At 44.8% G+C, this 72,089-nt stretch overlaps 1 protein-coding gene across 1 annotated transcript; it reads right to left on the bottom strand.

Annotated features, from left to right (window-relative positions):
• Positions 1 to 36,598: 36,598 nt before the first annotated feature.
• RHOU (ras homolog family member U) lies at positions 36,599 to 46,213 on the bottom strand. Its single transcript, XM_070782202.1, has 3 exons — positions 45,760 to 46,213; positions 44,169 to 44,227; positions 36,599 to 38,900 (listed from the first exon to the last, which is right to left on the bottom strand). Exons 1-3 carry the CDS (start codon positions 46,010 to 46,012, stop codon positions 38,445 to 38,447), a joined length of 768 nt encoding a protein of 255 aa, XP_070638303.1. The 5' UTR covers positions 46,013 to 46,213; the 3' UTR covers positions 36,599 to 38,444.
• Between the last annotated feature and the right edge of the window lie 25,876 nt (positions 46,214 to 72,089).

The raw sequence follows: 72,089 nt of genomic DNA, 5'->3' as shown, positions 1-72,089 counted from the left end.
CTGGGACTCAGGAGAAGCTGAGGGCAGACAGAAGGCCAGGGAGAAGCAGGCTTAGGAGGTCACCACAGCCTCAGCATGGGACACACTGAGCTTGCAGGGGAGGGTGTGACGTCCAGTGGGGAAGCGTCAAAAAAAAGCCTGGAGACCATCTGCTCCCCCACTGGACTGGAGACTGATGGAGATCCAGACCCTTGGATGGGCTGTCAAGTCCTGCATGCCCAGCACTAATCCACATGTGATGGCCTCGCCTGTGTCTAATTGGTTGTTAACTGTCTAACAGCAGCTGGGGAAGTGGCTGTAGCTGCAGCAGCAGCAGCCACACCAACCAATATGCCACCTATCCAGGCACGTTGCATCATCCCCACACCAGGCATCAGGACACATGTAATCAAGCCCACCTGACCAAGGAGGAGTTCAGTGATTTCTCCAGCTCAGGAAGTAGAATCAGACTTTGAACCCATGCACTCCACTGCCAGAGACCATGCTCCTGCCTGTGGTGGCCCCACTTTGGGTGGGCCAGGTGGTCAGAGTAGATTTGTGAGTCAGAAGAGAGGAGAGACCTCAGCCACCAGGAGAGTCAAGGAAACAGACACAAGAACCGAAGACATGCACCTTCCTTTCCGATTAGGGTAAAAAGGGGGAGAGAACATGCCATCTGTCCTCCCCTCCATCCACATCCTCATTCCTGGAAGAGGACTGAGTACGCTACCTCACCTCTGAGGAAATACGTCCTTATGAGGCTTCTTACTGAACACCATGGATGACTCATCTGGCTCTAGGACAAAGTCCAAGGAGCCGGCTGAAGGCAAATTCGATGGACTTTTGAGCTCTGAAATGAATAACAGTACATCCATCATTCCCGTGGAAGTGACCTTCCAAAACCTCTCTCTCTGTAGCTGTCTTTCTTCACACACACACAAATACACACACACACACACACACACACACACACACCCTTAAAGAAGTCTTGAGTATTATAAGTGGGATAAGAAGACTTCTTATCCTGTAGAGAGTCTGGCATCTATCTCTGAAACAAAAGCTCTTTAGGCAACCGTCAGGTGAGACACCTCCACCTCTGAAACAGTGATAGCTGGCCACTATCACTAACACATAACATCCAGATGCAGTTAAATTCCCCCAAAGCACAGGGAAGGGGCATCACTGTGGGCAAGTGGGGTGTGTCCCTATCCGAAGAGAAGGTGATGAGACAACAACCTAGTGTAACTAAATCTCCTTTCCTTCCCAACCGTGCTGCTTAAGTCACAGCAGAGAAGCACACTTAGAACTGGACGGTGGTTCTCGCGAGGCTCCGCATCTATTTCATCTGTTTAAACATGTTCTCATCTCATGGCTGCCAGGATGTCTCCAGCCGCTAGAATCTTTTTCAGCCAGGCCCTGCCCTACCCTTGGTGGCTGCCTCCCCAGGGAGCTGATGTTCGGGTTCTTTCACTTCTGAGATGCAGTACACTTTATATTGAGACAAAGAATCTTTTTGTTCTTTGTGATGCAACTCTAATTTGGTTTTTGTTTTTGTTTAATTCTGCACATGGCTTCAGAGCACAGCTGACTTTTGCCTGGGATCATCTTGTCAATGTTGACAACTCCATTATTTATTTGTCTTGGAAAATTCTCTTTTCATTTTGCGTATAGCATCCGATTCAGGGCTTATTCCTGCCTGACTGCTGCCTATAACCTTTTATAGTTAAGAAGACACGTGTTATGAGCCCCACCACGGGCAGGGCCCTGTGCCACAGGATGGGGATGCGGGGCCCAGGATCAAGGGCCAGCATCATGTGGGCACAGTCTGAGCTGGTGTCCGGGAGCCCTGTGTTCTTACCCTGCCCCTCTTCCCAAGACGTCCTGAGCTGTGGGCAGCAGACTCATGGTTGGCTTCGTGTCACTTGCTCTGACTTGATCCTCCACATGCAGAACATGGTTATGCAACCACGTAAAAAGACTCACTTCCTTTCTGGTCATTTTCTGTTCTTCAGCATGTAACTCATCTACTGCCATGTCCTTTGACCCCTACTTACTGTCTTGCTCCTTAAAGTGGGCCTCGCTTGACCAGAGACCCTGGGGAAGCAGCACACCCTTTATCACCAACCACTTCTGAACTTACACCCACAGAGGTGATAGGGGGTCTTTGGAAGCACATGATTTAATCCAGTAAGCAATTTTTCCAGAATTTGCCCTGAGTACTAAGTTCATTCCATAATGATTATCATAGAACAAAGCACCAGGTTCTTGAGTAATTGTGAAAATGCAGACTCCTGGGTCACATTACAGACTTTCTGAGTCAGGACCCCTTGGGGGTGGAGCCAGAGAACCTGCACTTTTATAATCTCCTGAGGCACGTCTTACAACAACTGAAGTTTGAGATGCAGGGCAAGATGTGCAGAGCAGGCCAGGTCTCAGGAAGCTTGCGACCATACAGAAGTGAAAAGCAGACAAAACTGCAGTTCAAAGTCATCCCCAGTATGGCCTCAGCAGTGTTGATAAGAGGAACGCAGGCCCCTTGTGCCTGAGGACTCCGCTCTCAATGGCTTCTGGCTTCCAAATGTGAGTTACTTGCTGGCACAGGTAGGTGATGTTCTGCTGCTGAGAGAGAATGCTTTCCCCATAAATAATCTACTCTTTCATCCCAGTACATATTAAGTGCCTAAGAGCTGGACACGACTAAGCAACTTCACTTTGACGTTTCACTTTATGCATTGGAGAAGGAAATGGCAACCCACTTCAGTATTCTTGCCTGGAGAATCCCAGAGACAGGGGAGCCTGGTGGGCTGCCTTCTATGGGGTCGCACAGAGCAGGACACAACTGAAGCGACTTAGCAGCAGCAGCAACAGTACATCCTTTAAAATATACATCTGACGTCTTTAGTGACTTCCTCATATCTCCCCGACTTATTGAGTCATCAGCCAAGTTTTCATCCATAGCACAGCAGTAGTCACTAGAGTTAGCCTGAGATGTTCTGAGGCTAGGACAATCAATGGCCCCCAGAGATGTCCCTATGCTCATCCCTGGTGAGCGATGTCTAAAGTACACCACATGGCAAAGGGGGATTCTCAAGATGGGGAGATTATCCTGGGTTATTCAGGAGGCACACTTTAACCACATGTGGTCTTAACAGTAGAGATCCCAGCTGATGCCAGAGAAAGAAGATGGAAAGGAGGCAGGAGAGGCTTGAAGCAAGAGAGGGGCTCAGCCTACCATTGTTGGCTGGAAGATGGAGCCAGAAAGGTGACAGCTTAGCAGATGCTGGGGTTGACCTTCCATATGGAAATGAGAACTTTGGGGCTGCAGTCACAGGGAACTGAAGTCTACAACAACCTGAATGCTCAGGAGAATGGATTCTCCCTGAGCCTCTAGAAAGGAGAGCAGCCCTGTTGACACTTTGATTTTAGCCCAGTGAGATCTACACCCACATCCCAACACATTTAAAATAATACATTCTTGTTGTTTGAGGCATTAAGTTTGTGGTTACTTGTCATAGCAACAAGAAGGAAGTTCTGCATTAGCCATCAGTGGTGGTCACCTTGTACTTGCTGGTTTCAGATACCTGTAAGGAGACATTAGTGGGATCCGTGTTCCTACCTAATTTTTAGTTTATTCATGACCCAGTTATGTTTGAAGAAGTTCTTTGCAGAGCAGTGTCCCTCGCATAAGTTCTCTTGTTGACTCCATTCCATCTGAAATCAGGCAACCAGCCAGAGGTTGATGCGCCTCAATCTGTCCTTGAACCAATTTGGATGTTAATGTGGGTCCTTTTGACCTTAGATTTAGTAATGTTTTCACACTTTTATTCTGATAAAAAGCAAAAACAGTCTTTTGAACTTGTATTTATGCTCTTATATTTTAATTTTCAAGAGCTCTTTCTTGTTTTCCAAAAGTTTTTTAATACCATGCTGTTCTCATTTCATGAATACAAAAACCTTTCTCATCTCTTGATGATATGCACTACAGTTTTCTTTTCTTCTGGCGTTGTCTCTCATTTCTTTCAATGTTCTTTTTTTAAATTGTTTCGGTTCTTCCCTCTCATGGTAAAATCTCTCCTGAGGTGTCTGCTGGCATTCTCTGTCTGCTAGAGCTGAGGCACTAAAACTCCGATTGAAGCTGGCATCCCATGAACTCTACCACATAGGGTGACAGGCTGTATTGCCCCATTGTTTCCTTGGAAAACTTCATATATTCATACCTCTACCTCTCTCTTTCTTGGGTTACTTCCTCGGAATGCAGGATTTCACTTATTCTCCCTCATTTCAGTAGGGTGCCTCATCCCTATCTTTGCTTGCATGACTAAGTCCCAAGTATGATTTGTTTTCTCTGCAGAATAAACCCTCCTTCTCCTTGTTGCATAGGTTAACAAAGGAGATAGAGTAGGGAGTGGAGACAGATGTACCTAATTACCCGCTTGGACACATTTTCAACCAGTTCTACTATTTTGTCCCTTACCAGCCAGTCATCCTGCCTCCTGTGGTCCTGGGGGCCTCCAGCCCCTCCGGGGCCCTGCAGTAGCAGGCCCTTGCCTCTTGTGTTCTTTCTCTGTCCTGTTGCTCAGGTACCAATCATTGCCCATCACTCAGGTACTGCCCTCATCTGCCCAAACTTTGCTGATGTTCCCTGTCTTCTAGACTCAGCACTACTTCTCTCCTTGTCATTATGGGTTTATCTCACTCACTCACTCATTCATTCATTCATTGTCATCTTATGGAGTTTGGAAGAGAGCATGGGTTCAAGCCTCTACGTGTAATTGGAAACCCTAGAGAAGTTTGAGTCAAAAGCATTGACTATTCAAGTGGAAGCGACCTAGTTCAATCCCTTCATTGGAAGGAAATGCAAACAAAGAAGAAAGACCTTCCCACTTTAAACTGCTCTTGTATTTCAGAGGTCCCTAAGAGTCAGGCCTCAGGGCAGATATTCTGAGATGTTCCTGTTTGGAACTGGTCAGTCTGGGTGGAGGACAGTGACAGAACTACAGTGCTTGTCCTAGTGGGAAGGAGAGTCACCCCCACGTAGGCAGCTAGAAGAGTTCCTCACTGGCAGGTCATGATCGGAGAGGTGACAGGCTTCTCCCAAAGAGAAAGACACCATCACACAGCCCCAGAGGGGAAATGACCTTCTGGATGACCTTCCCTCTCTGCTTTCCTCCCCCATACACGTGGACACCTCCAGCTGTGACAGCAGCCGAGCACAGGGGCAGGAAGAGAGACGAAAGCCATCGCCACCTGCAGAGCAGACTCACAAAAGGTCCAGCTGGCTTTGAAATCATGTGTTTCACATCTCTGTTTTCTCCCTATGAGTCAAAGTATGGGACCTGCATACCTTCTGCTTCTCCTCTGAACTATAGTGTCAAGAGGGCTCCCTGCCTCCTCCCATCTCCCTTGATTCTGCTGACACATCCTAACTGGGGATGGCCATGGCAGGGAACACACTGGACCCCCTCATAGGATGGCAGGCTGGGCCCTCCTCATTTCAGGAGCAGAGAGGTATCCTCCAAGGCCCAAAGCACTTCCAGAGTGGGGTCACAAGCCTGTTGTCAGGAAGTTAAATGAAATAATTCATGTGAATCCTCTCTTTCTATGAGAAGTTGTTTCCTTTTATTGACTTTTTAATTTTTATTTTATATTGGAGTATAGTTGAGTTCCCTGATGGCTCAAGTGGTAAAGAATCCACCACTGCAGGAGACACAGGAGATGCAGGCTTGATCCCTGGGTCGAGAAAATCCCCAAAGAAGGAAATGGAAACCCACTCCAGTATTCTTGCCTGGAGACTCTCCTTGATAGAGGAGTCCATAGGGTCTCAAAGAGTCAGATAAGACTGAGCATGCACATGCAGAGTTGATTTACAATGTTGTGTTAGTTCAGGTGTACAGCACAGTGGCTCAGGTATACATAGACATATATCCACTCTTCAGATTCTTTCCCCACGTAGGTGACTTTTATTGATTTTTTATTTTTTTGTTGAAGTGCAGCCTGTTTACAAAAATGTACACAACTTGCCCTGACCTAATTTAAAGTGAACAGACTCATGTGACCAGGATCAGAGCATGACCAGCCCTCCAGGTGCCCCTGTCCTGCCCCACTCCTGTTAAAACCCCAGTGATAACCACTCCTTGGTCTCCTAACACCACAGATTAGTTTTGCCTCCTTTTATATAAGTAATTGTGTGGGATGGAATCTTCTGGGTCTGGCTTCCTTTGCTCAGCTTTACATTTTGTGAGATCCACCCACACTGGATGTGTTGTGTCACTCTGAATGTTTTATACTGTAAAGCAATAGATAGAATTAGGTTTTCGCTGTACAATTCAAATGCCTTTTAGTGCAATCATTTCTTCTACTTGTCTTAAAAGCTACCAGGAAGAGTAAAAGACTATTTGTATTTTAAGCATATTCATATAATGGATCTGAAATTCTTTCTTTTATAAAAAAGAAATGGTAAGGAAAAGGGAACTGTGATTCGCCTGTGTCGTCAGAGCCTGTCAAGTTCTCCAGGTGCCTGATGGGTTTTGTCTGTCTTCTTGCTTGTTCCATTCCCACAGGACCTGGGGGCCCCCCTTTTGGAGGCAGACCATCCCCACAAAGAAGAAGCCTCTGATTACCCAGAGAACAATGACAGTATCCAATTTTAGATGCTGTTTGCAATCTGTATTTAAGTAGTTACATAAATCATCAGGATCATACTGTTCATCTCAAGGGAAAATACAGAAGATGAAGCTGCATGGGGACAGTGTCACGACCTACTCACACCAGAGTACCCCATCCAGCGTAATTATGAGATCACTAAAATTAATGAAACTTTTATTTAGCTAATAAAATAGCCTGTGGTCAGATCACATACAAACAAAATTCATTAACTTCTAATTCAGGAAGGACGAAAGCCAAATTGAATGTTCTATGCTCATGTTTCCCTGAAACAAAGCAAAATCAAACAAGGGCGAAAAGAAACAGGATATTCGGAAACTGAACAGCAAGCAGCCAGCATCCTTTCTCTCCACGTGGGTGCTGTGCTGACTGCTGTACATTATTCTGTGCACTGTTAGCCAAGGGACCCCACAGACGCTGTAAAAATTTCTGTGAAGGAGTCAAATGCCCAGGACAGCAATGAGATTATTACCTAAACAGCAGATCATGAAAACAGCAGGCAGTTTTTCAGCAGAGTGGAGACAGCTGGCTGAGCACAGTTCCCAGACGCCATTTGGAAGCACTGGGAGGTAGGAAGGCTCGAGGGGGCCCCACTGCTCCCCAAGCCTGCTTGCTGCTCTGAGTCTCCACTCTCCTTTCAGAGCAGCTGCTATAGAGGTTGAGGCATCCTCATGGCAAAGACACCAACTCAATTACTTTCTTTCATGAAACAGAAATATCGGTCAGTGGCAGCGTTTGAGGAAACGCAAGTGTAATGACCCTGATTAAAGGGACACCAGAAAACAGAAGACGTTCTCGGGAGGGCACAGCAAGATCTGTGTGGCTACTGGCCCACCAACCATGACAGAGCCCAGCAGATGAAACAAGGCCATTTGTAAACATGAAATTGCCTGATCTTGGCTTCCAGCCCAGCTGCTAATTCATCAGAGGCAGAGATGACCCTGGGAGCCCCTCAGAGATACAGGTTACTTTAAAAGGCACAGATGTAGAAACGAGGGCCAGAAAGGGCTTCAGAAAAAGTCACATGAGAAAAGAGCTCTCCTGGAGCAGTTTGTCATAAACAAGACATCTCCGAGTAAGCCTGTGGGAAGCCGCTTTCTTTCACATGTCAAGTACAGAGCGTACAGAATACGTACATACAGCTTCTACCTCGCTTACACCTTTGAACTTCTTACTGTTTTCTTTTCCAGAACACTCCTGGTAATCTGAATGAGAAGTGGGTAGCATCTCTCAGAATACGATTTCTAACAGTTTGCCGTGATCCTTTCTGGGCTGCTGCTGCTGCTGCTAAGTCGCTTCAGTCGTGTCCGACTCTGTGCGACCCCAGAGACGGCAGCCCACCAGGCTCCCCCGTCCCTGGGATTCTCCAGGCAAGAACACTGGAGTGGGTTGCCATTTCCCTCTCCAATGCATAAAAGTGAAAAGTGAAAGTGAAGTCGCTCAGTCGTGTTCGACTCTTCGTGATCCCATGGACTGCAGCCTACCAGGCTCCTCCATCCATGGGATTTTCCAGGCAAGAGTACTGGAGTGGGGTGCCATCGCCTTCTCCGCCTTTCTGGGCACCGTCCTCATATTCATCTCCCATAACAGTGTCCACCCTAGGCCCTTTCTGTGGTTCTCTCCACTCAGAAGGGCAAGCCCCACACCAGGGCCCCTCAACTGTACCCCACTCCCCGAATCAGAGCCTGCTGGGCCTGCCAGACTAGGCCCCTACCAAGACCCCTTGGAGCCTGCCTGGTCCTACGTACGGTCACATAGGCTGTTCCTCCAACTCGAATCTGTTGAATTCAAATGCCCTTTCACACTGCAACCCAGATATTATTATCTCTGCTCTGTGCACAGCTGGGTTAGTAGGTTTAGCACAAACATTCTGAACAAGGAGAGACTCTGTGTTGTGGGGACAAGACAGAACCAAGAGAGGTGTCCCTCTGGGGTGGACAAAGAGAAAAACCCAAACCCTCGGTACCAGGGGGCCCAGAGCCACAGAAGCCCAGAAAGTGGCACTGTGCTTCAGCTCCAGAGGGAGGGAGGTAAATACCCAGACACAATACAGGTTAGGTGTGGCCACCAGACCAGGATCAGCCAATGAAACGGGGATGAAGTGATGATTCTGAACACTGTTATTTACCTTTGCTTTTTTACTTGTTTCACAGAACATTAGCAAATGCCACTTGACTTGATTTCCTCTCCCTCTCTGACTGCAGCTGATAAATTTATTTGGTATTTGGTCACTCCTGGCCACAAGCTAGTCACCTGAGAAATACAGACTTTATTTATTTTTGTAATCTCATAGTGATACTGAGTGCCAGGATCACAGAGACAGAATCCAGTGTGAACAAGTCGCTCCCAGTTCTTGGGTCAATTTTGCAATTAAAAATTGCATGTGCCCCTTTTATTTAATAGAAATGAGTCTTTTACTTTACTTGACAACGTTGAGGGGTCTGGTCAGGGATTTTGTTGAATGTGCTTCAATTTGAGTTTGTCCTGTACTTTTCTTGTGATTAGCCCAGGGTTGTAGGTTTTTGGGAGGGAGATGCAGAAGTCAGTGGCTTCTCAGGGCATCATATCAAGGCCACAGGTTATCAGTGTGATTTCTCCCTGGTCACCTGGCCAATGGGGTGTTTGCCAAGCTTCTCCACCATCAAGTTAATTTTTCTTTCTTTTCCGTGCCCATGGGAAAGCATAGTGAATGCAGCACACACCAGGGGCTGGGAAAGAGCATTTATACACTTATTCGGAATTCTTCCCCAGGAGACAAAAAGGTTGGCCCTTTGTCCCACGTGCCACTGATATGGAATTTTTAGTGCCAGTGCTAGTTTTGCCATGTTCTCTCTTCCCATTGCCATCATGACTATGAACAGTGGCTCCATCAGCCCGGAATCACAGAGAGGAAAGTGAAGACACCAAGCTGTGTCCCCTCCTCACTCGCAACAATGTGTAATGTGAACAAGAAATAAGCCCTGGGAATTCCCCAGCTGCCCAGTAGTTAAGACTCCATGTTTTCACTGCCAAGGGCCCTGGTTCAATTCCTGGTCAGTGAACTAAGACCCCACAAGCTGTGCAATGTAGCCAAAAAGAAAGAAAGAAAAAAAGAAATGAGCTTTTATTGCTGTGAGGCTTTAAGATTTGAGGGTAGTGTGTGTTGTGGCACTAACACCAAACTGATCCTTCCTCAGGGAAGGGTAAATTGAGATCATATTCAACAGGGCAGAAGTCAGAAAGTTTGGGGTGTGCAGAGACTGCACACCCATTTTGTAATTTAAGACTGACATGCAGACAGGCCAGAATGATGACAGTGAGCTCTGACATCGTGTGAATGATGCTGCTTGGGGCAGATGGCTAAAAACCCCCTGCCAGCCAGCAGGTGCAGCCCTCCCTTCCAGAGCTCTCCTAATCCTGTAGCGTAATCAAATGATTATCTCCCCACAACCCGTCTCTGACTTCTCCTCCTGACTTGGTATTTCTGCATGTGGTGTAGTCATCTTTCCTTAAGATTTTCTTTTTGATGTTGAATGCAATTTATTCCATGGTCAATCATTTCTAAAGTTTCTTCCCCGTAGTGTTAACACTGGTCCTCAGCTTTTCATTCCCCAGCCCCATGTCTGGCTCAGACCCTCATCACCTTCTGTCTGCACCACTGTGAAGGATCTGCATTAATCTCCCAGTCTGTCTTCAAACCTCCCTTCTTCTGCTCGAGGTTTGTCTCTAAATCAAAGACCAGCTCAATTATTTCTACTGTATGAACTGCTGTCTTGGTTCACCATTCATGGTCTCACAATCTGTAGTCACCTCAAATCTCCTTAGTTCTCCACATCCAGCCTACATGTTCAACATGCCTAATGGAATCTTATTTCCAAGGATTTATGTTTCTTTATAAATGTATCACACCTCCTGTTATAACTTACCCTCTTTTCTCCTTTTCCATGTAGCAAATCCTGGTGCCCTTTAAGTCTTGGCTTATATATCACCTTTTCTCTGATACCTTTGCTGACTCTTTTCCTATTTCAGGTAGAACTAATAATACCCTCTTCCTTTTTTTGATTTAGAAAAGTCATACACATCCTTTGATGTTTGACTCAATAATTATCTCTTTCATTACATTTTTGTGACTTTTTTCCCCTTCCTCCCTCCTTTCTTCCCTCATGCCCACCTATTTCTTTATACTTTTCTTAAGAAAAAATAAACTTAATGCTGATCTTTTGTAAGGATAGAACAACAAGAAAAACATGGTTCTTGTCCTCCAGCCATAGCTGGCTACCAGAGGGGACACAATCCAGGACAGAACCACCAGCCTTGGGCATCCCATCAGGGTCCAGCTACAGAATTCCTTACAGTGGGATAGCTTCCAGTCTCAGGAGGAAACTGTGGGCTTCTTAAGACACGGAACCTTCATCATCTCTGAATTTACAATGCCAGGAATAGTGTTTAGAATGTGACGATTGATCAAGAGTCACTTACTGAATTGAATGCAAGTAACCTGCCAATGGCATCCCACTCCAGTACTCTTGCCTGGAAAATCCCATGGGCAGAGGAGCCTGGAAGGCTGCAGTCCACGGGGTCGTTGAGGGTCAGACACGACTGAGCAACTTCACTTTCACTTCTCACTTTCATGCATTGAAGAAGGAAATGGCAACCCACTCCAGTGTTCTTGCCTGGAGAATCCCAGGGATGGGGAAGCCTGGTGGGCTGCCGTCTATGAGGTCGCACAGAGTCGGACACGACTGAAGTGACTTAGCAATAGCAATAGCAACCTGATAATATTCAGAAAATGAAGATCATGGCATCTGGTACCATCACTTCATGGGAAATAGATGGGGAAACAGTGTCAGACTTTATTTTTTGGGCTCCAAAATCACTGCAGATGGTGATTGCAACCATGAAATTAAAAGACGCTTACTCCTTGGAATAAAGGTTGTGACCAACCTACATAGCATATTGAAAAGCAGAAACAGTACTTTGCCAACAAAGGTTTGGCTAGTCAAGGCTATGGTTTTTCCAGTGGTCATGTATGGATGTGAGAGTTGAATTATAAAGAAAGCTGAGCACCGAAGAATTGATGCTTTTGAACTGTGGTGTTGAAGAAGGCTCTTCAGAGTCCCTTGGACTATAAGGAGATCAAACCAGTCCATCCTAGAGGAAATCAGTCCTGAATATTCATTGGAAGGACTGATGATGAAATTGAAACTCCAATACTTTGGCCACATGATGCTAAGAATGGACTCATTGGAAAAGACCCTGATTCTGGGAAAGGTTGAAGACAGGAGGAGAAAGGAACGACAGAGGATAAGATGGTTGGATGGCATCACCAACTGGATGGACATGAGTTTGAGCAAGCACCAGGAGTTGGTGATGGACAGGGAGGCCTGGCGTGCTGTGGTCCATGGGGTCACAAAGAGTCAGACACAACTGAGTGACTGAACTGAACTGAACCTGATGTTAATGCCCCATCTTGCTGGATTCTTGCTGCTGAGTGATGTTTCATCAGTCTTCCTTAATAAGGAATAGCTTCCTTTTTAAAGTCAGCTCACGGGCGAGCAATTACACTTTGTTTTTCTGTTAAACCAACCAAAAAATGGATCCATATCTAAAAGAGGGCAACATTTGTATAATGCTGGAAGAAATAGCTACTTCTGAGTTTTCTTCTATTGAGACGTTTCACAGGTTTTTCCCACTGCAATGAGTTATGTATTTATTTTTTTTTAATTTAATTTTATTTTTAAACTTTACAGTTTAAAAAATTTTTGCCAAAAATCAAAATGAATCCGCCACAGGTATACATGTGTTCCCCATCCTGAACCCTCCTCCCTCCTCCCTCCCCATACCATCCCTCTGGGTCGTCCCAGTGCACTAGCCCCAAGCATCCAGTATCGTGCATTGAACCTGGACTGGCGACTCGTTTCATACATGATATTTTACATGTTTCAATGCCATTCTCCCAAATCTTCCCACCCTCTCCCTCTCCCACAGAGTCCATAAGACTGTTCTATACATCAGTGTCTCTTTTGCTGTCTCGTACACAGGGTTATTGTTACCATCTTTCTAAATTCCATATATATGCATTAGTATACTGTATTGGTGTTTTTCCTTCTGGCTTACTTCACTCTGTATAATAGGCTCCAGTTTCATCCACCTCATTAGAACTGATTCAAATGTATTCTTTTTAATGGCTGAGTAATACTCCATTGTGTATATGTACCATAGCTTTCTTATCCATTCATCTGCTGATGGACATCTAGGTTGCTTCCATGTCCTGGTTATTATAAACAGTGCTGTGAAAACATTGGGGTACACGTGTCTCTTTCCCTTCTGGTTTCCTCAGTGTGTATGCCCAGCAGTGGGATTGCTGGATCATAAGGCAGTTCTATTTCCAGTTTTTAAAAGTGGTAACTTCAAGGATTAATTAACACTACTTACATTTTTACAAGAAATAAAAATAATCCTCATACGGTGTAAAACTGCAAGTTAACCAGAATTTCACTAAGACTTGAACTATTTTGAGGAAATAAAAAGTGCAAAAGAGAAATGTTCCATTTAGTTATCACATAATTAAGTTTAAACAACTAATCTGTAGTGTGAATATCTCAATCTAGTTTCAGGCTATTGGTGACTCTTTGTAACTGGCCATTGGTTGACTGCAAGTATAGACTGTAATTACCAGATGAAGAGTCACACTTTTCTTGTGTATAAATTATGTTCATTTTCCATCAGCCTCATTTCCATTTTCTGTCCTATGGTCTATGGAAGGATAGCCTGTGACCACTCTGTGGCCACTGGCATTGGGTCATGGCCAGGGCAGTGGAGCTTGAAGTAGGAAGCCAGTGGACAACCGCAGGTGAGGAGCAGGCAGGCCCCAGGAACACCCCTGGGTCACAGCCTGCAGAGCAAGGCCCTGCTCTTCCTCTTCAACCCCTGCAGGGCAGGTGCAGAAGCAGAGACCAGGTGTAACTTCCACAGATGTGCAGCTGACAGTGGAGGCAAGCTGGGAGAGGGGGTGTCCATGCTACTTGGGAGGTGGAGCAGAGCCCACTATTGGAGCAGAGTGCTACTGGACTTGGAACCATGGTATGAAAAGATGTTGCCAAAGTCAAATAGTAACAATGATTCTGCCAGGCCCTTATCCAGTACTTATTATGAGCTGGTCAGTGTTCTAACAGCTTTACTCATACTAACACATGGTGAGGATATTTTTCTAATATCAATCCATTTTTCCTCAAGGCTCTTTAAAATTCAGCTCTTTGCATGCAAGGGGGAAAAATAAAAGAGCAAGCCCTACATTAAGAGAGATTACCAGGCATGCCCTAGTAAACTTTTTTCTAAAATCGGTTTATGTCATTAAACTCATGAGATTTCCTTTTAAGGGCCAAAACAGGTTACATGACCAAAAACCAAAATCAAGTGATCTTTATCACAGGCAGCAAAGAATGCCCTGGCCATGACCCAATGCCAGTGGCCACAGAATGGTCACATGCTATCCTCCCACAGACCCTAGGACAGAAGATGGAAATGAGGCTGGTGGAAAATGAACATAATTCATACACAAAAAGAAAGTGTGACTCTTCATCTGGTAATTACAGTCTGTTTGCACTCATCTTATCCACAAGGGGGTGGGTAGAAGGATGTGCACTTATCTTCTCCTGTGAGAACTCCAAAACTGCAACTAACTGCTGAACAACCATTGACAGAATGTTGGATCCCACAAAAAGAAGACACCCCACGTCTAAGGGCAAAGGAGAAGCCCCAACAAGATGGTAGGAGGGGTGATTTTAGAATCAAACCCCATACCCGCTAGAGATGCTTGGAGGGCTCAAACAAAACCTTGTGTGCACCAGGACCCAGGAGAAAGGAGCAGTGACCCCAAAGGAGTCTGAGCCAAACTTGCCTGTTATTGTCCAGGAGTCTCTGGTGGAGGTGTGGGTTGATAGCGGCCTAACAAGGAATCAGGGGCACTGAATACAACAGTCCTGGCATAAGTCTTTTTGAAGGAGGTAGCCAATACCCTACCATAGTTTGGTCTTAGGCCAAATTACAGGGACAGAACACAGCCCTGCCAATCAACAGAAAATTGTATTAAAGATTTACTGAGCATGGCCCCACCCATCAGAGCAAGACCCAGATTCCCCCACAGGCAGTGCTTCCCATCACGAAGCTTCCACAAGCCTCTTTTCCATCAGAGAGCAGACAGAAAGAAAATCACAATTACAGAAAACTAACCAAACTGATCACTTGGATCACAGCCTTGTGTAACTCAATGAAACTACAAGCCATGCCATGTAGGGCCACCCATGATGGATGGGTAATGGTGGAGAGTTCTGATAAAACGTGGTCTACTGGAGAAGGGATTGGCAAATCACTTCAGTATTCTTGCCTTGAGAACCCCATGAACAACATGAAAAGGCAAAAAATGTGAAACTGAAAGATGAACTCCCCAGGTTGGTAGGTGCCCCATATGCAACTGGAGAAGAGTGGAGAAATAGCCCCAGAAAAAAATGAAGAGGCTGAGCCAAAGCAAAAACAGTTCCCAGTTGTGGATGTGACTGGTGATGGATGTAAAGTCCGATGCTGTAAAGAACAATATTGCATAGAAACCTAAAATGCTAAGTTCATGAATCAAGGTAAATTGGAAGTGGTCAAACAGGAGATGGCAAGAGTGAACATCGACATTTTAGGAATCAATGAACTAAAATGGACTGGAGTGGGCGAATTTAACTCAGATGACCACTGTGGGCAAAAATCCCTTGGAAGAAATGGAGTGGCCCTCATAGACAACAAAAGAGTCCAAAATGCAGTACTTGGATACAATCTCAAAAACGACAGAATGATCTCTGTTCGTTTCCAAGGCAAACCATTCAATATCACAGTAATCCAAGTCTATGCCCCAACCAGTAATGCTGAAGAAGCTAAAACTGAACAGTTCTATGAAGATCTACAAGACCTTCTAGAACTAACACCCAAAAAAGATGGCCTTTTCATCATAGGGTACTGGAATGCAAAAGTAGGAAGTCAAGAGATACCTGGAGTAACAGGCAAATTTGGCCTTGGTGAATGAATGAATGAAGCAAGGCAAAGGCTCACAGTTTTCCCAAGAGAAGGCACTGGTCATAGCAAACACCCTCTTCCAAGAACACAAGAGAAGACTCTACATGAGGACATAGCCAGATGATCAACACTGAAATCAGATTGATTATATTCTTTGCAGCCAAAGATGGAGAAGCTCTATACAGTCAGCAAAAACAAGATTGGGAGCTGACTGTGGCTCAGATTATGAACTCCTTATTGCCAAATTCAGACTTAAATTGAAGAAAGTAAGGAAAACCACTAGACCACTCAGTTCAGTTCAGTTCAGTCGCTCAGTCATGTTCGACTCTTTGTGACCCCATGAATCGCAGCACACCAGGCCTCCCTGTCCATCACCAACTCCCAGAGTTCACTCAAACTCACATCCATCGAGTCGGTGATGCCATGCAGCCATCTCATCCTCTGTCATCCCCTTCTCCTCCTGCCCCCAATCCCTCCCAGCATCAGAGTCTTTTCCAATGAGTCAACTCTTCGCATGAGGTGGCCAAAGTACTGGAGTTTGAGCTTTAGTATCATTCCTTCCAAAGAACACCCAGAACTGATCTCCTTTAGAATGGACTGGCTGGATCTCCTTGCAGTCCAAGGGACTCTCAAGAGTCTTCTCCAACACCACAGTTCAAAAGCATCAATTCTTCGGCACTCAGCCTTCTTCACAGTCCACTTAGGTATGACCTAAATCAAATCCCATAGGATTGTACAGTGGAAGTGACAAATAGATTCAAAGGATTTCATCTGATAGGTAGGTATCTATTTGATCTGATAGACTCAGGTTCAATTCCTGGGTCAGGAATATTCCCTGGAGAAGAAAATGGCAACTAACTTGAGTATTCTTGCCTGGAAAATTCCATGGACAGAGGATCCTAGTGCGCTATAGTTCATGGCACCGCAAAGAATCAGGAACATGCTTACTAACTTGCATCAGGGAATCTGTATTTTTTTTTCTTTTTTAAAAAATTGAGGTATAGTTGACTTATGATATTGTTTAAGTTTCAGGTGGACAACATGCACAATTTTAAAGGATAGACTTCATATATAGGTATTATAAAATATTGGCTATATTTCAGAGAATCTGGCTTTTAAAGGCAGCTCAGCCATGTGACCACAGAGAAGACTTGTGTCTGCCTTTACCTATCAGATCTGATAGATAGACCTGCCTCCTAAGAAAGATAGATAAAAAGATAAGAACACTGGATGGAGGTTCTAACTGTTGCTTCTTGACCTGCATACAGATTTCTCAGGAGGCAGGTAAAGTGGTCTGGTATTCACATCTGTTTAAGAATTTTCCACAGTTTGTTGTGGTCCGCACAGTCAAAGGCTTTGATGTACTCAATGAAGCAGAAGTAGATGTTTTTACGGAACTCTCTTGCTTTATTAATGATGTTGGCAATTTGTTCTCTGGTTCCTCTGCCTTTTCTAAATCCAGCTTGACATCTGGAAGTTCACAATTCACATACTTTTGAAGCCTGGCTTGGAGAAGTTTGAGCATTACTTTGCTAGCTACTGATATAAGTACAATTATGCAGTAGTTTGAACATTCTTTGGCATTTCCTTTCCTTGGGATTAGACCTTTTCCAGTCCTGTGGCCACTTCTGGGTTTTCCAAATTAGCTGGCATATTGAGTACAGCACTTTCACAGCATCATCTTTTAGGATTTGAAATAGCTCAACTGGAATTCCATCATCTCCACTAGATTTGTTCATAGTGATGCTTCCACTTGACTTCACATTCCAGGATGCCTGGCTCTAGGTGAGTGATCACACCATCATCATTATCTGGGTCATGAAGATCTTTTTTGTATAGTTCTTCTCTGTATTCTTGCCACCTTTTCTTAATATCTTCTGCCCATACCATTTCTTTCCTTCATTGTGCCCATCCTTGCCTGGAAAGTTCCCATGATATCTTTAATTTTTTTTTGCAGAGATCTCTAGTCTTTCCCATACTACTGTTTTCCTCTAATTCTTTGTATTGATCACTGCAGAAGGCTTTCTTATCTCTCCTTGCCATTCTTTGGAACTCTGCATTCAGATAGATATATCTTTCTGTTTCTCCTTTGCCTTTCACTTCTCTTCTTTTCTCAGCTATTTGTAAGGTCTCCTCAGACAACCATTTTGTCTTTTTGCATTTCTTTTTCTTGGGGATAGTCTTGATCACTGACTCCTGTACAATGTCATGAACCTCCATCTATAGTTCTTCGTGCACTCTGTCTATCAAATCTAATCCCTTGAATCTATTTGTCACTTCCATTGTATAATGGTAAAGGATTTGATTTAGGTCATACCTAAACGGTCTAGTGGTTTTCCTTACTTTCTTCAATTTAAGTCTAAATTTGGCAATAAGGAATTCATGACCTGATACAATCAGCTCCTCATCTTGTTTTGCTGACTGTATAGAGCTTCTCCATCTTTGGCTGCAAAGAATATAATCAATCTGATTTTGGTGTTGACCATCTGGTGATGTTCACATGTAGTCTTCTCTTGTGTTGTTGGAAGAGGGTGTTTGCTATGACCAGTGCCTTCTCTTGGGAAAACTCTGTTAGCCTTTGCCATGCTTCATTTTGTAGTCCAAGGCCAAACTTGCCTTTTACTCCAGGTATCTCTTGACTTCCTACTTTTGCATTCCAGTCCCCTATAATGAAAAGGACATCTTTTTTGGATGTTAGTTCTAAAAGGTCTTGTAGGTCTTCATAGAACTGTTCAACTTCAGCTTTTTCAGCGTTACTGGTTGGGGCATAGACTTGGATTACTGTGATATTGAATGGTTTGCCTTGGAAATGAACAGAGATCATTCTGTCATTTTTTAGATTGCATCCAAGGACTGTATTTCAGACTCTTTTGTTGACCATGATGGCTACTCCATTCCTTCTAAGGGATTCCTGCCCACAGTAGTCGATATAATGGTCATCTGAATTAAATTCACCCATTCCAGTCCATTTTAGTTCGCTGATTCCTAGAATGTCGATGTTCACTCTTTCCATCTCCTGTTTGACCACTTCCAATTTGCCTTGATTCATGGACCTAACATTCCAGGTTCCTATGCAGCATCTGACCTTGCTCTTTACAGCATCTGACCTTGCTTCTATCACCAGTCACATCTACAACTGGGTATTATTTTTTGCTTTGGCTCCGTCCCTTCATTCTTTCTGGAGTTATTTCTCCACTGATCTCCAGTAACATACTGAGCACCTACTGACCTGGGGAGTTCCTCTTTCAGTATCCTATCATTTTGCCTTTTCATACTGTTCACGGGGTTCTCAAGGCAAGAATACTGAAGTGGTTTGCCATTCCCTTCTCCAGTGGACCACATTCTGTCAGATGAGTTGCACTCATCTCACACACTAGTAAAGTAATGCTCAAAATTCTCCAAGCCAGGCTTCAGCAATATGTGAACCATGAAATTCCAGATGTTCAAGCTGGTTTTAGAAAAGGCAGAGGAACAGAGATCAAATTGCCAACATCCACTGGATTATGGAAAAAGCAAGAGAGTTCCAGAAAAACATCTATTTCTGCTTTATTGACTATGCAAAGCCTATGACTGTGTGGATCCCAAAAAACTGTGGAAAATTCTGAAAGAGATGGGAATACCAGACCACCTGACCTGCCTCTTGAGAAACCTATATGCAGGTCAGGAAGCAATTGTTCGAACTGGACATGGAACAACAGACTGGTTCCAAATAGGAAAAGGAGTACGTCAAGGCTGTATATTGTCACCCTGCTTATTTAACTTCTATGCAGAGTACATCATGAGAAATGCTGGGCTGGAAGAAGCACAAGCTGGAATCAAGATTGCCGGGAGATATCTCAATAACCTCAGATATGCATATGACACAACCCTTATGGCAGAAAGTGAAATGGAACTAAAAAGCCTCTTGATGAAAGTGAAAGAGGAGAGTGAAAAAGTTGGCTTAAAGTTCAACATTAAGAAAACTAAGATCATGGCGTCTGGTCCCATCACTTCATGGCAAATAGATGGGGAAACAGTGGAAACAGTGTCAGACTTTATTTTTCTGGGCTCCAAAATCACTGCAGATGGTGATTGCAGCCAGGAAATTAAAAGATGCTTACTTCTTAGAAGGAAAGTTATGACCAACATAGATAGCATATTCAAAAGCAGAGACATTACTTTGCCAACAAAGGTTCATCTAGTCAAGGCTATGGTTTTTCCAGTGGTCATGTATGGATGTGAGAGTTGGACTGTGAAGAAAGCTGAGCTCTGAGGAATTGATGCTTTTGAACTGTGTTGTTGGAGAAGACTCTTGAGAGCCCCTTGAACTGCAAGGAGATCCAACCATCCATTCTAAAGATTGGTCCTGGGATTTCTTTGGAAGGAATGATGCTAAAGCTGAAACTCCAGTATTTTGGCCACCTCATGTGAAGAGTTGACTCATTGGAAAAGACTCTGATTCTGGAGGGACTAGGGGCAGGAGAAGAAGGGGATGACAGAGGATGAGATGGCTGGATGGCATCACTGACTCAATGGACATGAGTCTGAGTGAACTCCGGGAGTTAGTGATGGACAGGGAGGCCTGGCATGCTGCGATTCATGGGGTCGCAAAGTGTCGGACACGACTGAGTGACTGAACTGACTGAACTGAACTGAACTGAAAGAAGATCTAATAAGTTTGATTTTTCCTTCCATTAACCCAACCCTAACCCACTCAGAGAAGAATTGTCTTCAGGTATGTTTAAGTTTCTAAGCATCTATTTTTATAAATAAACGACAGAGCAAAAGTCTCTAATAAGAGTACCAAGATCTGCAACGTGTGGCCTGGGGAGGCAGACTCCTCTGATTCAAGTCCCAGTATCATCACTTGAGCTTCCTGGGGAAGGCTTCCTGTGCTCTGGGAGCCTCAGCTTCCTTGGCACAGGCATGTGGATAGTACCTGCCCCTTTGATTTCCCTTGATGGTGACTGCCGTGCCTTCATCAGATGCTGTGACCTTGAACTAGGTATGTTTCCATCAGCCAATAACTTCTATTGATTCCAACAACTCAAAAGCTCTTGCGTTGATCTGTAATCTCTAACTGACCCCACTGCCAAACCACCTTTCTGTAGACCCCTCTGGGCTGACACTGGGTCTGTTCTTCAGTTTCACAGACTATGGTTACAGTCAGGATACCAGATAAAACACAGGATTTTAAAATACATAAATACAGATAATACTCAGATTAAAATACAAAGTCAAAAAGCTTTGAACTTTAGGGAATTCCCTGGTGGTCTCGTGGTTAGGACTCCATGCTTTAGCTGCCAAGGGCATGGATTCACTCCCTGTTTGGGGAACTAAGATCCCACAAACTGTGCAGAATTTTTTTTTTTTAATTTCATACAGACAACAAATAATGTTTTAGTGTAAGTATGTCCCAACTATTGCATGGCGCGCTTTGTTTAGAGGTCATTCCTTGAATCACCGCCAAGTTCAACTGGCCCATCCCCAACCACAGCCTCACGTTGTCTGGTGCAAGTTGACACCTTTCCTCCCCCAGAAGGGCTGTTTGTACAGCTACCCCCACCTTCCCAAGAGTAAAGCAATCATTTCTCCCTCACTTGACTCCTCGGCATAGGAATGCTGGTGTCTGTTCTCAGTGTTGAGCATGTAGGAACAGGAGGGAGAGCTGTGCGAAACAGGGGGAAGGGGTTCACCTGTTTATAGTCACCAACTGCTCTCTGAGGGACCATCACAATCCCACTGTAAACATCAGGTGACAGAGGATTCCTCTCCATTACCTGTCAGTAGGCTTCAGATGAACTTCAGTGGGCTTCATTTAGTCTGTGAACAGATGAAAAAAGGGCCAGTCCTTCCAGGTCCTGGCTCAGTAAGGACAGTTGGGCATCAGAAAGGCCGCGTCTAAGTTGTGTGTGCCTGCTTAGTCACTCAGTGGTGTCTGACTCTGCAACTTCATGGACTGTAGCCTTGGAATAGGCTCGTGTGTCCAGCGAATTTTCTAGGCAAGAGCACTAGAGCAGGTTGCCATTTCCTACTCCAGGAAATCTTCCAGACCCAGGGATCAAACCTGGGTCTCCTGCACTGCAGGCAGATTCTTTACCACTGTGCCACCTGGGAAGCCCCTGGTCTAGGTTAGTGAAATGGAGTTCTGAAGACACTCCCTGGAATGTCATTAGGTTCAAAGCAGAAGATAAATTTCTTACCACTTTCTGAAAGCCCGAGTACAACACCACCTCAGAAGCAGAATGGGGCAGGTCCACCAACGCCTGAAATGGACGCAGTTGTCCCAGTGACCCAAGGCAGTCCCATGTTTCCATCTTCATCACCCGTGGACACTGCCCCAACAGACTGCATAAAAGGCACTGAGCGTATCAGCAGATTCAAATTAAATAAGGCTTCTAGGACTGCAAGGAGTCCATTCTGAAGGAGATCAGCCCTGGGATTTCTTTGGAAGGAATGATGCTAAAGCTGAAACTCCAGTACTTCGGCCACCTCATGCGAAGAGTTGACTCATTGGAAAAGACTCTGTTGCTGGGAGGGATTGGGGGCAGGAGGAGAAGGGGACGACAGAGGATGAGATGGCTGGATGGCATCACTGACTCGATGGACGTGAGTCTGAGTGAACTCCAGTAGTTGGTGATGGACAGGGAGGCCTGGTGTGCTGTGATTCATGGAGTCGCAAAGAGTCGGACTCAACTGAGCAACTGAACTGAACTGAACTGAGGGAAGCCAATGTCTGTCACCCAATATTGTTTAATTTGGGCTCTAAATCTTTTTTATTAAAAAAAAAAACTTTTAAAACTAATTTTTAGCTGGGCTGGGTGTTTTTTTGGTGCACAGACTTTTCTCTAGTTGCAGTGAGCAGGTGCTGCTCTTCCTTACCATGTGTAGGGTTCTCATGGCAGTGGCTTCTCTCGCTGTAGAGCACAGGCTTTAGAGTACACAGGCTTTAGTAGTTGAGTGCGTGGGCTCAATAGCCGTGGTTCCAGGGTTCTAGAGCACAGACTCAGTAGTTGTGGCTCCTGGGCTTAGTTGTTTGGTGGCATGTGGGATCTTTCCAGACCAAGACTCAAAGCCATGTCTCTTCCATTGGCAAGCAGATGGATTTTTTACCTCTGAACTACCAGGAAATCCTCTCACCTCTAATTCTTACTTCTAACTTATTTATAACTGTTAATTCTACAGGGATAATTAATTTTGCATTTTATTTCAAAATGTGGTCCATTCTCTTCTCCCTCCCCACCTCCTCCCAATTACGTACTGCCCCTGTGCTCATTTTCTGAATCTGACATACTATGAGCAGGGTTTTTCAGGCCAATACTCTGGAAGAAAGCAGCTCTGAGCACACTAGTCCTTCTACAACCAGGACAAAACCCCTATGCTATCTGAATGCACATTTTCTATGTTTGTAAGAATATAAGCCAAGTCTCTACCCTCATTAATGACCTTATTTCCTGTGTTCAGTTTCCTTGGCTCTGCCATTTTCTAGACATTGAATTTGGACAAGCTGCTTAAGCTCTCTAAGATTAATTCTCACTTTCAAGTGTTGAAAATAAAAACGAGCTCACAGTTGTTTTGAAGCTTAAATACAATAATCTGAAACTCTGTCAAGCACATACCAGAGTCCAGTGCACAGTCACAGTTTTCACCACCAAGCTATGAACGCATGAACTGCTCAGGTTTGAGTCCATTTGGTCAGGGTGGCAGCCACAGGGCTCCTGTCATTCCCCACCACCCAGATGGAGTGGGGATCTCCAGATGGGGCAGGCATCCCAGGTGGGAGGGGCACAGGGAGCAGCCCTGCAGGCTGAGGCCATGCGCTGTCCAGGCAACCCAATTGACCCAGCAGGGAGGACCCCAGGGCCTGGCTCCTCCTGCCGCAGGTGGGCCTGACCTGAAGGAACCCAGGGTTCCCTTGGATTGACCAAGAGTATCTCACCTGCATCTCTATTTTGGGGACCCCACCCAGCCTGCTTCCTCTCCTCCGTCTGCCATAGACGTCACTCCCCCAGTAAATCACCCACACCTCCAACCCCAGCTCATGATCTGCTTCCTGGAGAACCTGAGCTAACATGGAGAGAGAGGGAAGGGCAGCCAACAATCACAAGGACCCACTTTAAGATCTGGCTTCCTGAGGAGCAGGGCAAGTCTCCACCAATGCTCCTGCTGTACTTCTGACTATCACATCTATGCCTGGCTAGAATCCTAAAATGAGTTGAACCAAACCCAGGACCATGCCTAGTCATCACTGGGCCACCAAATTCCCACTATCTGGTAAGTTTTCAGAAGACTGGAAGCCTGGTAACCACGTCAAACATCAGTGAGCATGAGAGGTTTTCTTCTCTGGAACTCCTTACTGGTTTTTTAATTTGGTTTATTCTCAAAGCTGTCCTTGGAAGGAGTTTTTTTTTTTTTTTTTAGGGAAGAAACAGGGATAGAAAATGCTCACAGTTCTACAGTCACAGAATGCAGAGCCCTGGACTTCAAAGCTGATCTGTCTGACCTCTTAGCCCCCTGCATTGTGGCTCTTCAGACCCTCAACCAAGTCTCAGAACAGTGAGAACAAGGCCTTCTTCACAGTTAAACCCAAAGCAATTTGGTTTTTTGCTTGCTTTAAAAATTTTTAATTTACATTGAATTTTAGTTGATTTACAATGTTGTGTTAGTTTCAGGTGTACAGCAAAGTGATTCAGTTATACATATACAACTATTTTTTTTCAGGTTCCTTTCCCATATAAGTTGTTACAGAATATTGAGTAGAGTTCCCTGTGGTATACAAGAGGTCCTTGTTGATTACATATTTTATACATAGGAGCATGTATCTTTAATCCCAAACTCCTAATTTACCTCCCTCACCACCTTCCAGAAACTAATTTAGAAGAGAGTAATTTCTGTACAAGACTGTTGTGCACTGATCAAGTCACAGACATGAACCTGTCACTTCAATGACCTCACATCCCTAGCAAGACCACCATGGGCTGCATCACATGTGCTCTCTGTGGGCATTACATGGTTGCATAGCCTTTTGATCTTGTAAACTTGCAGTCACCCACCTCCCAATAGTTACATCTCTCTTCAATGTTTCTGTAGAATAGTGTGGGCATAAATCATCCCCCAATTTGACTGACCAACAGAGATGCTCTCTGCTGACACCTGTGCTGCCCACAGCTGTCTGGCAGACTGTGGTGCGAAGACTAGCCCTCCTGCCACCAGGCACCCACTCAGCTGCCAATCCTCAGCCATTACAGGACATTCTGCATCCTGTGGTCCAGTTCTCCTGGACTGGAGCACTGACTGCTTCTCGCACTGGGCAGTCAGGTAACATGGCAGTCACAAAGTCTTTTTGGCTCTTAAAAAATATGTACTTCCTGAATATCATGCCAACTCCACATGGAATTGAGGCTGTGTTCCATTCTCAGCATGGCTGCATTCTAAAGGGTTACAGAACCTTGGGGTGGGGAAGGGAGGATAACAGCTCTTCCCAAATGTGCATCCCTGTGCCTTTGTGGGTACCCTCTCATACTTACTGTGATGGGTACCCAGAGGGAGCTTAGCCTGGAAAGAAGCCCCTGGAAAGGCTACCCACCTATAGGACAACATGGGCTCTTCAAAGTCCGTACAGCCAGCCTGGACTTCAACTTCCATTTCACGCTGCTTAAGAATGGAGATAAAACATCAGATGCTGACCAATTGCACCATACAATAAATATCTGTCACCAATAAGGAGGCAGGTGTTCAGACGAGTTGGGAGAAGCCCTCCTATCAGGGGTTGGAGCTTAGGTGAAAGTTCCCTGGGCCCCAGGACCTACAGGCCGACAGTCAGCATGATGTTCACATATGGAGGAAACTGGGGCAGGGAGTGGGAGCGCTGTGTCCCTCACTTGGGACAAACTATTGTGAAAGATTAAAGAACATTCACAAGACAAAAGCCAAAACATGTCTTAGCCAAAGTGAGCTGTCCAAGGCAGAGGCCCTGAGGAGGTTCCCCACCTCCTGTCAATGTAGAAAGGGAGTTTCAACTCATCAGTTCAAAGATAGACACACGTGATGACACACCAGGAACAAGGACAGACAGTGAAGAGGAAGCACGGTGCACAAGAGAAAGGACTGGAGTCAAGGGTCAAAGAGGGCGATGGGACTGTGGCTGTTTTTCTCCTTTCTAGTTTTCTAGTTTTTCCAATATTCTTATAATGAGAATACTTCTAATTTATTTTTTATTTTTTTAACTGAAGCATGGTCGACATAATGTTGTCAACCATGTAGTGATATATGTATGACTGAATCACTTTGCTGTGGTATTTTAAATGAATAATCAACAAGGTCCTTCTGTGGAGGACTGTATAGGTCCTATGGTATAGCACAGGGAACTCTGCTTAATATTTTGGGGCAGGTTGGATGGGAAGGGAGTTTGAGGGAGAATAGATGCATGTATATGTATGGCTGAATCCCTTTGCTGTCCATCTGAAATTATCACAACATTGTCAATCAGCTGTACTCCAATATGTGAGTGACTTAGTTATATTATATATATATATATATATATATATAATCATACACATTCTTTTTTTCTCTATTCTTTTCCATTATAGTTTATCAAAGGAGATTGCAAAGGAAGGGGACTAGAGGAGGGATGGAGTGGTAGCTTGGGGTTAACGGACCTAAGCTATTATATATAAAATGGATAAACAACAAGGTCCTACTTGTTGAGGACAGAGAATATTTTAGACTTATGATCCAAAAGGTATTAAAATAAGCAGTTGTTAATAATAGTTTTCCTAAGGTAACTTCTCCCTTGGCGTTCAGTTCCCATCACTCTTTCCCTACCCTCTGGGACAGAGCAGGCCTGGCCATGGTGCGGGATGTCTGCCAGCATTCATTACCCATTAAATCCTCAGACTCTTGGAGGCCTAGCAGACCTACATTCAACACAGTGCTTTGGGGATAAAGGTCCCCAATTAATAAGTACTTTAGGACTCACCCATTTTTGTCCATTAAGGACATTATGATATTGCTTAAACTATGGCATATTTGTGGTTGAAAAGTCTTGGTTAGTTTGTTAAAAGTTAATTGTTACTGAGTCAGTAAGAGATAATGCCATCTCCCCAAGAGAGACTAATTAACTTGGGAAATCTCAGCAACAATAGATCAAAGAGGAAGAGTATTCCTCTCTACATGTGACTTTCCACATCCAGAAGACTAAGTTCTTAAAGGGCAAGGGCTCTGTGCCTCCAGTGTCACACGGATGGCACAGTCAGGTCCCTGAGAAACTCTTTTCTTGATGGAGATAACAACAAACCTTATGCCAACAAACCTCGTGGCGTAAGTTCACTTTAATTTGCTTCATTATTTTCTCTATTTTGTACTATGTACCCTTTTCCCTTTTCCATTTTTTTTCTTTTTTTCCTTTAACTTTTCACAATCTTTTTCTCTTCATTTTTTTTTAACTTTTTATTTTATATTGGAGTATAGCCAATTACCCCAATGGCACAGCGATAAAGAATCCTCCTGCAATACAGGACTTATAGGTTCGATCCCTGGATTGGGAAGATCCCCTGGAGTAGGGCATGGCAACCCACTCCAGTATTCTTGCTTGGAGAATCCCATGGACAGAGGAGGCTGTTGGGCTATAGTCCATAGGGTCACAAAGAGTCGGACAGGACTGAAGCTATTTACCATGCTGCACACATAGCTGATTAACAATGTGATAATTTCAGGCGGACAGCAAAGGGACTCAGTCACACATACACATGTATCCATTCTCCCCCAAACTCCCCTCCCATCCAGACTGCCCCCTAACATTAAGCAGAGTTCCCTGTGCTGTACACAGTAGGGCCTTGCTCTTGTCCATTTTAAATATAGCAGTAAGTACACGTCAAGTCCAAACTGCCTAACACACTCCCCCCATCCTTCCTCCCTAGCAACTGTATCATTCTCTAAGTCTGTGAATCTGTTTCTGTGTTGAAAATAAGTTCATTTGTATTATTTCCTTTTAGATTCCGTATATAAGGGGTGTTATGATATTTCTCCTTTTCTGTCTGACTTATTTCACTCAGTATGACAACCTCTAGGTCCATTCATGCTGCTTCAAATGGCATTATCATTCCTTTTAAAGGTAGAGTAGTATCCCATTGTATATATGTACCCATCTTCTTTTATCCATACCTCTGTGATTGAGCTGTTCACAAGTTTTGATTAATGAAAAGTCACTTGCTGATCAGATCATGCATCAGAAAGTGAGAGATTTTCTGTCTTCCTGGAAAAGCTTATATTTGCCCAGAGTCAGCTTGCCGTGCTCATAAGAAGCACAGTTGCCTGTTCCCTCCACGTCTCTGTGTAGAGGACACAGGGAGCAACCCCCAGCCTATAGGCATCATTTTCTGTACTTGCAGGTTGATGAGAATTAATGATTTCTTAACTTGACATTGTTTTTAGTTAAGATGACAACTCCTAAGCTGATGCAGATCAAGGCTGAAAAAAAGTGCAATTATCTTAAAATTATACAGACAAGGGACAGTGGAGAGTTCATAGCTTTAGTTCCTGGTCAAGTTGAAGAAATTAAAGCTCAAAGAAGTTAAACATCGAGAGCTGGTCAATGGCAAAGGCAAAGTGAGGACCCAGGAATCCTGGTCACGCTGGGTGTCCCTGACCCCTAGCTCTGTGTCCTCTAAAGGCCTTGCCATGGCTCCTCCCCCAGGGCTTTGATCTCCTTTAAATCCCAAATGGGGGCATAGTGCAGACTGCACACAAGAGAAAAGCAAACCAATGTCTCAAAAGTGTGGACAGGGCACAGCAGGAGAACAACAACAGAAGTCAAATCAGAGTCAAATCTGACTCCAATCTCACAGTCAATTTCTATCCAGATGGGACCCCAGGCATGACCACTGATAACGGTGCTCAGGGGAGGGAGAGAGGGGAGCAGGTCCTCTGAGCCCAGCTCTGCTCCCCTGGGACTGGGTGCAGGGTGGTCTCATTTCTGTGTAGACTTCACCATTGTAAATCATGCTCATCACGGCAATAGTCTGGCTTTATTTACTTTATTTATTTAGGCTGTACTGGCTCTTCATTGCTGCACAAGGGCTTTCTCTAGTTGTGGTGCATGGGCTTCTCACTGCAGCAGCTTCTCTAATGTTGCAGAACATGAGCTCTAGAGTGTGGGCTCAGTAGTTGTGGCACCCAGGCTTAGTTGCTTCACGGCATATGGGATCTTCCTGAACCAAGGCTGGAACCCGTGTCCCCTGCATGGGAAGGCAGATTCTTAACCACGGGACCACCAGGGAAGTCCCATCATGGTAATAGTCTTAACACAAGGTTTTAAAAAGTGCTTTATTTACCCTGTGCTCTACATTTGTCCCAGTGCAACTGGAATCTGTCCTTTTGGCTGGAAAGGGGGCACAGGGAAAGAGTAGAAACATCTTCATTGTTATCCAGCACTCCACACACTTGGCCAGGTGCCAATTTTCACCCATTTAAAGCAGGTGCTCTCCGCCCAGAGGAGGAAGATTCAGTGAGAGTTGTAGGCAACACATTGTGTTGCCCATTTAAACTGACCCCAAAGAAAACAACGTGAGTGACAAGTACACCTTTTATCCGCAGAAGTCCTAGCTACCTAACCAGCTGGATTCTCCACCACACTTCACCCAGGACAGACATGAGCAACGGGCTGCACCAGCCCTGGCAACCTCAGAGCCCCCCTTCCCCCTCATCAGTACAGTAGGTGGGCCCCAAGAAAACCCCCTCCCAGTGTTCACATACATGTGCATCACTTACCCCTCCCACCCAAACTGTCTCTGGACTTGGCCTTGGGACTTCCTTGGACCCAAAGACATTGAAAAGCACAGTGCAAATAGGCTTGGTAAGACCTTGCACACATGTTTGCAGAAGTCAGTCTCCACGCTGCAAAGAAACTCAGTTTGGAAGATTTGAGGGAACAGTGAGAGACCTGAGGGTTCTCTAGACGGTCTTCCCGAGGAAGGTCGCAGCTTCATGTGACCTCAGAACTGCCCAGCTGTGCCCAGTCAACCCACTGGATCACAAGAGCAGAATAAGCAGCTATTGTTTGAGCCCTGAAGCTAAGTGAGGGGACGGCTTGCTATACAGAAATAGATCCTTGAATTAGTACTTCCCCACTGGGGTTTTTAAGGGTTCATCTATATCGTCTGTACAAGAGCAGGAAGGGAAAAAGGAAATTTAGGCCTAAAATACCCTTGCTGAGTAACAGTTCTACCACTAAGTCCTAAGAGTTCCTTCCTTAGCAAACTAGTCTTTTTGTTTCTCTAAAAATAATAACAGCTAATCTAATGTGTGCCCATCATGGGTGATGTGAGGTTAGGACAGACATTGTATTATATGTCTGTATTCATTTATATCACAGTAAAATATTCTTCATGCTCAAGAAATGAATGCCCTTCATAATTGTCAGATATTATAATATCACCCAAACATTTTCTCCTCTTATCAACCATCTCTGTTCCCTGGTCTCCTCTACCAATATTTTATAAGAAAAAATTTACTTGTTTCACCTAAACAGTTGTTTATCTAATCAATAATTGACACCCTTCTACTTTTCCCCATATTGAAATAGACACACTTGATGCCCAGCACCCATCAGCATGGAGGTGATTGTGAGGTGGTGCAGGCAAGGGCCTAGTTCCTGCCAACACAAAGACCAGCTAACCTGGGTAAGGACCAGTCTTAACAACCATGGGAGGTTGTCCCAATGGTAGGCACTCCCCATACCCATCTTCATCCCTCAGATCCTGAAATAAAATTACAGAGGAGGCAAATTGTGTTGATCAAATAAATGCTTTGAAAATCCACTTATGAGTCACCAGGTCTGGTTTCCATCATTCATGAACAAGACAAGCCCATATACAGTCCTCCTGGCTCCATGGTCTGGACTGAGAGTTCATCCAGAATGAAAAGCAGGAACTCAGAAAGATGAGGAGAGGGAAGGGACAGTAGAGTGTGGGGAAGTCAGAGTGGAGGGCACTGTCTGGGGCTTCTGGGTGATTGTGTGATTGTGTGTATGTGTGTGCTTTTTACCAATTAAATCTTTGATAAATAAACCCAAGCCAAACTATTTCTGTTGTCATTGCTACAGTTGGTGACACTTTAGACAGTAGGGTTCTAAGTCCCCACAAGTACCTCTCTCGATACTTCAGCAGACTCAAAATGGAACTCAGGCCCAGCCAGCAGGATCTGGTGAAATATAAATCCAGTAGCATCAGGCTTCCTGATTTCCACAGTAAAATGTCATGTGTGGTATTTGCTTCCAAGCACCACAGTCCCCTCCCATCAGCCACATATTGCTTCCCATCTTAAAATTAACACCTGAATCGGTTATTACCCAGCACCTGTCAGAGTGTTATTGATGCTCAGACTATGAAGACAGTTTAGGTGCCAAGGGGTCCACATAAGTGTCTAAGTTCTCATTGTGCTGGAAGCGTAAAGGCTCCAGAGCAGTAGGACAGGAAGGACATGTGCCCTCAGGGATGCTTCTGGAGTGCCTACCACCGACTGCTAAATTAATGTTACATAGCCAGCTGTTTGACTGAGAGAAAGTCCTAGAATGGGCCTTATGGAGAATGTTTATCCACCTTCTGTGAAACTAGGCAAAGACAAAACATATTTACATCAGCACTTTTAGTACGTTTTCTCCCAAGATCGGGTCAGAAGTGACTCAACTGAGGTAATATGACAAAGCACTGTCTTGGAGAGGGAAAGTCAAGTAGTTGGTATGGTGGGTGCAGTCCCCTTCATTTGGAGACCTCCTGAGATGCCCTTTTGCCAGTGGGACCAGAAATAATCACAGTCTTTGAACACTACTCTCAGCAGCTCTCACCCAACTAGGGATGACCTGCAAATCCATCCTTCGTCAACCAGTAAAGCCAAGGAGCATCCTGCCCACGTTGCCTGGGGACCCCCTTCTCCCATCTGGACCAAGACTGCAGCCACCACCTGCCAGGAACCCTCTCCATGTGGCTGTGAGTTCAGGCAGCTGGTCCCCAAGTTCTGTTGGCCTTGGAGCCGGTCTCTCTGCCTAGTTCCACTTTGTGTTCATTTATCAATTTATTTGAGCATGAAGAGGACACCCTGAAGGCCCTGCCCTTCACATCCTTGGAGACCATCTTCACGTTGGCCTTCAACTACCAGACAGATCATAGCATCCCTAACACTTGAACACATGCACACACACACGACTGTCCTTTATTGGGTTTTGCTTTTGTTTCATTCTTGTGTCTATGTTCAGCAAAAGGAAAATAGGTATCATCCAGGTACCAATTAGCAGGGAGAAGAGGGCAAAGTAGGAGGAAGGGCCATGTGTTCAGTGTCTGGGAGCCCCCATCTGAGGAGTAAAAGCATGTGGAGTGGACCTTTTCTGAAGGCTGGAGCAAGCTACAGGTGATTGATATGTTTTCCCAAAAGTATGTCCTCTTTGCAGAGAGACAGTAGAAGTTAGTCTGCAGGGGCTATCAGAATGCTCCTCAGAAAAGGTGGTATTAACCCTGAAACCGAGGAGGGACTGATTTTACAGACATGTTCGAGGGGGCTTCCACACTGTGGAGGTGAATGCACCGAAGTCCAGGCACATAAGAGTACAGGGTTCAGCTAGGAGAAGGCAATGGCACCCCACTCCAGTACTCTTGCCTGGAAAATCCCACGGGAGGAGGAGCCTGGTAGGCTACAGTCCATGGGGTCGCGAAGAGTTGGACACAACTGCACGACTTCACTTTCACTTTTCACTTTCATGCATTGGAGAAGGAAATGGCAACCACTCCAGTGTTCTTGCCTGGAGAACCCCGGGGATGGAGGAGCCTGGTGGCTGCCGTCTATGGGGTCGCACAGAGTTGGACATGACTGATGTGACTTAGCAGCAGCAGCAGCAGGGGCACTGGGGTGTGAAGCAGGTGGGGCAGGGGCAGGACATACTAGGCAGACAGGAGTTGAGATCCTGAGCAGGAGACTCTTCAGGCCTGTGGTTGCCACCTGAGGGCCACAAAGCCTGGGGAAGCTGTGGCATTCGTGATGGGATGGGAGGGTCCACAGGCACCCCAAGCACATACATTCTCCTGCTTTTCAGTTATATGTAGACGCTTCATGATTAATGTGATATCTACTGAAACTGTTACCAAACACAAAACAAAATGAAAGTCATTTTTTAATTCACAAAGGCTTTGAAAATTATAATGACATGAGCTCTTTTTCACTATGATTTTGGTAGAAATTGTAAAAGTGCAACGATTATCGTGTGTGATTGGCAAAATTCGAAGGCATAATAAAATGTTTGGAGATGAATGCTAGAAGTGGAGTGTCATGAAAAGCTTCTCTTATTTAAAAAAAAAAAAGTCCCTGCTGGCCCACAGGTGCCATGGAAAGAAGCCAATGGGCTGGGCTAGAGGAAGAGGCAGAAGGCAGCAGTCAGGAGAGTGCTGAGTGGCAGCACTGGTGGCAGAAAGGGGAGGATGAGGATGACATCCAACAGACAGGACCTGGCGACCCATCAGGTGAAAACGTGCAGGTAAGGGAGTCTGGGCTGATGACCGATTTCTTGTTTGGACCAGTGAGCGGCTATGTTGGTGTGTTGTGAGCACAGGGGCTCAGAGGACGGGGTGCTGGGGAGCCGTGAGACAGAGGATGACTGTGGTCAGCTGAATGGTCCCCAGAAATATCCACACCCTAAGCCTTGGATTCTGTGACCAGGTGGGTCACACAGCAAAGGGAGATTAAAGTTGCAGATGGAATTACGATCACTTATGTTGACCCTGAGATGAGATCACCCTGGACCCTCTGGGTCAACTCGATACGAAAAGATGTGGAAGGGGAGGTGGGAGTGTCAGCGGGATTGCACGTGAGGAAGACTTGACGGGTCATCACTGCTTTGAAGGTGGAAGAAGCCCCCAGGTCAAGGAACGCAGGTGAGGCCAGAGCTCCAATAAGAGAGAGGATGAGTCCCCCAGTACCTGCACATAGGACCCTAGCCCCGACCATTACTTGACTTCAGCCAGGGAGACCCAGTTCAGAATCTTACCTCCAGAACCAGAGGTAAGAAATCTGAATTTTTTTAAGTTTGTAATCATTTGTAACATAACAATCCTTACAGTGAGTTAATTCTGAAGTAGCCATGGGGCATTAGGGGGGACTGAGAGGAGATGCTACCCAGGAATGTGCCTCCTTTTAGGATGAGCATTTGTTTCCACCCATGCACCTCCGTCATATGCAGACCCACCTCTTCAGGACCTGGTTCCATTGTTAGGGGTGGGTGCTCCCTGGGGTGACAGGGGATGTTGCAGTTGGTAACTCCAATAAACAAAGGTTCTAAAAATGGTTCAAAAGAGCACAAAAACAAAAGTGCGTTTGGCTGGGCAAGGCCCTCCCAAGTGAAGCGGGTGGAGGGAAGCCCAGCCTGATTGGGAATGCAGGGTCCCACACCCACTGGCTAGCCTCGCCCGACACCCCAGGCTACCTCAGTGCTGTGATCGTAGTCTTGGGTCTTGCCACCTTCCAGCCAGGGGTGAGGAGCCAGCACATTTGCCCCCCACCCATTCACCTTGTGCCACATGCCTGGAGTAACTGAAGTATCTCTCTCTTCTATAAAAATGAGTGGAAATTGAAAAATGAATTTGTTATTAAGCATAAAAACTGTAAGCCTCATAAAATTTAACAGAGATGAAGATAAAAGCCTTTAGGGGCCAGTTGCCAAGTTGAATCAACTGTACGTCTTGCCCAGAAGATATTACAAAACAATGAGTGGGTGCTTCCTGGGGCTTATGGGCCCCTGTAGCCTTTATATTCAACAACCCACCAGCCGCCGGGGCAGGTGCTACACTTGTCCCTGTACTGACGTGACAGGTTAGGCACAGTGCGGTTAGGAGGTTAAGTTACTTAGGAAACCACAACCAGGAAGCAGCAGAACCAGGATTCAAGCCCAAACAGCCTGACCGCAGGGCCCAGCCCTTCTCTCCCCTCTGGCCCATTGCCTCTCCCAGAGATCATGGCATCCCCAACCTTCTGCCTGTTCAGGCCCCAGGACAGGCCAGACATTGCTCTGCCTCAGGGCCTTTGCAGCTAATATTCATTTTAGAAAACTTTTCTCCCCTCCTTTCAGGTCATCTCTGTGAAGACATTCTGAACTCCTCTGAGGAACTGGGAACTCTCTCCTTGTATCCTGGGAAGGCCTGTCCCAGATAAGGGAGGTGGGACTGGAACTGGGGGAGGAGAAACTTCCAGGCTGCTTTGGGCAAGGGTCAGATTGCCCATGGAGGCCAGGAGGCTAGCTGCCTTTCAGCACTCTGGAACACATGCAGATGGGCAGTGGGTTTAGTTGCTCTCTGCCCAGTTTTCCAGTCCACTGTGGTTGACTGGTCAGGGGATACAAAAGAACTATACCCTGGGATCAGAGGCCACACGGGCAACAAAGGAGCCTGAACTGTCCTTCACTAGGTGACCAGGAGTGCTGTCCAACCCCTGGAGATGAGGCATCCGGAGCCCTGCTGGCCTTCACCATGAAGCTGGTAGGGCTCAGGCACCGCCCGCCATGGCCACTGCAACCCTTGGATCTTCATCCCACATGTGCACACATTCTGTCACCCAGGACACCAACAGCCCAGTGAACAGGGCAGCCCTGTCCACACAGAAGGAAACCAAGGCTCCTCTGTGCCCTCAGCATCATCCCCCACTCAGCGCTGCTCTGAGCCTGGACTCAGCTCTGAGAATAGGGATGGAGGCCAGCACTTGGCCCCTCACACACGAAGGTCCAGAGGCTGTGCGTGTCAGACTTAGCCCTGGAATTCTCACTCCCCACCCTGAACAGGCACCTAATGTTGGCCAGGGACGCGTTCCGAGGACACCTCTGGGGCCTGCTTCTTCATGAGCCTTATGTTCTCTTCACTCCCAGAGAAATTCTTTGGTGGAAAAGGCAGGTGCCCTAAGAGCTGTAGGTCAGAATTTGTTTGCTACCACCTGGAGAGCATCTTCAAAAAGACTGTTCTGCTCAACATCATTTATGCTTAAAAAAAGAAAAGCATGACTTGGGGAGAAGACCTGCCCTGTGTAAGAGCTCGGAGATTTCTCTTTAAGTCTGTCAGGCACAGCAATCAACATTACAAAAGGTTCATTTCCACACACTTGGTGAAAAAGGTGGACCCTGTATTGTTACATTATGACTGGCCTGCCCAACTTAATACTGAGCATTTCCCAAAGCACAACTCTGATAGTCTCCTACGCAATAATATCAAGCTGTAAATTTAACGACGCTTGAGCTTGGAAGTAAATAAAAAACTCAAGCACATACTTTTAAAAAATTCTGGGGACTTCCCTAGCAATTCAGGGGTTAAGACTCTGCACTCCCAATGCAGAGGGGACAGGTTCAATCCCTGGTCAGGGAACTAAGATCCTGCATACTGCAAAGTGTAGCCAAAAAAAATTTTTGCTGCCCAAGTCTCCATTTTCATCATGAGGTAAAAATGGAGGAAAATGTCAATTACAATCCCACCTTTACTCTTACAAATTTGGCAACATATTAAAACCTGTTGCATTTCAATGTCAACCGTCTAGACTGGCACAGGCTGCATCAAGCTAAGTTAAGAATAAAACACTTGAGTAAAGCTCTAAAACCTAGGCCACAAAGGTGTTCCTCACAAACCACTGGCCGTCAGTGGTCCTAAAGGCAGAGGATGGCAAAGGTTCCCCACTCCAGGGGACCAAGAGCGGCCCGATATGCTGTCACAGGCATAAAATTTCTTTCAAGTTTTGTGTTCGGTCTTAAAAATTAACTTGCATTGTACTCCATGACATTTGCTTTAATATATAAAAACTGTTTGAAATCACTTAGCAGTCAGAGAGCCCTCCCTCACCCCACTCCACACCATGGCGGGCAAGGCCCCACCTGAGAGGTTCACGAGTTGGTGAGCCAAGCCCCAAGCTTCAGATGCACTTCATTAGGTCTGTTTGTGGCATTTCCATAAAAGAAGTAATTTTATTCACTCAGGTTGTAACTAAATGCTTCAGGAAACTATGATATCAATTTCAATGTACTGAAAAATAAATAGTAAACAGTATGTATTTCAGTTTTTAAATGAAGAAATTAGTTAATTTTATTTACTAACAGAAAAAAAGAAGCCCCTAACCTAAAGTATAGCCTGATCATTTACTTTTTATATGAAGAAACACAAATTGGATTTTTTTTAATATAAAAAGGACAAGATCCACAGAAAGATAAACAAAACTCCTCTACTTGTTGGCACTAGAGAAATTTCCCCAGTTACTGGTTGATTTTGGTAGATCTTCTTTACCAGTGCAAGCCTGACATCACAACTTGATGTATTTGGCTACTTCTCAGCAACTCAGAAGCAACCCCATCCCAGAGCAAAACTGCTCTCTGGATGTGACACTTTTTTTCCTCCAGAACATAAAGCCCTAAAAGCCACCATCTGGAACAACACAAATATGTCACAATCTGTGGTTTTCTGACTGTTCTACAGTGTAGAAAGTGCTGAGCAAGGGCACTGTGGTCCCTGCCACCGCCACCTCCATGGCCCCTGACCCGCACACTGTCTCTGCTGCCAGCTCCCTGAGAGGTGTCTGTGGCTTTAGTAGGTTTCAAGAGGCATTAATTTTAAAACAGGTTCTAAGAGATGTACATGTTTTAACATAGGCTCCAAAATGTGTGAAGATACACTTAGAATCACATCTCAGATATCATTAAAAAGAGTTCTGTTCCAAAAACTGTTAAAAGAGGAAGCCAGGCTTCCATCATAGCTGTTCCTGGGGCCACGTTTTTTTCCCATAGTTAAAAGTCTGAATTGGCAGCAAGAACAGCCACATATATATCTGTGTTCATGTGTGTACACAAAGAAGTACCTTTGGACTGACTTAAAAAAAAAAAAAACAAAGACATTTTGTTTCATTTCCCAACACACCTGCCTGCTACAGCCCTGCTAGAGTGTTCATTTCTCTGCAGATGGGGCAGGGAAGGCCTAGAAGTTTAGAACCAATCCAGGCAGGTCTCCTGAGCGCTGTCATCATAGAGGTTCAGGCAGCTTGGCTCATGTGCATGACAGCAAACATCACACTCTGATCTCAGTGTGAGTCGTTCCCTAAAGAATAAGAGAGCTGCGGGCTACCACTGTACTCCTCACGGCATTCTGGCTGTTCACATGATCTCAGGATGAAAAACCCCCTTCAACAATTTTTCCTTTTTGGTCTATATAGCACCATTGTCAGTGGGATGTTTTTTGTTGGTTGTTTTTAAATCTTAAGCAACGGGGTATAAGAATATAACCAAAGTGTCTGATTTGAGGTTTTACAGGCAGAAATCTTTTTTTTTCCCTCAGATTTTTTTTCCTTAAAACAAAGGGGAAAAAAGTATAAGGTTTCAAAGCTGAGTTACTCTGACCAGCCTTCAGTGAAGGGATAGCTAACCACACCATTTCTTCTTTGTTCTTCTGTGTGTTATCTCATAGCAAACTTTCACTCTGGACACCCAGACCTGAGGTGTGCCTTTTTCATATTAGATATAAATTAATCAAAAGGTCTAAAGCTCTAAATTTCCAGAGTTATGAAAAATTCTTAACTTACTTCAAGATATCTTGCATAAGTATGTCATCCCTCAGCTCAAACAAACAAGAAGGTCAAAGGCAAGAAAGAATCACATAAATTGGAGCACCTCCTATAATCCATATATACATGCACTCGCTATACAGGTCCTATACAGTCAAAGAATCACGTCAGCTAATATAGCCTCTAGTGCGGGTTTTGTCGGACACAGCCCGCTGGGGTCCCCATCAGCATCATACGAAACAGCAGTACTTCTTCCACCAGGACTTGGATAAGGTCTTCATCTTGTCGGGAGTCCTGCTCTTGGACTTCTTTGGCTGCTGCTGGGAGTCCGAATACTGAATGCCGGCTACAATGGCTGCATCGAAGACCTCTTTGAGGTTCTTCTGAGTCAAGGCCGAGCACTCAATGTAAGAGGTGGCTTTGATCTCCTCGGCACACAACCTGGCCGCCTCCTCGGGTACCGGCTTCTCTTTGCATTTGTCCAGCTCGATGAGGACTTTGACGTCTTCTCTGAGGTCCGACTGTGTCCCCACGAGGATGATGGGGGCTTTGGGACAGTGGCACCGAATCTCTGGCACCCATTTCTCACTGACGTTCTGGAAGGAGGAGGGACCCACAACACTGAAGCACAGGAGGAAGATGTCGGCATTGGTGTAGCACAGAGGCCGGAGCTTGTCAAACTCATCCTACAAGGGAATCAAGCACCCAAATGTTATCTTTTACATCCGTTCTCATCCGCAGAGAGACCATTTGAACATTTTTCTGGAAAGGGTCTGGTAGGTAACAGAAAGCCCACAGATAGTGGAAGGAAGAACCAAAGCCTGATAAGGGCCACTGCTGCCAAGTGGGGCCTCACTCCCAGCTCTGCAAAACTTGCCCAAAAACCTTCCTCACTGCTCAGGACCTACTTGCAACTTACTGTAGAAAAAGTACTTATATTAGATGGATTTTCAAAATAAAATTTACTTTCTCTAGCCTTCAGGCTAGAGTAACTCAGACTTACTGCTTCAACTCTGGTACTTAGCCAGGCTTTTAAAATGTAGATGGTACCCACACTGATCCTCGGGGCTTCATCCAGACCCCAGGAAACCCCAGTCTGTGAACTCAGCAGCTCTGCCCATCCTCGTGGCAGCTGTAAGCCTGGCTCACTTCAACCCATCTGTGCTATGCATATCCAGGGCACACTCAGGGCACACTTGGTGCAGAATCATGGGACTCAGACACAGGACTGGAATTGATGACCTAGGCCTGGACACTCTCACAGTGACCCAGAGAATGTGTGCCTCTCAATGTCACTTAAAACACAAGTGAATATGTTCTCACACTTGCTGAATACACCTTTTATCTCACTTTATCTTTTTCTCCCTCCTTCCTTTTCTCTTACTTTCCCTCCCCTTTTCTCTCCTCAAACCCCAGAGGCCTCCAGGAGTGATGCTTTGGGAAGATAAAGGACCAGAGAAAAGGCATACCCATCCTACTTCCAAGGGATAAAGAACTGAATGGAATAAGTCAGAGTTGATTATATAAACCATCACCCTGCTGAGTGCCTCACTGTGTGCATTCACTAACAGAGATGCACACAGGACTCTGGACCCCAGACCTAGGGGATTTGGTTGGGAACAGACACACATGGCCTCAGTCCTTATAGGGAAATGCATGCGTGCATGCTACCTGGCTTCAGTTGTGTCCGAATCTGTGCAACCCTATGGACTGTAGCCCACCAGGCTCCTCTATCCATGAGGTTCTCCAGGCAAGAATACTGGAGTGGGTTGCCATGCCCTCCTCCAGGGGATCTTCCCAAGTCAGGGATTGAACCTACATCTCCTGTGGCTCATCATTGGCAGGCAGATTCTTTATCACTGAGCCACGTGGGAAGCCCTTATGATTATTTACAAACTATTATTTATGCACATGTTTTGTAGCACCTGTGGACTTTTTCTAGGGATGAAGAAAGCCTGGATCTTTTGAGTTTACGTGCCTCGTCTGAGGCCCTGTATTTCAGTTTATAGGGCGACAACCAAGTGACAATATTGAAGTTGACCAGCTAAATCCTCAGGAAGCAATATGGCATCTCACCATGTCACTGCCAATTCTCCACCTTCTATATGCAAAAGTTAAAAAGAAGAAGAAGAAGAATTGGATTTCTCAGTGCCAACTTTGTGCTGAAAGAAGAAACACAGAAACCCAACCAGGTGGCCAATAGCCCAGCCCCGAGGATCTTCTAATGAAACACTCCCTCTGTTCCCAGAGGCCTGCAAGAAAGCAGCACAGGACAGTCTCTGCCCTCACTGCTGGCAGGCATCATGCCTGGCCAGGCCCTGGATCTGGGGTTGTATTATCAATAAAAAGAAAAGCAAACACAGCCCTGAGCCTTGGGACATGGCTTCGACAACCTGGCTCCCAGACTTGTGGAGGTTCTGGCTGAGGGACTCAGGAAGCAAAGCAGAAACTAAACCCTGCTGGTCACTACCTGACCAGAAACCTTAGCTATTTGCAGAAATAAATGCCACACACGTACGTGTGACGAGTCCAATTGGAATGGACCCTTAGAGAAACGAGTTCTGAGACCCAGAGATTTGCCTGGGGTTTAGGGTAGGGCTGGGTGGGGCTGACAGGTAGCTGGACAGCTGCACTGGTCTAGTAGCAACCGGTGTTTGTTTTTTTTTAAGTATAAAGATTTTCCCAGGTGCCTCATGAGTCAGAAGCTGAAGAGTTTTTACCTGCTATTGGACAGGCTATTGCAGTCTGATCAATTTCCACTGGAGTGAAATTGATCACAGTGAAATTTCCATAATGAGTCCAGTGTTAAAAACTTTTAACATTTTATATGCACACCAGGCCCCCAACAAAAAGGCCCCAAGGCATAAGAAGCAATTTCTAGTTATTTTTCCAGCTCTCAACTGCTATGTGAAACTTATGTCTGATCCCCAGGCAACAGCTACCTGTGTCCACATTCTCCTGGTGTTTGGGAAGGAGGCAGCTTGAGTCACTTTATCCCCAGTAAGCTACCATGACCACCGCTTGGGGGGATGTGCCACCACAGGCAGAGGCAACACTAAGGAAATATGGCAGGTGTCAAATCAAGTCCCTTAAAAAGGGAGGTTATCAGATCTGGAGTAAGGAGGATAGGAAAGGACTATCACCTTGCCCAGTTTTACTAACGATCAAAACAAATACTAATTGATAGCTGGGGAGCTGGGAAAAAACTGACTTTATCTCACCAGTTGTGTACTTTTTAAAATTTATTTTTATTTATTTGGCTACTCTGGGTTTTAGCTGTGGCATGCAGGATCTTTAGTTGCATGTGTGATCTAGTTCTCCGACCAGGGTTCAAACCCAGGCCCCCTGCATTGGGAGCACAGAGTCTTTTTTTTCCGCAAAATTTAATTTTTTTTTTTATATTGGGGTATAGCTGATAAACAATGCTGTGACAGTTTCAAGTGAACAGCGAAGGGACTCAGCCATACATATATGTGTATCAGCTCTCCCCCCAACCCCCCTCCCATCCAAGCTGATACATAACACTGAGCAAAGTTCCATGGGGAGCAGAGTCTTAAACCCCTGGACCACCAGGAAAGCCCGAGCTGTGTATTTTTCATAGTTTTGAAGATGCTTTTTTGAAGATGTGGTTTTCCATAAATCTGTAGATGGTGGCCTCACACATTACACTATTAGGCATACTAACCACTCCATCAGGTAAGAAATACAGTGAATCTCAACAAAAACACTGCTGAGAGGCAGGAAAATGAAGGAAAATTTCCAAATAAACCAAAGTGTACCAACTTGCACTGAAACCTTTTCATTTCCCAAATTATAAGCTTTTTCATGAAATCATTTCTAAAATGATTCTTGTGATTCCTTAACTTTGAAACAGATCCTATTAAGGAAAAATATCAAACTCTTCCTTGATAATTCAGGATCATTTCTACAAAGTGCTCCTGGTAAAAGTCCTAATCCTCTTGCAAAACTGCTCAGAGGTTTTCCTCCTGTTCTACCCATCCTGTCCTTCAAACCAATGTTGCCTTCCTCCTCCTGTAACCTTGCTGATTTCTTCACAAGTTCTATTGGGTTGGCCAAGAAGTTCATTTGGGTTTTTCTATAAGTGCCTACTGGAAAATCCAAATTAACTTTTTGGCCAATCCAATACTAAGTGGTTTGTCTTTCCCCACGGACTACAGTCCGTCAAGGGGCAAGCCATGACTTAAGCTTGCATCCTGCGGGACTCAGCACTTATTTATTTATCAATCCCGTCTATAAACACAAGCAAAGTCCACTACGGACCAGGCACCGGCCAGGCACGAGGCAGGGAGCTCCAGCCCAGGAAGCTGTGTCTGCCATCAGAGCTGACAGGTGAGCTAGTGGTGGGGAGCTGCCTGCACTGGGCTGTCTGCTCCTCCCTAAAGGGCCCCAGATAGGCATGCCCTTTGGTTTCTTGAGTTTTCTTGCCTTCTTCTTATTCTCAGACTCTTCAACTACCACTTCTTGCTTCAGCAGGGAGGCCTCTGTTTTTTGAGGGGCTACCCAACTCTCATTGTAAAGATCAGAAAATGTGACCCAAGGTAAGAAAAACATTCTTGATTTACACAAAGCAATTAAGCTTTAATTATAAATAGCAGCAGGGCATCCAGAAAAATTATTAGAAGGATATATGTTCTTTGATTTTTTCTTCCATATGCAATAAAATTCAGATTGCTTGGTTTTTCATTTTTTTCCTGCTCCAGTAGAAGGGCAAGGAGACAGCAGAGGAAGCTGGGCTATGACATGCACCCTGTGGCCACTGCCAAACCAATGTTCAACTGGGGATCGAGGCAGCCCAGTCTTGTGTCACCTTGAAGTTTGAAAAACAAAGCCCTGAACTTGCTGTCCCGCAGTGGGTAAGTGACTAAGAAGCCCTGGTTTGGAGGAGGCTCTTAGGGACACTGAAAAGTCAGACACTTCTTAAGTGTAGGTGGTCATATGACATCTTAGAAAGGAAGTGGACACTTTCATCTGTCGATAAATTACCCCAGGACTTTCTCAAACTCTAGCAAGCACTGGAGAAACTACGTGCTTATTAACTGTGGCTTTGGCAAGCTCTAAAGACAGACCCTAGGGGCTTCTGTGATGGCTCAGCGGGGAAGACTCCACCTGCAATGCAGGAGATGCAGGTTTGATCCCTGGGTCGGGAAGATCCTGTGGAGAAGGAAATGGCAATCCACTCCAGTATTCTTGCCTAGGAAATCCTATGGACAGAGGAGCCTGGTGGGCTACAGTCCAACAGGTTGCAAAAGAGTCGGACTAAATAACTTAGCGACTAAACAACAACATTAATGACTAAACAACAAAGACAGACCCTGGGCTCTCAGACGGCACAGTGAGAATTAGTGATGTAAGCACCATGCGGGGGACTGGAGCCCCCCCAGCTCTTGGGGACACCCCAGAGGGGACTCCATACTGAGTCCTCCCCATCCCTGGCTGTCTCATCCAAGCGCCTGGCCCTCAAGACAAAAATAAATGTCCACTATTCTGAAGGACCAAGTCCCAGCTCATTCATTCCTCCAGGTTAGGAAAGGAAATATTAACACTTACTGACATGAACTCCATCTTTTTCTTGAGTCAATATCTTAAGAATTTGGTTTGTTGACCTTTAATAAAATGATTATAAGGCATTGCCAACTTACTCTGAGAAATGAGTACAAAGCATCATTGACAATTTTTAATAAAAACCAGAATGTAAATAAGATCAGAAACTCCCAGAAGATAAGAACCGCTCTTGACCCTGTTTCCCTTGTCCTGCCCACAATGAGCAGTGCCAAACCCTGCTTTATTGGTGTGGAGCTCTCTCCCCGCCACCTCCACCCTCTGTGAGGTGGGGGTGGGGCTCTAGAATGGCCCAGTAAAGGAGAGGGGCAGTATTTGAAGGCCTTTAAAAGACCCTGTTCTTGCCCAGCACTGAGCAGTGATGTGATACTGACCTGTCCTGCAGTGTCACAGAGCTGGAGTTTCACGGGCCGCCCATCCACGGAAACCACAGCTTAAAAATAAGACCGAGAGGATTGTCAGTAGTGGGGAGGGTCTCTTTTAACCCTTTCCAGAAGAACAATAATTTTAGTTTGTATGATCACTCTCACTCCAAACCCTTCAGCTCCTATTCTGAGTCCCCAACAAATTCAAGACTTGCCTAAAACAAGGAGACTCCATGGAAGCATTTTTTTTTTTTTTTTAATGCAAACCTGCCAGGCCAGCAATTCGCTCCATGCCCAGAGAGAAGGCAGAGAGGCCCAGGGCCTTTGATGGCACCCTGGAAGGGTCTGAGTTTTCTCCCAACCCCAGACGATTTATTTTCCTATGGCACGTGTTTCAAAAATCACAAAAACAACACTGGGTGGGGTGGGGGGTAGGTGGGAACCAACCTCATGGTTTTAAATCACGGGAAAACCTCACAAATAAGTCTGTTTTCCCTTGGGAAATGTTTGGTAACTTCGGGGTCTGTCACAAAAGCGAAGCTTATTTTGAGAACATGTGTAAACACAGGCTGCCAGTATTGTCCTGTTTATAAAAGAGGGCACTGCTTATCTCTCCACGTCAGCTCAAAGAGAGGATTAAACGAGAAAAGGAAATCGTGTCCACCTTTCCACTAGGAAGGGGTATCTGGGGAGGGGCCTGCATCAGAGTGCTGCTCAGAGTGCTCTATTTGATGAAGCACTCCGTTTTGTCTCAATACAACTTTCTAAATTGTTTATAAATGTTTGTACTACTCAGTTGAAGAAGGGGATTAAAACACACACACACACACACTCAATATCGTTTAGGTGGGAAACCCACCAGCCCAGCACTGCTTTATCTACGGTGCCTTCCAGGTAGATGAAAGCAAGTCCTTGCCGTCAAAACTTTCTGAAAGATCACGAAGTTCTTTTTTTTTTTTTTTTTTTAAGAACAAGAGAAAGCATTTCACTCTAGCTTCCATGGATTTTAACTTTTTCATAAATTTCAAGAGTACTTGAAAAATCAAGAGGAAAGATTACTTTATCTTGGTGGCTACAAACCAAATGACACAGCATCGCATACATAACAGTTTTCAGGAGCTTAAGAGATACTGAAAAGACACTAAGAATCAAAAACAGAGCCAACGGGGGCGGTGGGACTCAGAGGCAAGAAGTCATCTTTACTATCCTGGTTTAATCCAAAGCTCAGCCTTCCCCAGCGCCTCCAATGCCATTTTCACTAAATCCACACTTGTCCCTGCTCTCCGCGGCTTTTGAAAGTGGAGACGCCCTCGGAAGAGGAGCCGCTGACTGGAAAAGACCGACCCTCGGGCCACAGGTAATGGCACCTGCGCGTCACCTTCCGATCGAAAGCCGGCAGCGGCGCCAGCAACGTCGGCCTGACGCAACTGCTTTACGCAGGAAACTGATCAGGCCACCTGGGCGCGACCTGTGCGACCCCGCCGTCCGTACCCGAACTGCGAGGCGCCCTCGGCTCCCCGCGCCCGGGTTAAGACCCCACTCCCGGCGGCCCTGTGTCCCCCGGGGTCTCCTCCGCCCCAGCCCCCACGGCCCCGCTCACCCGAGAAGTTGTCGAAGGCGGTGGGGATGTACTCGGTGGGGTAGCCGTTGGTGGTGTAGCTCACCACCAAGCTGGTCTTGCCCACGGCGCCGTCGCCGACCAGCACGCACTTGACGCCGTGCCCCTCGGGGCCGCCCGCGCGCCCCCGGCCCCCCGGCGCCCCGGGCCCACGGACCCCGCGCTCCCGGCGGGGCGGCACGGGCGGCGCCTCGCAGCGGCCCGGGAACGCGGGGTCCCCCTGCTGCGGGGGCATCGGCCCGCGCAAGCCGCGGGGGGAGCCGTCCCCGACTCGAGGGCCGCGGCTCCGGCCGCGCGGCGCAGACAAAGGCGGTCGGGTGGGTCCGGCTGGGCTCAGGCTCGGGCGACGCCGGCTGTGTTCTGCGGCCGAGGACTGCGGACCGAGCGGCGCGGGGCCCGGCGCTGTCTCCTCCTGCTTCCCGGCGGCCCGGCGCGCGGGGGGCGGGCGCGGGGAGAAGGCGGAGCGGCCGCTAGGTCCGGGCGTCGGGCCCACAGCGCCCCCGTCTGAGCGCCGTGTGGTGCGCTAGAGCCGGAGCCGCTCGCGCTGGGGCGGGACCGCGACTCGGTGCAGGGACCCCGACACCCACGGGGGAACCCCAGATGACCAATCTGGGAAGTGCCGAGGAACCAGGCCACGGAGGGAGGCTTCCCGGCGCCGACACTGCCGCCACCGCAGAGGGGCTCGCGGTCCCGCCTCCTGCGCCCAAGTGCCCGACGACTGCCCTGCTCCTCCCGGCCCTGCGCCCCCTCCTCCCAGCGGTCCCTGCCTCGCAGGCCACAGCGTTCCACCCAAGGGGGCAGTGCAGGGCCTGGGCGACAGTCGTCGGAAGGAGGCAGAGCTAATAGGCAACTTTTATGTAGCCGAAGCCCATCGTGTGATTTTGGTCCTTCTAACGTATTCTTCTATCAGTTGGGAGCAAAGGAACGCAGGTCCACTGTTAACGCTAGTGTGACTTTCTCTTGAGCATGCCCTGAACCAACAGATGTCTTTATAGCCCCAATTCTTTCATCTACGTAAATGGAATTTGGTGACATTGGTATTATTTAGGGGAAAAAAAAATCCGTTTTTCTCTGACTCCCTTCTATATTTAGTCAACAATCCATCGGAAAGACAGGGAAACCTTTGTGGGCATAGTCTAGACGCAAAGTTTCCCAGAGATTTATGCTGTGGTGTGAGAAGAGGCTCATACTGTGAATAGGAATAGTGATACTGATAATAAAAGTCACAGCAACTAATAAACGCTGAACCTTTCTTATATACAGGACACTGGTAAGTACTCTGCATGAGCTGCTGCTGTTGCTGCTAAATCGCTTCAGTCGTGTCTGACTCTGTGCGACCCATAGACGGCAGCCCACTAGGCTCCCCCTTCCCTGCCTGGGATTGTCCAGGCAAGAACACTGGAGTGGGTTACCATTTCCTTCTCCAATGCATGAAAGTGAAAAGTGAAAGTGAAGTCGCTCAGTAGTGTCCGACTCTCAGTGACCCCATGGACTGCAGCCTACTAGGCTCCTCCGTCTATGGGATTTTCCAGGCAAGAGTACTGGAGTGGGGTGCCATTGCCTTCTCCACTGCATGAGCTAGTTACTGTCATCTCATCATTACTTATACCCATTTTATGGGTGAAAGTGTTAGGCTCTCAGTCGTTCCCAACTCTATTTCCAACGCCATGGACCAAAGCTGACAAGGCTCCTCTTGTCCATGGGATTTCCGAGGCAAGAATACTGGAGTGGGTTGCCATTTCCTTCTCCAGGGGATCTTCCTGACCTAGGGATTGAACCCTGGTCTCCTGCATTACAGGCAGATTCTTAACCTCTGAGCCATGGGGAAAGCCCATTTTATGGGTACAGGATGAGAAAATCTGAGGCACAGGGGTACTAGATAAAATGCTGAGGTCTCACAAGCTAGGGAGTGGCAGTGCCAGGATTCAGGCACTCTGGCTCCAGAGCCTGAGTTGTTTCTTACCCAGTGTCCTTAAAGCAAAATCAAGCCAGAGTAATAAATTGAGCCTTGGAAGTGTGGCTGTGGTGGGAATGCAGGGGTGGATTTGTCAAGAGGCTGAAGGCTTGAATTCAGGGCCCTCATTTGCAGAGAACCTCCCTGGGGGCCCTAGCAGTGTGAACACAATTCTGCAAAAATTGACAAAAGTTTATATGAAAAAAATTCATATATTTTAATCACTACCAACAAAGCCCAATGTTGTTTCAATTCTAACTTCTCATATTGAATGGCTTTGATGTGGCAGGGGACATTCTGAGCATCAAGCCAAGGAAAGTGAACTTAGACATTTCATTTGGGTTTAATGGATACAGAGCTGGGACTAAAGTCAGACAAGGAAGGAGCCAAGGGAGCAAAATTCAAGGTACCAACCTTGCAATTACCTGACCCAGAGAATGAGCACCTGGGTACCTGGCCTGCCTCTCCACAGCCCTGACACTGATGGGATGTATTTGTGTAATTTTCAACTCCCCTGTGTAGTTACCTTGTTTCTTGCCGTCTGGGCATAGAAATGGTGGCCAGTAATGTGCCTGCAGGTTTCTATCTGAACTTTCCCACTTTCCCCAGCACTGGTTCCAGTAGAAAACACGAGGTTTTCTAGAGTTTGGGATGTACCTTCTTGAAGCCAAAAACTAGTTCGTGGCTATCCTTCCCATCAAAAAGTACACAGTATTGTTAGAGGGGGCTTCACTGGTGGCTCAGCGGTAAAGAACCCGCCTGCCAATGCAGGAGATGTAAGAGACCCGGGCTCAATCCCTGCGTTGGAAAGATCCACTGGAGGAGGGCATGGCAACCCACTCCAGTCTTCTTGCCTGGGAAATCTCATGGACAGAGGAGGCTGGCAGGCTATAGTCCATAGGGTCGCAAAGAGTTGGATATGACTAAGGACTAAACAACAATTGTGAGAGGGATAGTGGCTCTCCCACCTCATCTGGTCAAAATGGAAGTTCCTGGCAGGAATAAACTCTAAATGCAGCATGTGCATTTATTCAGGCACCATATGTTTTTGAAGGAAATCACATGAAATAGAATTGAGGTGAACTCCTGTGTTTGTGAGGATGCAAACCTGTCTCGGGACCACAAACAGCAAGTTCACCAGCAAGTGAAATAGGTTTTCATTGTTCTCTACATATTACAAAATTATAGAATTGAGAAAGGGCATGCAGCAGGGGGATGTGGGGGAGGTGGTGTTCCAGAGACACAAAGTTTCAGTTATGCAAGATAAATACATTCAGGAGATCTAATGCACACCCGTGTGACTAGAGTTAGCAATATTGTATTGTACCCTTACATCTACTAAGTGTGGATTCTGAGTGTTCTCAAAACAAACACACACCACACACGCAGGTGACTATTTCACAATATATCTGTACATCAAATTATCAAGTTGTACACCTTAAATATGTACAATTTTTCACTGTAATCTAGACCCTCAGTAAAGTTTGGGGGAGCTTGTGCAGCCAAAAAATGTGGGAAAAAATAGTATGATCCATGTGTGTCAGGAGGTTTATTAAATGTTTTCTTCTGGATACTTTTAAAGTTTATGGTGTCTGTTGGCCTTTTAAAGTGCATAGCTTATTGTGATGCATGTCTCATTTTAAATCAATATTTTTGTACCTAATTTTCTATTCTTAAATGTTTATCCTTTCTCTTAAATAAGGGCCCCAAATATGATCAGCTTCGGGCCCTACAAAATGTGGGTCTCCCCTGCCTTCAGCCATATGGTAGTTTTTGTATCCCGTAGCCACTGACTTTGCTTTGTTCCCTTTTCTATGTCAAGTACTGTCCCATTCCACTTATTTCGGCCCATCTTTCTAGAGCCAATTTAATCAACCCCCTGCAGCCTTACCTAAAATCCCCAGAACTAATTGCTCACTATTAGTAGGCTCTTCTGCAGTCCATGGTATCAAGTCCAAAGATGGGGGTGGGGCCCTGGAACTCAGTGCTGACCGAGACCAGGGCTGTGGGAGGCCCCTCCAAGTGTACGGTCAATCAGTGAATCCACAATAAATCAATAGATCATCTAATGTATTTTCTTGTTTGTTTACTGTCTGTCTCCCTTTCAAGCCCCAGGAGGTCAGGAACTTTATTTTGTTTATCTTTATACCCCACACTTTACATCATGCAAGGAAAATAGTAGGCTACTGTTTTCTGTTTTATAAAATATTTTGAGAACACATGAGTCCTGCAGCAGTTAATAAGAAAGACCATTTCTCCAGTATCTGAGGATGCCTTAGCCCTCCTGTACTCCCATCTGTATCTACCAGGATGGCACAGTTTGTGCAATGTTTCCTTTGTATCTGGTAAGTTTGGGAAATACTGTCATTTGTGGGAAAAAAAATTTTTCCTCTCTTAAGATCTGGTACCTATGTAGCTCTCCAGCCCACCTGTACGCATTCACCTACCACACCGGAGCTCCACCTCTGGGTCTTCCAGCATCCACCCCATCCCCACTGACACCCATCCACCCCCACCCACCCCACCCCCTGTGGCCCCAGGGACCTGGGCACACTCCTCTCTCCAACGCTTGAGAGCCTGCATGCCTCCCGCTCTTCCTCTCACTTGCTAATGTTGACCACATGGGTCTCAGTTCAGATGTCACCTCCTCTGGGGAGTGTGACCCAATGCCCTTAGGTAGGTGCATTTATGCCTAATCCCTGTCATAGCACTTTGCTGAAGTAACCTACTGACACTTGCTTTTAATCGCCTAAAAAGCAGGACCCTTGCTTCACCAAACTCTTTATCCCCACCACATTTTCTTGTATTTTTTTAAAATAAAGCTCTTTTGCCTGTTCTACTAGCAGACTATCAAATTTTCAAATGAACTAATTATCATAAATTTTTATTTTGGTACTAATATAGTAGAAACTGTGCTAATAAACTTTATACTGTATACCTTTCACCTATCTTTTAACATATTCAAGAAATAAGTTAAAATAATTTTTTGATTAATACATTCCTGGCCAGGGTATAATTTCCATTATCAAGCTCAATATAAAGGTTTTTTTTGTTTGTTTTGTTTTTCTTACTATTTGTAACTTTTCACTATTTACCCATCTTCCATAAATAAATAACAGCAAAGAACCAAATCAGAAGCCTGTAGTTACTGGATCTTTCGTATTAGTGGGTTGTGTAGCTATGAGTGTTTGCCCTTTCTCCAAGCCATCACTGTTGACCTAGGACATGTTTATCTCTGAAGGAAACTTCTTCCCTTCAGCACTGCCTTACTTTTTAAATATTCTGTAAGAGACTGCTAGTTAGAAAATTATTTCTCCAGAGTTCCCTGGTGATCCACTGGTTGGGATTCTGAACATTCACTGCAGAGGGCCCAGGTTCAATCCTGGGTTGAAGAATTAGGATCTGAAAAGCCACAAAAGAAGAAAAAGAAAATTACTTCTCATTAACTAAAGATTCTGAGCTGGGTCGTCTAATGCCAAAAGGGCCCCCTGTTTCCATCTGAGGTTGGGCTCATGTTCCCCAGAGCGTCCTGCTCTGTGTGTTCCAGGCTATGGCTGTCCAGTGAGAGGACCACCCTGGGGATTGGGAAGTGGAGGACTTCATAGGGCTGCACGTGGTGGTGGACAGGCTCAGAGGGCCCGACGTGCCTTCATTCTCCTCCTGCTCTTTGCCCATCTCGTTGTGCTCACAGCAGCCCAAGCTCACAGGAACCACAGAGGGCATGCCCCCAATTCTGCTGCTAAGTCGCTTCAGTCGTGTCCGACTCTGTGCGACCCCATAGACAGCAGCCCACCAGGCTCCCCCGTCCCTGGGATTCTCCAGGCAAGAACATTGGAGTGGGTTGCCATTTCCTTCTCCATTGCGTGAAAGTGAAAAGTGAAAGTAAAAGTGAAGTCGCTCAGTCGCGACCGACTCGTGGCGACTCCATGGACTGTAGCCCACCAGGCTCCTCCATCCATGGGATTTTCTAAGCAAGAGTACTGGAGTGGCTTGCCATTGCCTTCTCCAGCCCCCAATTCAGCATACCCTAAGTTCCCTTTCATGGCTCCGCCGGTGCCCACATCTGCAGACAACTGGGTTTTCTCGAAAGCTGCAGCTGGAGCCTTGTCCCAGATTCAGCTGGACAGGCTTAGTGGCTGTTTCCCTTTCTCCTGCAATTCTAAGGCTTGTGAAATCTTCCTTCCTTCACGCTATACCTTGGAAGGGCTGTTTTCCTGACTGAGCCCTGAGTGTACCCATCCTTAGTGCTTTTTTTTTCCCACCAGGGATGCCAGCCTAGGGGAAAATAATTGAGAAAGAAAATAATGTTGGCGTTTCTCACTAGAGAAGATGAGAGAATCATATAAATGTCACCAGATCACCAGCTTTGTCATTAATTCCTGACCCCAGACTCTCCCATCAGCTACTACTATGGTAAGGGGCCACAGACATGGTCCCACATATTGAAATTACTGCCCTGTCTCCAGATGTTCATTTGTCACTTGCCTGTTGGTAACGAGAATGGATGAATTTTTTTTAACTCAACAAGAGTTCCCATTAACTTGACGAAAATTTCAGATGTGAAAATCAATCATTAATTTTGATTGTAAAAAATACTTCTGGAAAGAAAACGTTTCTATTGTTTCTATTGTCAGATTAGGCCAGGCTGTGCTAGAGTGATATAAATAAACTCAGAATCTTGATGTCTAGAAACATAGGAGTGCATCTTTAGTCACGCAAAATCCACTGCAGACCAAATGGCTCTCCAAGGCAGCACCCTTCCAAGTGGTGGCCCAGGGATCCAAGTTGCTTGTATTTGGCATCTAGGCAGCCCAGGACACACAGGGCTTCCTGGACACACAGGGTTTCCAGGAAAGAGTGTGGAAGGTCATCTACCAACTATGCAATGCTTCGTGTCGGAAATGATTTCTGCTCACAGCTCTGCATGTGCACCATGTGTTTCTGTGCATGTGCCCATGTGTTCAACAGCAGTTTTATAAAAGCTCAAAACTGGAAATTATCTAAATGTCGAAAACAATAAAATGCATGAGTTAATTTTGTAATTTATGCTATTACTACTTAGTAAAGAAAAGGAGTGAACTACAGATAAATACAAGACAATAATAAACTTCACAAATAGAAAGAGAAGTGAAAGAAGCCAGACACCAAAAAAAGTGTAAACTATTGAATTTGATGTATATGGAATAAACTGCATTTCTAAAGAAATGGGCAGAACTAAACAGTGTTAGATAGCAAAATAATTGAGGATAATTGTTACATTTGGGAAGGAGAGGGGCCATATGGGGCTTCTCATGTTCAGTTCAGTTCAGTCTTTCAGTCATGTCCGACTCTTTGCGACCCCATAAATCCCAGCATGCCAGGCCTCCCTGTCCATCACCAACTCCTGGAGTTTACCCAAACTCATGTCCATTGACTCGGTGATGCCATCTAGCCATCTCATCCTCTGTCGTCCCCTTCTCCTCCTGCTCCCAGCATCAGGGTCCTTTCCAATGAGTCAACTCTTCTCATGAGGTGGCCAAAGTATTGGAGTTTCAGCTTCAGCATCGGTCCTTCCAATGAACACCCAGGACTGATCTCCTTTAGGATGGACTGGTTGGATCTCCTTGCAGTCCAAGGGACTCTCAAGAGTCTTCTCCAACATCACAGTTCAAAAGCATCAATTCTTCAGCACTCAGCTTTCTTCACAGGAAGTGAAAAGGAACTAAAAAGCCTCTTGATGAAAGTGAAAGAGGAGAGGGAAAAAGTTGGCTTAAAGCTCAACACTCAGAAAACTAAGGTCATGACATCTGGTCTCATTACTTCATGGGAAATAGATGGGGAAACAGTGGAAACAGTAGCTGACTTTATTTTTTTGGGCTCCAAAATCACTGCAGATGGTGATTGCAGCCATGAAATTAAAAGACGCTTACTTCTTGGAAGGAAAGTTATGACCAACCTAGATAGCATATTAAAAAGCAGAGTCATTACTTTGTCAACAAAGATCCAGCTAGTCTAGGCTATGGTTTTTCCAGTGGTCATGTATGGATGTGAGAGTTGGACTGTAAAGAAAGCTGAGCATCGAAGAATTGATGCTCTTGAACTGTGGTGTTGGTTCAGATGTTCTGTTTCTTGACCTAAATGATGGTTACACAGGTATTCATTTTAATTCATTATGCCATATGTTTGTTTCATTTGTTTTAATGAATTGCATTATATTTCAAAATTATGATGGTTAAAAGTAGTCAAACCTATAAATTTATTAAATCAGACTCATGGTTATTTGCATCTTAATGAGCTATTTGCTAAAACCTAGCATAGTGCTGGTGACCTGTGTGCACCTTTTGAGTTAAATAACAGACTTGTGAAGTAAAGCTTATATGTTACTTGATTGGCCCAAATCCTCTTTCTACAGAACTTTCCCAGGAACATATATCATGAAGTGTGACTGTGCATTTTTTTACATCCTTATTATTTATTTTTAGTAAGGGTATCATCTTGCACAAATGTTACTGATAGATGTTTAAATATTTTTAGCAAATTAAACTGGTCCACCAGGATTATTACAACAGAAAAGAGTGAATGGTGATTTAAATATACATAAGTCCCTGAGAAAAATGACACCCCCCCCACACCCCACTGCCCCGGGACAGCTGTTAGAAGGATGGCAGGTAAATTTGCACTGGGATCTCTCTGGGGCAGAAACACTGGAACCACTATGAATGCTGAGGACAGATGCTGTGCAAGGCTGAGAGGACAGATGCTGTGCAAGGCTGAGCAACACTGAGGGACCCTTTCCGCCCTCAGTCTGTTTATTTTTCCCCTGAAGTCCCGCCACCACCACCACCCCACCAGTCCTCTGCCTCCCCTACCCTCCAACCCACCTCCCTCGTGCCCCCCTCTTCCCAGCTGTTGCTGATCCCCCTTAAGGGGAAACACCTCCATTGCCATTCCCTCAGGGCTGCTGCAGCCTCCCAGTGACGACGTGCCTTCCCAGCTGTTCTGACCCTTCCCATAAAAAATCCTCCTCCCCAGTCCCTTGTAGCAACTCATATGTTTCCAACTTCCCTCCCCAAACACACATCACAGAAACTCCCCAGGCCAGACATTTCCCAGCTGCCCACATCCTCGAAGATGATAAGAACTCTTTAGAAATCCCTCTTAGCTGTTGCAAAACCCTGACCTCCTCTAGTTTTTCAGCCACCCTGAAGATAAGAACTCACCACACAATCCTTTCCTAGAAGCTGTAATTGCCTGGGCCAGCAATTCTGAAATGACAGAATTGTCTTCTTCCCTTCTAGAAAGTGCAATCACCTCTCCTTTCTAGATCTTTCCAGCTGAGGGAAGGATTGCCACAATCCTACAATGGGGAAGAGAAAAGAATTTTCATACGTTCAAATAGGGCTCACAATCCGCTCCTGGGTTTGCAGTGGCTGTGTAATGCTTTGGATGAATGTGTGCACATCCAAAGGCCAAAGATGCCCAAGTCCCTCTTTGAGAAGGGATGCTTTAATGCAGAGGTCGCTTTCTCTGTTATGTGCACCTAGAAAGTGTTAAAGGATGGATACTGCCCTCGGCACAGTGAAATTGTGTCATTAGTTTGATTTTGGAGGGGAAGGGATACAGTTATTGGCCCAGTCATTGGGTAGAGCAATCCCAAGCAAGAACAGTGGCAGTATGTGTACAGATAGGCTTGGAGCAAGATCTGGATTTGCAGGAGTTTATAATCCCAGTAAGAGAGTAAATATCTATAAGATAACTATAATGGCGGTGCAGTGTAGCTCCTCTCCATTACTTCATTTCCATTACAGGAATGGAAATACGAGTATTTCCCCTTAAGGGGGATCAGCAACAGCTGGGAAGAAGAGGGCAGGAGGCGGGTGGGTTGGAGGGTAGGGGAGGCAGGGTTCTGGCGGGGTGGTGGTGGTGGTGGGACATCAGGGGAAAAACAAACAAAGACTGAGGGTGGAGTAACAGGATGTGCAAAGTACAATAGCAAGTCAGGGGTGCCTGAGGACGAGCTTCTGGATGGGAGAATGTCAACCCCTATCCTTCGAGATGAATCAGAAGATGGTTCAGAGCAACCTTGTGCCCCCAAAAGACCCTCCTCCCTGTTCCCCCTTCTTTTGATCACAAAACTTCAACACATTAGAGCCACACTTATGAAGCTCACAGTTTCCTAAGCATTTGGTATGTGTTGTCATGTTTAATACTCAAAACATTGAAATGTGCACTATTATTTCCCCAGCTTTATAGATTAGGAAATGGCAGTTCCGAGGGACCCAAAGTCGCCCAGCTGGTAACTCTCAAGAGTGAGAGGTTTTCACTGTACCTTATAACCTGCTAGCAAACAATCACACATGAGACAGCAAAACAAGGTGGTAATTTTAATAATGACACTTTAAAAAAAAGCAAGCCTTCAGCAGCATGTCACAGAGCAGTCCTTGATCATTGACTCAATCTGGGTTGCACAGACTACATGAGGAAATCCTGATCATTCAGGAAAGACAGAAGAAGCAGGCCTCTAATGTCTTGTGCTATCAAGCGGAGAAGATTGCAAATGTGCATAAAATAATAAAACCTGAGAATTAAGAAGAAAAAAAGAGAATAGAAAACCCACAACAGTTTGGAAGTATTTTTTTTTAAAGACTGAGGTAAAATTATCCTTTTGTAAGCTTTTTTAATGTTTATTAGGATATTAGGTGGATTATAGAGAGAAGGCTTAAAAATTTGAGAAGTGGAATTCATGTCCCACTAAAATAGTATCTTTGTACCTGTATATTGCCAAAGTCATTTTGTCCATTCCTTACATCAATTCCATAAACACTGATTGAGTCCCTTTGTTAACATAAGGAGTTGTTAATAATCAAATATTTTATGTTTAAAATTTTTTATGTAATTGTAAAGGTTTGTTCATTCAGATGGTTTCATAAACAGTAAAAATTGGAAAGTTTTAAGTCTAGTTATGAAATATTTTATGCACTTTCCAGGCAATGCTAGTGGTATGGAACTTGCCTGCCAACACAGGAGACATAAGATCCTGGGTCAGGAAGATCCCTTGGAGGAAGGCATGACAACCTGCTCCAGTGTTCTTGCCTGGAGAATCCCATGGACAGAGGAGCCTGGTGGGGTACAGTCATCGGGGTTGCAAAGAGTTGGACATGACTAAAGCCACTTAGCACACACATACAAAATATTTTATAGTGTTATTACTGTCTGGAGATCCTTTTCCATTGCCTTTACTGAACTACATCACAAGGGTCTTTGTGGGTCTGGCCAGAGGTATGGCCATCACTCACCCTGGGAGAGCCCTCCCTGTGATCCTCAGACCCTAGGGTGTTGCCTCCTCCCAGGCCCTCTCAGTGGGGCTCTGTAGGGGTGGAAGGTGAAGAGAGATGCAATTTATAGGCAGGCCTCTTAGCAATGACTCCCTGGGTTGCTACACCCACACAGGCCTGGGACTGAGCCTGGAGCTCTGGACCTCACAAGCAAGGACAGGAAACCAGATATCAGAACTTCAGGCTGAGTTCTTCTGAACTGTTCTTCCCTAGCAATATAGACTGTGCCTGGCAGCCACGGGAATCTAGATTCTATAAATTTTGAACTCTGCCCTTCGATCTCACAGACAGAATTCCTGTACTCCAAAGGGAATGCCTTCAAATGTGTTCATTTGAAATAACTTCGTAAAGGAAAATGAGCAGCAAGAAAGGTTTTGTGGTGCTAGAAATATTAGTTTTCTTTTCATTAAATTCCCGTAACAGGAGACCTGAGAGTTTAAAAAATATACAGAATAAATGAAAAGACACAGAAAGACTGTCAGAAGAAAAAGGACTCGAGGACAGCCAAGCACCTCAGGTGACTTTGTTCTGTTCCTGGAAAGGAGTAGAAGTTACCTGGTTTGACCTGACTTGCTTGAGCCCTTAACTGTTGAATGTCTCTGTGAGTCAAAGGAGGTGTTTAAATTACCAGGATGAGATGAACATAATAAAAGAGGAAGAACCCAAGTTACACAGATTTAATGTAAGTTAAAACTGCCCTGGTCACAGGGGAGAACTCAAAAAACAACCCCCACCAGGTTTAGAGTAATACAAAGGAAACTCTACACACTTGTCCATCCTCCTCAGACAGTGCACTTCTCAATATAAATAGTGGAGACTGAAAGGACGTCTCTGGTGGTCCAGAGGTCAAGTCTCCACACTCCCAATGCAGGGGTGCAGGCTTGATCCCCGGCCAGGGAACTAAGATCACATGCTGTGCAGATTAACGTCTGAAAAAATAAATAAATAGAGGACACCATGTAGGAGAAATGCCATTGTTAAGCACTGCATTGAGGACTGCTGGCTGGACTCTGTGGGTGAGCAAAGGGGTGCAAAGGGCTCCTCGTGGGGCAGACATTTCAGGCAAGAGCAGCGCAGACCCAGGAAAGGAGAGGCCAAGGGCTGAGTTCTGAGACTCTAGGGTCCAAAAAAGCATCAACGTTAAAAAGGTAAAAATATTACAGGTAACTATATTCAATATCCTGTGTTAAACCGTAATGGAAAAGAATATGAAGAATGTATGTGTGTGTGTGTGTGTGTGTGTGTGTGTGTGTGTGTGTGTGTGTGTGTGCCTATGTATAAGTCACTCAGTCATGTCTCTTTGAGACCCCATGGACTGTAGCCCACCAGGTTCCTCTGCCCGTGGAATTCTCCAGACAAGAATACTGGAGTCTCCTTCATTGCAGGCAGATTCTTTACCATCTGAGCCACCAGGGACACCCACATATATATATATATGGTGGTGCTAATGGCAAAGAATCTGCCTGCCAATGCAGTAGACACAGGAGACATGGGCTTGATCTCTGGGTTGGGAAGATCCCCTGGAGGAGGGCATGGCAACCCACTCCAGCATTCTTGCCTAGAGAATCCCATGGACAGAGGAGACAGGTAGGCAACAGTCCACAGCATCACAAAGAGTCGGACATGACTGAACCAACTTAGTACACATGCATGTATAACTGAATCACATCACTGTACAGCTGCTAAGTCACTTCAGTCATGTCCAACTCTGTGCAACCCCATAGACGGCAGCCCACCAGGCTCCCCCATCCCTGGGATTCTCCAGGCAAGGATATTGGAGTGGGTTGCCATTTCCTTCTCTGTACAGCAGCAACTAACAAACACAGTATTGTAAATCAACTATACTTGAATAAAATAAAATAATTTTTTTTTAAAAGCTAGAAATACTAAGGCCAAATATCAGAAGCTGGGGAGGCAGCAGTGACTAGATGCCTGCCCAGGGCACAGCCAGAGTGAGAGCAAGCTTGCCTATACAGCCACCAGGCGCCTGACTGCACACTTAGCCATCAGACCCCTCTGGAACTGAAAAGAGTCCTCGCTCCTTTGTTTACAAGGTGGCCAATAATAAACCCCACGTGGTTCTGGAGCCACCCTCTGTGCAAACCGGTTGCTTCACTGGTTTTTGGTGCCGGTTGAGTTTCAGTGAAGGAGGGAGTGACCAAGATTGGAGCAAAAGAAATCTAGGGGAGCATGAGGGTGTGTCTTTGGCACAGTCCTGAACCCAACAGGCTGGTTTTCTTTGCACAGCACACCCTGTGGGTCTGGACACTGGTTGTGTCAGTAAGTAGAGCTGACCAGAGCCGGTTCTGCCAGATGAAGCCCATGTGTATTCCAAGCTTTCAGGCTTGAAGGGGTGGCCACAGGGGTTCTCAGGCTTTGCTGTGACTAATAATGAAACTCCAGCCATCAATTTCCTTTTCAAAAACAGTAAAATACCTTGTTTATGACAAGCATGTCTTAGGAAGAAAAATGTTCTCTTGGATCTTCGGAATTATTCAAGAAGCTCTTATAGATAGTATTAAAAATTAAAGTGGCAGTTGAATTCTCAAAGTGCACAGTGGGAATCCAGCCAGCAAATAAGCATAGAGGCTCGGCCTGGTCTACTCTGCAAACCTGAGAAGGGCTTCTCGTGAAGAGGGCTGGTGAGAGAACCCAGGGAGGGGTGTAAAATCATAGCTAGCATTTATCATTTTCCTGGAGCATGTTCTGCTGGAGTGGGGTACAGGACATGGCTTCCTGGTCGGGTGGGCCCACATCTGAGCCTGAGAGGGGCTCATACCTGTGTGGCATTTTGGTTCTCAACTGGTGAATCCCCTCATCTGTAAAACATGTGTATTAATTTGCTGAGGCTGTTATAACAAAATACCACAAAGTGGGCAGTTTAAACAACAAGACATTTATTGCTCACTGTTCTGGAGGGTGGAAGTCCAAGATTCAGCAGGGGTGGTTCTTTCCGAGGTCTCTCATCTTGTCCTGTCAGTGGCCACCTTCTCCCTGTGTCTTCCCATGATCCTCCTATGAGCTTCCCTCTGTGCTTGTTTGTATCCTAATCTCCTCTTCTTATAAGGTCACTAGTTTTTTTTGATTAGGGCCCACCCTAAACCCCTCATTTCAATTTAGTTACCTCTTTAAAGACCCTGTCTCCAAATATTGTCACACAGTCTGAAGTATGAGAGTTAGAGCTTCAGTACATGAATTTGGGGGGACACAAATCAGCTCATAACAATATGGATAATGCTACTGTACAGCACAGGGAACTTTGCTCAATATTATATAACAACCTAAATGGGAAAAGAATTTAAAAAGAATAGATACATATATATTTATAACTGAATCACTTTACTATGTACCTGTAACTAACACATTATTGATCAACTATATTACAGTATAAAATAAAATGTTTTTAAATGTGGAAACACAACTTGTAGAGAGTATTATACTATGCTTATGTTGCATATTGAGTATTATAAACATATTATCTGTTGAGAATTATATCTATTAACCAAAGTTCTGTTTATAAGTATTTCTTTTTGTACACACACTGAAAAGAATTTTGCTTGATTGTCCATAATTTAATAGGAATCCTTACAATTATGTGTGAGACCAATATAGATGTTTACCAAAGGTTACTTACATCTAACTTTTCTTTAAGGAATGGAGATATTGTCATGTAATTTTCTTTGGAGTTATTTCAGGTATGCTTGGGGGCAAGGAGACTTCTCAAAAGAAGCAACAACGAGGATCAGGAGACAGAGAGCTATTGACCTAAATAAAAAAATAAGCCATTTTGGGTGATGTGATCCAAAGGGCACAGACAGACTGAGTAACCTGAATTTAGTTTCAGGTTTGCCTGGTAGCTCAGACGGTAACGCATTTGCCTACGATGCGGGAGTGAATGAAGTGAAGTCGCTCAGTCGTGTCCGACTCTTTGCGACCCCATGGACTGTAGCCTATCAGGCTCCTCCGTCCATGGGATTTTCCAGGCAAGAGTGCTGGAGTGGATTGCCATTTCCTTCTCCAGGGGATCTTCCCGACCCAGGAATCCAACCGGGGTCTCCCGCATTGCATGAGACCTGGGAGACCTGGGTTCAGTCCCTGGGTCGGGAAGATCTCCTGGAGAAGGAAATGGCAACCAATTCCAGTATTCTTGCCTGGAAAATCCCATGGATGGAGGAACCTGGTTAGGCTACAGTCCATGGGGTCGCAAAAAGTCAGACAAGACTGAGCAACTTCACTCACTCACTCACTCACTCACTTACATTTGTTAATTGTGTGACTTCCACCCTCAACAAATACTAGCTCCCTTCTCCTTGGTTACTGTGGTTACACACTCGAGACAGAATACCGTGGTCTTGATTTGGGAAAAACACAGTTTTATGAATTGAAAATTCAACTATTTTGTTTTTTGTCTAGTGAATCAAAGCACAAAATAAAAATACAATAAGCATGGGATGGATGGATGGATGGGAAAGCAAAATAACAGAAACGTATGAGGACTTTTTTTTGAGTCTCACTTGGTCTCCAGCTAAGTATTGCATTGGCTGCGGCTGGTGAATCCAATAGGAAGTCTCACTCCTACTTGTGGTCTTGCTGCCCTTTCAAGGTAGGTGCAGTGGAGCAGCTGCTGTTACAGGTTATATCTCTGCTTTAAAGCCTTATCACCTCTTGCTCCATCAACCATGTCACCGAGGCTGTTTGGTTTGGTGCTGCCATCAAGTCTCATGTGATCCTCACTAGCTCTCAAAAGCCCCACATGGTCAGCATCCTGGGGCACCTGCAGAATGGACCTCCCCCAGATCATGTTCTGCATACAGGTATTCACATCACTCCATTGCCATCCCAATCTTCTCCGTTCACACCTTAGTGCCCAGGTTTCTAGATGAAAAACACAATTTTCTAATATCCCCCAAACATTCTACTTCTAAGCTTAACTTTAAGCCCAAGTTCCCTAAGATTCTGGGCTCCTGTTGTCCAATCCTTGTTCCAACCCATTCCCCTATCCACTTGATGAGGCTGTTCTTACCTTTAATGAATTTCAGCTTTTCTACACCCTTCTGTGCTGACATCAGGCATGACCTCCTATGGTGGCCACCCTGAGTGACTCCACCTCCCAGCATTTGCGCCCTCTGTAGTCCCCTCTCATTCTGAGTAGGGGTGACTCATATCACCTATAGAATATTCTAGAAATAACAGCAGCCATGTGGGTGCACCATCTTGAAGTCAAGCCCCTGTAAGACTGCAGCCCAACCAATACCATGACCACAATCTCAAGAGCTAGAACCAGCCAGCGAAGCTGCTTCCTAATTCCTGTCCACATAAACTGGAAAATAATAAATGCTGTTTTGGGCCACTATGTCCTGTGTTCACTTTTTAGGTGGCCATAAAAATGAATAAACCTCCCAAGCACACAAAACCTTGATAATGGATTCTTCTATCCTCAAAGCTTATTTGCATCATCTGAACATCTTTCCCTCATGCCTAGAAGTGAACTTCTGGTCTTTCTGTTCAAAGTCCTCTTTCCACTAGGAACTAACAGGTGGAGAAGCAGTTTTTGTGGAGGGTGAAGGGACTCGGGGTGTCATCCTTCCCCTCACTTCCTCAGATCCTCACTTTGATTTCATTTCAGTGTCTACCAAGGAAAGGTTTTCTGGAATCCTACTTCTTAATATCAAATTATCTTTAGTATAGAGTCTATATTCTATATATAGAATAAGAACAGACATACTTTTCACAAAGGAAGTTAACCCAGGGGAAACGATCTGTATGTACTGTATACATGACACACCCTGTGAGTCACATGTGCAAATAAGGGCATGGAATCACCCTGATCCCTTCACTTGTATCATCTTCTGATCCTGAATAAGCTATTGAATTACTGACTGGATTCAAAGGTTCAAGAACACAGAATTGGATGTACTGAGAAGGACTAGGACACCACTCTCATTAACCAATTAAGTGTCATCTCTGATAAGACTATTGCACTAAAGTTGCATTCGTGTGTGACTAGATCACTTCAGTCATGTCCAGCTCTTTGTGACCCTATGGACTGTAGCCTGCCAGGCTCTTCTGTCCATGGGATTCTCCAGGCAAGAATTCTGGAGAGGGTTGCCATACTCTCCTCCAGAGATTCTTCCTCAGCCAGGGATTGAATCCATATCTCTTATATCTTCTGCATTGGTAGGCAGCTTCTTCATCACTAGCGCCACATGGGAAGCCCCTTGCTAAAGTTTGTCCTCAACTTTCTCCTGCCCCAAGACGCCAGGGTGCATGCATCCACCCGGCTCTGCAGCAGCCCCTCACCCAGGCAGTGGTTTCCACACTGATGGGCCCGGGTGGTAGGTGGTAACTGTGTCTCCTCCCCGACCCACCTGCCCCTCCATGGTGCAACTAAATATATTTGAAGGGGCTCTACAGTCCATGGTGACTTGGACATTCTCCCTGACATCTGAGAATCCCTCCTCTAAAGTGATATGAACACATGGGACCTAGAAGTAGAGGGAGGTCACTCAGTCCTGGGGACACTCATGAATTGCCCGTGAATTACTTGTGTTCAAACCTTGCTGGCGCTCAGCTTATTTTGTGCCCTGTGCTTCTGTCACCACATCATCACCACAGACCAGGTATCCTTTCAAACTTGACCCGTCCAAAAGGCATCTTTTGGGTTTTAAAAGATACGAAATTCTTTGCTCTTCTAAAACTCTCCTCAGGAATTTGCTGATGGTCTAGTGGGTTAGGACTCCACCCTCACTGCTGAGAGCCTGGATTCAATTCCTGGTCAGGGAACTAAAGTCCCACAAGCCACATTGTGCAGCCAAAACAATTTAATAATAATAAAAACAGTAAAACTCTCCTGGAAAAGATAGAACTTTGGTTTCAGTGACTGACTCCTAACTTCAGTTCCTTCGGCGCTGTTACCCGTCAGAATAGTGCATCCTCCTCATGGACCACAGCCCATTCATTTTGAGACATCTACAGGAGAGCCAGCTGGTTCCTGGCTTCTAGTCCCTGGATTAGAAAATTAATTCACCCATTTATTCAAAGGTGAAAGTGAGGGGAATGTTTGCTGAATTGAAAGGGAAGCCTAGACTGTTTCTCAGTGAAATTTCTTTGTGAGACATTTCAGATTGCACCTGAATGAGGAAAATGTGCAGTTTAACAGAAAAAAAAAATTGTGTGTGTGTAATTCTGAATAGTTTCTACTAGCCTGGAAAATAAAACATGTGAAATATAAAAATAAACATAGATCTATAAATTCATGTGTGCTGTGTGTGCTTAGTCATACAGTCATGTCTGACTCTTTGCGACCCCATGGACTGTAGCCCATCAGGCTCCCCTGTCCAAGGGGATTCTCCAGGCAAGAATACTGGAGTGGGTTACCATGCCCTCCTCCTGGGTCTCTTCCCAGGCCAAGGATCAAACCTAGGTTTCCTGCATTGCAGGCAGATTCGTTACCATCTGAGCCATGGATTCATCTAGTACATACGCAGTATCCACCATATGTGCCTACTGTATCAACAGTGAAAAAACACTGTCCTTTTTCTCATGTTGTCTACAGACAACAAACAGACAGGCACTGTTAACCTATTTAATACTAAATTTATTAAATGTTAAGAAAAAAGCAAATAATGTCTGTGAGCTGTCTGAGGGTACATTCTTTCTTCCTTATTCACAACTCCTTCCTCAGTACCTGAAATCCTGCCTGGCACATAGGAAGAACCTAACATGTAGAGAGAGATTTGATGAATTTATAGATTCATCATGAGAAATTATAATGAAAGGACAACTTAAATTGTGGGAAGTCAGAGAAAGGCATGACATATAAACACCAATGGGAAAGATAAGCAGGAATCACTCACATGAAGTGGGTGGGTTGCAGAAAAGCATTTCAGGAAGAAAGTAATATGGGCTTAAAAAAAAAAGTCTATGTGTTTTAAAACTAAAATCACAAATCACAATGAAGTGATTTTTATTATAAAGACCTACATACCACAGGATGCAATAATGCAACAGAACCCCACACTTACAAAGTGGCAATTGAAAGAGATGTAAAGAGGCAAAGGTAAAAAACCCACCAATAAAGAGAAGATTCAACACACCACTCAGAATAAGACAAATCTAGTGAACCAAAAATAAATGAGAATACAAGAGCTAAGCAACATAATCAAAAAGGTATCACATGACTTTTCATCCTGATAATAGAAAATACAACTTCCTCTCAAGGTACAAAGATCATTCATAAGGAACAAGGTCATCTATCAGGTCACAAAGAAAATATCACTAAAGTTCTATAAAGTAGAGCTATTAAAAACAACAGCCTCTGTTTGCAATGAAATAAAACTAAAAATTATTAACAACAAAAAACAAAAAACGCTGTTCCACCTGAACATATAAAAATTTCTACTGCAGACTCTTAGATGAACGGAAAATTATAAAGTAAAATTTCTAAAGCATAATGATAATATAAACACAATATATCAGAAGAGGAGATAGGACACATTGAAAGCAGTGACCATAGGAAAATTCATAGCCTTAAACACGTTTGTCAACAACAATAAAAGATTTTGAATAAATGAATTAAATTCCCAGCTCAAAAATCTTTTTGAACCAAGGCTTTTTTGTTCAACTAGAACAACAACAACAACAAAAAACTAACTAAAGGAAAACACAAATATGGAAAAATTAAAGATAAATTAGGTAGGTAGAAAAATAGTAGTTCTAACCACTAAATCAAATTTCTGGTTTTTAAAAATAAATAACAAAATAAATAAACCACTTGCTAACTTAAAAAAAAGAAGGGGAGAAAGCACAAAAATACAAAATAAAAAATGACATAGGAGAAATAACTATTAAAACAGAAAAAAATTAGTATTTTGCAGTCACCTATGCAAATCAATTTGAAAAAAAAATGGGTGAAATGGATAATTTCCTAGGGAAATATAGTTAAGCAAAACTGCTTTTTTTAGATTTAGAAAGTTCAGACTAATGTTTATGGAATGTATGAAAAAAGTGACCAAGGAACTACAGCCTCAAAATGTGTGAGGCCTATATGATTCCAGGGGAAAGTACTACTAAACTTTCAAAAATAAGATAGCCCCTAAATTCTCTCAGAGCACTAAAAAAGAAGAAAGTTTTCCTAATTATTTTCTGAAGCAAATATAGCTCTGATGCCTGCACCTGTTAAAGATAGGTCAGAGAAAGTAAAATTAGCAACCAATATGATATATGAATATTGAGGTCCAATTTCAAAATAAAAACTGATAAACAGAATTTAACAGCAAGTTAAGAAAATAATACATCATGACAAGATGGGGACTATTACAGAAATTCAAGACGGGGTCACTCCTAAGAAGTTTATTAATACAATAAAACCTATTAACAGATCTAAAGAGAAAAATCAAATGATTACCTGCATAGATGCTGCAAAACTTTTTATGAAAGTCAACGTTCATTTGTGGTAAAAGAAAATGAAAATAGGAATTCACTGACATTTCGTTAATCACAGCTAGATTAACATAAAAATGTATCCATCTAATGGGACTTTCTGGTGGTCCAATGGTTAATACTATCTGCCAAGGCAGGGTGTGTGTGTGTGTGATCCCTGGTTGGGGAACTAAGATACTTTTAATACTGGAGGTATTAAAAACAGTGCAATTAGGGAAGAGGAAAGCAATGACAGATTGGGCAGGTAAGAATTCAAAAGAATCAAAAGCATTTCTATTTGCAGAGAGGCTGATCAGGCAACTGTAAAACTCAAGATAATCAATGACTAAAATAAAAATAATTCAGTAAAGTAACAGGTTCTAGCAGTAACATGTAGAAACTATTGGCTTTCCTAAAAAGTTAGCTGGTAAAATGAGAGGGAAAAACATTTACAACAGCAACCAAGAAGATAAAGTAACCTGCTGCTGCTGCTGCTAAGTCGCTTCAGTCGTGTTCAACTCTGTGCGACCCCATAGACGGCAGCCCACCAGGCTCCCCCGTTCCTGGGATTCTCCAGGCAAGACCACTGGAGTGGGTTGCCATTTCCTTCTCTAATGCATGAAAGTGAAAAGTGAAAGTGAAGTCGCTCAGTCGTGTCCGACTTTTCGAGACCCCATGGACTGCAGCCTACCAGGCTTCTGTGTCCATGGGATTTTCCAGGCAAGAGTACTGGAGTGGGGTGCCATTGCCTTCTCCAATATAGATACACTTGTAGGGTATTATGCTGAGTGAAATAGGGCAGATGGAGAAAGACAGATACTATATAATACCACTTGTAAGTGGAATCTAAAAAAGAAAATCTAGTGAGTACGACAACAACGAAAAAGAAACAGACTCACAGATACAGAGAACAAACTAGTGGTTACTAGCGGGGAGAGGAAGGAAGGTGAGGCAAGATGGGAAAGAGGATTAAGAGGTACAAACTACTGTGTATAAAATAAATAAGCTACAAGGATATATTGTACAAGACAGGGAATACAATCAATGTTTTACAATAGCTATAAATGGAGTATAATCTTTTAAAATGTGAATCACTATGTTGCATATCTGAAACTATATAATATAGTAAATCAACTGTGCTTCAATGAAAAAGAAATATACCTTTTTTTTTAAAAGGAGTTAGAAAGTTTATGCTAAAGCTTCATATAGAAAAACAACCAAGGATAATCTACATGGAAGATTAGCTCTGCCAAATACTAAAATCTATTCTAAACCCTCTTGGCACAGACTGAAAAGTAGAGTAGAACAGAAAGCCAAGAAATAGACCCTCACACATACAGGGGCTTGCCAGTGGTGCTAGTGGTAAAAAAATCTGCCTATCAATGCAGAAGACACAAGAGACAAGGGTTCGATTCCTGGGTCTGGAAGATCCCCTGGAAATGGCTATCCACTCCAGTATTCTTCCCTGGAAAATTTCATGGACAGAAGATCCTGGTGAGCTCCAGTCTATGGGGCTACAGAGAATCAGATACAACTGAACAACTGACCACACACACATACATACAGAACTGTGGAATATGACAAATGTATATGTCAAATCACCAGAGCAAAAATGGGTTTTTTAATAAATGGTACTGAGACTGGACAGTCATTTGGGAAAAGATAAAATTAAGTCCATATCTTATACCATACATAAGAATAAATTCCAAATGAATCATGGATTTAAGAAGCCAAATACTCTGTGGCAAGAATACACTGAAGAACTTTACAAAAAAGGTCTTAATGACTCGGATAAACCACGATGGTGTGGTCATTCATCTATAGCCAAACATCCTGGAGTGTGAAGTCAAGTGGGTCTTAGGAAGTATCACTACATACAAAGCTAGTGGAGGTGATGGAATTCCAGTTGAGCTATTTCAAATCCTAAAAGATGATGCTGTGAAAGTGGATTTGCACTCCAAGTGTAAGCAAATTTGGAAAATTCAGCAGTGGCCACAGGACTGGAAAATGTCAGTTTTCATTCCAATCCCAAAGAAGGGCAATGCCAAAGAATGCTCAAACTACTGCACAATTGCACTCATTTCACTTGATAGCAAGGTAATGCTCAAAATTCTTCAAGCTAGGCTTCGCAGTACCTGAAATAAGAACTTCCAGATGTACAAGCTGGATGTAGAAAAGGCAGAGGAACCAGAGATCAAATTGCCAACATCTGCTGGGTCATCAAAAAAGCAAGAGAGTTCCAGAAAAACATCTACTTCTGCTTTATTGACTATGCCAAAACCTCTGACTGTGTGGATCACAACAGACTGTGGAAAATTCTTCAAGCAATGGGAATACCAGAGCACCTGACCTGCCTCCTCAGAAACCTGTTTGCAGGTCAAGAAGCAACAGTTAGAACCGGACATGGAATAACAGACTGCTTCCAAATAGAGAAAGGAGTACATCAAGCCTGCATATTGCCACCCTGCTTATGTAACTTATATGCACAGTACATCATGTGAAATGTGCTAGATGAAGCACAGGCTGGAATCAAGATTGAAAGTGAAAGTCTCCTACTCAGTCCGACTCTTTGCTACCCTTCTCTGGCCAGAATACTGGACTGGGTAGCCTTTTCCTTCTCCAGGAGATCTTCCTACCCAGGGATCGAACCCAGGTTTCCTGCATTGCGGGTGGATTCTTTACCAGCTGAGCCACAAGGGAAGCCTAAGAGTACTGGAGTGGATAGCCTATCCATTCTCCAGGGGATCTTTCCGAACTAGGAATTGAACTGGGGGGTCTCCTGCATTGCAAGCGGATTCTTTACCAACTGAGCTATGAGGGAAGTCCTGGAGTCAAGATTGCTGGGAGAAATATCAATAACCTTAGATATACTGATGACACCACCTTTATGGCAGAAAGTGAAGAAGAACTAAAGAGCCTCTTGATGAAAGTGAAAGAGGAGAGTGTAAAAGTTGGCTTAAAACTCAACATTCAAAAAACAAAGATCATGGCATCTGGTCCCATCACTTCATGGCAAATAGATGGGGAAACAGTGGAAACAGTGGAAACAGTGGCTGACATTATTTTTCTGGGCTCCAAAATCACTGCAGATGGTGACTGCAGCCATGAAATTAGAAGATGTTTGCTCCTTGGAAGAAAAGTTATGACCAACCTAGACAGCGTATTAAAATGCAGACACATTACTAACAAAGGTCTGTCTAGTCAAAGCTATGATTTTTCCAGTGTATGGATGTGAGAGTTGAACCATAAAGAAAGCTGAGTGCTGAAGAATTGATGCTTTTGAACTGTGGTGTTGAGAGTCTCTTGGACTGAAAGGAGATCAAATCAGTCAATCCTAAAGGAAATCAGTTCTGAATATTCACTGGAAAGACTGATGCTGAAGCTGAAGCTCCAGTACTTTGGCCACCTGATGCAGAGAACTGACTCATTGGAAAAGACCCTGACATTGGGAAAGATGGAAGGTAGGAAGAGAAGGGGACGACAGAGGATGAGATGGTTGGATGGCATCACTGACTCGATGGACATGAGTTTGAGTAGGCTCTGGGAGTTGGTGATGGACAGGGAAGCCTGGTATGCTGCAGTCCATGGGGTCAGAAAGAGTCAGACATGACTGAGTGACTGAACTGAATTGTTTTACAATGTTATGTTAGTTTCTACTGTACAGCAAAGTAAATCAGCTGTATGTATATATATATATTCCCTCTTTTATGGATTTCCTTCCCATTTAGGTCACCACAGACCACAGAGTAGAGTTCCCTCAGCATACTCTGAGGGAACTCAGTGCTTAGTGTATAAAATGCCATACAGTAGGTTCTCATTAGTTATGTATTTTATATATGGATATCTATTTCCCTGGTGGCTCAATGGTAAAGAATCTGACTGCCAATGCAGGGGACATGGGTTTGATCCCTGTGTCAGGAAGATCCCTGGAGGAGGACATGGCAACCCGCTCCAGTATTCTTGCCCGGTGAATCCCATGAACTGAGGAGCCTGGCAGCCAATAGTCCATAGGGTCACAAAGGGTTAGAAATGACTGAAGTGATGGAGCGTGTGTGCGTGCACACACACACACATACACCAGCAGCAGCAGCAGAGGGAGAAACTAGGAGGTTTACGACTAAACCTTAGGAAACCCCAACATATAGTTGCTACATGTAGGATAGAAAAGCAGAGGAAAATAAGGACGGGCCCTGGGTGATAGAAAGGAAACCAACAGGTGAGGGGTGCTGAGCAAAGCAGGAAAGGGACGAGAGGTGCTCCTGGGAAGTCAAGAGGACTGCCCTGTGGGGGACAGAAGTCCCCCAAGTTTCATGCTTTAGCTTAAAAGTCTGGTCACAGTCCCCCAAACTCTCAACTATAACTATAGCACCTACTCCTTCTTCCTCATCAGGCCCCCTGAGCACAATATCACCTCTGCAAATGACCAGGTAACATTCTGTGGGATGTCAAGAAGATCAGTGTCTCTAGTATATAGAGAATGGATGGGTAATCTCCTGGAGGTCTAGGGGTTAGGACTTGGCAGTCTTACTGCTGAGGACCAGGGGTTCAATCCCTGGTCAGGGAACTAAGATCCCACAGGCAGACCTTGCATTTCAGTCAAAAGGAAAAATATAGAATGGATAACGAAGGTCCTACTGTATAGCATAGGAAACTATATTCAATATCCTTGAATAAACCATAATGCAAAAGAATATGAAAAGGAATATATATATGAATATATATAATATTCTTATATTATATATATTTATATAATATATAATTTGTATATTTATATAATTATATTATATATAATATAAATATATATTATATATAATATTATATATATCAGATCAGATCAGATCAGATCAGTCGCTCAGTCGTGTCTGACTCTTTGCAACCCCATGAATCCCAGCATGCCAGGCCTCCCTGTCCATCACCAACTCCCAGAGTTCACTGAGACTCACGTCCATAGAGTCAGTGATGCCATCCAGCCATCTCATCCTCTGTCCTCCCCTTCTCCTCTTGCCCCCAATCCCTCCCAGCATCAGAGTCTTTTCCAATGAGTCAACACTTCATATAAGGTGGCCAAAGTACTGGAGTTTCAGCTTTAGCATCATTACTTCCAAAGAAATCCCAGGGCCGATCTCCTTCAGAATGGACTCGTTGGATCTCCTTGCAGTCCAAGGGACTCTCAAGAGTCTTCTCCAGCACCACAGTTCAAAAGCATCAGTTCTTCGGTGCTCAGCTTTCTTCACAGTCCAACTCTAACATCCATACGTGACCATTGGAAAAACCATAGCCTAGACTAGATGGATCTTTGTTGGCAAAGTAATATCTCTGCTTTTTAATATGCTATCTAGGTTGGTCATAACTTTCCTTCCAAGGAGTAAGCGTCTTTTAATTTCCTGGCTGCAATCACCATCTTCAGTGATTTTGGAGCCCATAAAAAAAAACTTAGTCACTGTTTCCACTGTTTTCCCATCTATTTCCCATGAAATGATGGGACCAGATACCATGATCTTAGTTTTATGAATGTTGAGCTTCTGTTGCTTTAGGTGAGACTTAAAAGGAGATCACAGTTTACAGGCGAGGCAGATACAGGGACCTCCTTCAGGAGCTCCCGGCCCCTCTTTCATGGACACTTC

This window comes from Bos indicus, chromosome 28 (genome assembly GCF_029378745.1).
Source record: "Bos indicus isolate NIAB-ARS_2022 breed Sahiwal x Tharparkar chromosome 28, NIAB-ARS_B.indTharparkar_mat_pri_1.0, whole genome shotgun sequence".
NCBI classification, from domain to species: Eukaryota; Metazoa; Chordata; class Mammalia; order Artiodactyla; family Bovidae; genus Bos; species Bos indicus.
This window is presented reverse-complemented; position numbering and strand designations above follow the sequence as displayed.

What these genes read in the sequence shown, in the direction of transcription:
- RHOU (XM_070782202.1), bottom strand. Translation starts at nt 46,012, where the DNA reads ATGCCCCCGCAGCAGGGGGACCCCGCGTTCCCGGGCCGCTGCGAGGCG. An exon ending in CGCCTTCGACAACTTCTCGG is followed by an intron (nt 44,228 to 45,759) that starts GTGAGCGGGGCC and finishes CTTATTTTTAAG; the next exon opens with CTGTGGTTTCCGTGGATGGG. An exon ending in TCTGTGACACTGCAGGACAG is followed by an intron (nt 38,901 to 44,168) that starts GTCAGTATCACA and finishes ATTCCCTTGTAG; the next exon opens with GATGAGTTTGACAAGCTCCG.